Source organism: Quercus robur, chromosome 2 (assembly GCF_932294415.1).
Source record: "Quercus robur chromosome 2, dhQueRobu3.1, whole genome shotgun sequence".
In the NCBI taxonomy this organism is placed as follows: domain Eukaryota; kingdom Viridiplantae; phylum Streptophyta; class Magnoliopsida; order Fagales; family Fagaceae; genus Quercus; species Quercus robur.
The window spans coordinates 27,288,518-27,360,606 of record NC_065535.1 but is presented as its reverse complement, the minus strand read 5'-3'; the positions used below and the strand labels follow the sequence as shown (position 1 = coordinate 27,360,606).

At 39.2% G+C, this 72,089-nt stretch overlaps 3 protein-coding genes across 4 annotated transcripts in view; 1 reads left to right on the top strand and 2 right to left on the bottom strand.

The window, feature by feature from the left end:
• Window positions 1-10,445, bottom strand: part of LOC126713132 (uncharacterized) — a 12,759-nt gene extending 2,314 nt beyond the window's left edge. For both annotated transcript variants that reach the window (XR_007651283.1, XM_050412790.1), the window contains exons 1-3: window positions 10,212-10,445; window positions 7,889-8,088; window positions 1,981-2,082 (exon numbers count right to left, since the gene is read on the bottom strand). Coding sequence is in view for 1 of the 2 variants with exons in the window: in XM_050412790.1 (XP_050268747.1) it covers window positions 1,981-2,082; window positions 7,889-8,088; window positions 10,212-10,302 (393 nt within the window). In the remaining variant the exon portion in view is untranslated. The remainder of the gene's footprint in view (window positions 1-1,980; window positions 2,083-7,888; window positions 8,089-10,211) is intronic.
• A 42,773-nt stretch (window positions 10,446-53,218) lies between these two features.
• On the top strand, window positions 53,219-56,169 carry LOC126713130 (patellin-3-like). Its single transcript, XM_050412785.1, has 4 exons — window positions 53,219-54,822; window positions 54,926-55,050; window positions 55,267-55,408; window positions 55,522-56,169. Exons 1-4 carry the CDS (start codon window positions 53,437-53,439, stop codon window positions 55,774-55,776), a joined length of 1,908 nt encoding a protein of 635 aa, XP_050268742.1. The 5' UTR covers window positions 53,219-53,436; the 3' UTR covers window positions 55,777-56,169.
• Window positions 56,170-64,749: 8,580 nt separating this feature from the next.
• On the bottom strand, window positions 64,750-65,554 carry LOC126696954 (uncharacterized). The gene is made up of 2 exons (XM_050393732.1): window positions 65,111-65,554; window positions 64,750-65,052 (listed from the first exon to the last, which is right to left on the bottom strand). Exons 1-2 carry the CDS (start codon window positions 65,552-65,554, stop codon window positions 64,750-64,752), a joined length of 747 nt encoding a protein of 248 aa, XP_050249689.1.
• Window positions 65,555-72,089: the final 6,535 nt, after the last annotated feature.

The following is a 72,089-nucleotide window of genomic DNA, read 5'->3' as shown; positions in this document are numbered from 1 at the left end:
CAAGAATATGAGGTGGTACATGAGGTATTTTTAAGACCCACCAGGTGTGTAACTTAGTTGGGAGAAAAGAACAAGGACATAAAGTAGATCTGAAACAAGGTAGAGTACTGTTTAATATAAGTAATCTTACTTCAAACAAGTATGTATTTTCTAAACTCGTAGCCTCCTCTTCAACCTCTCTAGAATCAAGTCCAAATTGCTAAAGATCCTTGAGCTAACACAAGCTAGGACATAGGAAGAGAGCACACTGTACAGCCCAAAACATTGGAGCTTCCATAACCAGAATAAACAGCAATGACAAATCGCTTTCCCTACTTCTCCCAAAAAAGCTCTCTCAAGCTTCTTGAGCTACTAAAGTCTAAAACAACCAGTAACCATATATAATAGATATTTTTGTGTCTGTGCGTGTGCAATACAACATTTGGCAAAGCTGATTCATATCAGACTGCCATATCAACAACAAACATATCCTTTTTTTACCCTTGATTTTCAATTTTTCATTAATATTTAGCCTAACAGATGGTCGATTATAACCCTTATTCTTAGTTTTTAAAAAGGAAAAGAAATTATATATATATATATATATTTATATAAGTAACTTAAAGTTTACTAAAAAGAAAACAGGGGCAAAGCCCTAGTACACAGGACTAGCAAGAGCCTAAATTTTTTTTTTTAAAGAAAAGAGAGGCAAAGCCCTAAGACACAGCAGTAACAAGAGCCCCACCACCAAAGAATTAACACAAAAAATTACAAAGATCTTAAAAAAATCAATAAAAGGAGTACAAGAAAGATTCCCAATATCCCTCATCCATTCAAATATAGATCTTAAAAATAAAAGTCTCAATTGAAGCAATGAGGTTTTGACTCCTTCAAACCTGTCCTAAAATGTCGTTTCTTACGAATACTCTACATCAAACATATAGGAATACCATTCCATACATTTGATAACCATTATTCTAAATCAACAAGTGGACTACCCATGACATGGGTTATCCAGGTCAAGGGTAAAACTACTATGAAAGGAGTAGAAAAATTAGTCAGGAAAAAAAAAAAAAAAAAAAAAATGAAGAAGAAGAAGAAGATTATGAGAAAATACATGGGTTAACGATATAGTACTGCATATCAGGTTGGACTTAGCCATCCAATGAAGTCAAAATAACTCAAACAAGCTACAAACAATGATGTAATGCACAAAGTCCTGCAGCTGCTTATTGTCAAGCCTACTTTGGTTACCAAAGGAAAGAACAAATGCAAAAGGTCAACAACATGGTTCTGACTCTTGTCAAATTAGCCTTGATTAGTCAAGGGGCTAGAAAAGACCATGCCACCTCAACATATGGAAAACCTGACACAACAGGTCCAATTACAAAGATCAAACATGCCATTATTCTTTTCCTACCAAAAGACAAACTAAAAATAAAAGCATCTCATAAAATCGTCTTCATTGATAACTGGAGCCACTCTATCATTATAAAATCCACTGAATGGCAGAAAAGCTCTGACCTTTTCCTCTTTTATTTTTTGGGCATGTAAAACGGAGGAAAAAAATGTTGGTCCAGATATCCAGCAAGACTTAAGCCATCATCCTTAAGAATTAAACAATATACATTTTTGGATCATACTTAAACTATATCATATTATTCAACAAGTTCAAGGTACTAAATCAATGACGTTTCTATATTAGCTTTGGCTGTCTGAATCAAAGAGAAACCTCAATAGTTTCTAGATGGCAGCTTAAAATAATATCTAGGACTTCAAAGACCCAGATTAATGCACTAAAATTATTCCACCCAGGTATAGTAACAAACTATGCTGCTAAGGCAGAAAAGATGCATGCCTTAATTTAATAAAAGAAACACTGGTATTCAAATGAACAGATAATTATGCTGCTGAAACTGAAGAAGATGTAAGTAAGCATGAATCTAACAGAAATGCAAGGAGCTACCACACATGTCTGCATGTTTGTGTCATTCACTTAACTGCAATGTAGACACGGGCTCTGATGACAAGAGGAAGAGATCTCTGAGGATCCATCAGTTCCCGTAACAACCTTCGGAGGAGAAATGGAAGGTCCTGCATTCTCTGTAAAAAGAAAACATCATTTGTACGTGAGATAACAGTGACTTCGGCACAGGGTGCTTAGATATGAAAAAAAATGCAATTGTAAATGATAAAAAAAAGTCACAAATGTTGCACCAACTGGTCTAATGCAGCCAATAAGTCATGATAAATACATTTATATATATAATTGAAATTTTTTAAATGCATACATTCATTAGAATATGGCCAGAGATCCCATATATTCATCTCTATTTTTTTTTGTAAGTATATTCCATCTTCTAGTTCAGGAAATATGATATGATTCTCCAAATGTTACCTTGATTTACTGGGAGTTTTGTGAATGCAACTATACATTATGAAATAGGTGGGAAATTTTTGAAAACTAACACAGTACAACCAGTTGGATGACATTTTATATCTTCATATGAAGAGAACTGAAGATATTTAACTTCTCATTCATAATTACTATACAAATCAGCTATCATGGATGGAATGATGCCACAGTGTCAAAAAAAAAAAAAAAAAAAAAAAAACATTTACAAGGAAAAAGGGGTACACTGGTCAGATTATTTGATTTTCTCTTATTTCAGCTTCTTTCCTTTATCATAATTAAGTCTGCTATTAACCTTTCAAAACGGTTCATGTATGGTTGATGTGATCATTTTACCAAAATTTCAGGTGTCAGTCAAGCAAGTCAGTTAGGTATGAATGCCAGTGTCACCCTTCTTTAGGGACACAGCTGAGTCCAACTTGTTAAAGTAAAAGTGTTTAGGGTTTGATAAGTTGACCCTAACACATAAAATATTATTTATATATAAAGTGTTTCGCCCCTAGTTTAAACCCATAACACTCCCCCTCAAGCTGGAGAGTATTTTATTGGACCCAGTTGGAGAGTATATATCATCTCTTAAGTTAGAGAGTATATATAATACAATCCCAGCTTGTTACATAATAAACTCAAACCAGTCTAACATAAGGTTTTGGTAAACATATCAACAATTTGAACTCTTGTAGAAACATATGAAATAGCAATTATACCATCTCCTACTTTCTCTCGAGTAATATGACAATCTACTTCTATATGCTCTCATGGAACATAGGATTAGAGGCAATGTGAATTGTTGCTTGATTGTCACAATGCATCGTCATAGAAACCTTTACAACAAATTTTAATTCCTCAAGTAAATGCTTAATCCACATAAGCTCACATGATGTTTGTGCCATGGCTCTATTTTTTATTATTATAAGTAATCAGAGAAATAATATTAAAGAAAATAGAAAGGAACAATACAAGTTGTTCATGATGATGAACACAAGAAAAACAAAAAACAAACAACAAAGAGAAAGAAATTGGGATGCAATTCTAAGGGAACATAAAAACTCGAAGAGAGATGAACAATCAATAAAACCCTAACACCGAGACCAATCAAACAAACTACGCTAGCAAAGGACTTTTAACTCTTCCAACATCTTCTCAGTGTCCTCAAAGGAGCGGCAATTTCGTTCCAACCATACAATCCACATCAAACAACCCATAACCAAATTCCAAATATACGAAGTATGATTCCCAAGCCAAGCCATTGATGCCAGCAAAATAACAAACCCACCACAATGCTTGGCATGATCCAATGAATGCCGAAAGCATGAAGAATAACAACCCATAATGTGTATGTAACTGGACAATGAAGAAGTAAATGGTCCACAGACTCCCCATTACAACAACACATACAACACTGATTTGTCAAAAAACAGCCCCTAAGCATGAGATTATCCAAAGTAAGAATCTGACCATGAGTAGTTGTCCACAAAAAGAAAGCCGCTCGCTTAGGAACCTTAGTTTTCCAAACATCCTTCCAAGGGAACACAAATTTCTAAGCATTCTGAATCTCATGGTAGAAAGACCAGGTGTCAAATTTACCATTTCCTTTTAGGCGCCAACAAAGAGTATCGCTTAGCCTCTGCACTAGATCCGGCAACAACAGTTTGTTTCTTACTTAAGAGCAATAGCCAGTAGTAGCTTTTCTATCTAACAGTGACCCTACCCGATCAGCATCAATATAGGATTCTACCCGTAGGTGACTGTTTGTTTCATACAAAAGACCATGGCTTGGATGTGATTTAAGATACCTCATAATTGCCTCCCAATGTGGAACGTGAAGGTGAGGATCTTTCTAAATTGGCTCAAAAAACACTGACTGCAAATAATATATCTGGGCGAGTAATTGTGAGATAATTTAGTTTACCAATTAGACAGCGATATCTCTCAAGATTAGATAACAACTCCCCTTGATCTTCATACAATTTGACATTAGGATCCATAGGAGTCTCCATTGGTTTAGATCCTAACAAGTTGGTTTCTTCCAACATATCCAACACATACTTTCTTTTTGATAAACTGATGCCTTCTTTAGATCGTGCTACCTCAATACCCAAGAAATAATGAAGTTCACCCAAATCCTTAGTTCGAAAGGAGTTTTGAAGGTATCTCTTTAAATCATCAATATCCTTTTTGTCATCACTATTGATTATAATATCATCAACATATACTATCAACAAAATCTTTCCTCTTGCAAAGGTATGAGAAAACACAGAATGATCAGAGTAGTGACATTACAATCCAAACTTTAACACTACTTCACTGAATTTACCAAACCAAGCTCTAGTAGATTGTTTAAGACCATAGATGGCCTTATGCAACCTACACCTCTTCCTTTAAATCACAATTCAAGAAGGCGTTTTTAACGTCTAACTGAAATAGTGGCCAGCCCAAATTAGTAGCCAAGGAGATCAAAATCCGGACATAAAAAATTTTAGCAATAGGCAAGAAATGTCTCTACATAGTCGACACCTCATTTCTGGGTATACCCTTTGGCAACCAAGCGAGCCTTCAAACGCTCAATAGAACAATTAGGCAAGTACTTCATAGTATACACCCAATGACAACCAACTATAGCTTCCCCTGAAGGATGAGTAACTAAAGACCAAGTAGCATTTCAAGACAGGGTAGACATTTTTGCCTCCATAGCAGACTTCCAACCAGGGATGGACATAGCCTCCTAGATAGACTTAGGAACAATAGTAGAATTCAAGTATGTGGTAAAAGCATGGAGAGATGAGGTGAGGTAGAGATTTTCAACTATTATGGTTGCTAGCGACAGGGATACCGATGGGTGGTGGTCGAAGGGTTAACGGCAGTGGACTAGGGGCTTTGATACCATGTTGTTAAGGTAAAAGTGTTTATGGTTTGATAAGTTGACCCTAACACATAAAATATTATTTATATATAAAGGAGTACAGTGACATTACTGTTTTGCCCCTGGTTTAAACCCATAACACAACTGAAAACCTAAAATTCTTCAATTGTTAGTTTCTAATCAAATAAATTCCTGTGTATCAGCTATATTAATAGATTCCAAAGTTTTCTCTACTTGGTGATGATTCCAGGCAAATCTCAAAGTACTGATTCTTAAGGTCTTCATTTTCTTTTTGTTTAACTTCTCCTCTATCCCCCACATTTGATAGTGTTTGGCATCACGTCCTTTTTTAATACTTATACTAATGTTATTTTTTTGTCTTTCTCTACCCTTTTTTGTTCCCTCAACTGGATTCAACTCACTTTCTTACAGGTGCATTAGTCCACAACTCTCCCTCATCTTTTCATCAATTGGTTCATCTCTATCTTTAAATGGATTTCCTCATTTCGAATCATATCAATATGGAAAAAGTTTATTCTTCCACCTTTCGTCTTCATTAAACTACTCTTTTTCACAGGTAAATAAAACTTTATTAAAAGGAAATTGAAATAGTACAAGCTGCTCCCCTGGTACACAGGTAGTGTAATAAGGGAAAACAAGAAACTAAGCAAAAGTTCACAAATCTAAAAATCCAAAAGGGAAGGAATGGAAAGAACCCTCATTTTTTTTTTTGATAGGTAATAAGACTTTTATTGAAATAACTTAACATTATGTTCACGATGGTGAACACTTTGAACAAGAAACAAATTCAACAAGTTCAAGAACTAAAGCTAACAGATTGTAAGAATTTAGAAAATGAAATACAATGCGTAAAACCCCAAATACAAGTCCACTGAAACAAAGTACCGAAGAGAAGAGATTTTAAGAGGTCTAAGGTTCTCTTGTTGTCTTCAAAGGTACAGGTATTACCATATTACATTCCTGCCAAACTAACCGCATTAAACATGCTAGGACCATATTCCATATAGTTGACAAGTGATTTCCAAACCAATTTTCTCCAAGCAAGAAGAAGAGAGCTAACCGTTTTCAGAATTACCCACTGAATCCCAAACACCTCAAAAACTTCACTCCTTAATGCATTAGAAAATTTACAGTGGAATAGAAGATGATCCACAAATTCCCCATCACAACAACACAAGTAACACCTATTACCCAGGACCTAACCTCTCTTAACTCATAGTAGTCATCCAATCAATCAAAGAAAGCAAGAACTATTTCAACAAGCTTCTCCCCCACCCCCCCCACCCCCCTCTCCGATTAAAAAGTTTGGCGGTACAGTTCACTCCAAATAGTCCAAATGCTATGCAATGGAATCACCCCCCAAAAAACTGCCTACCTGATGCCGATCGACACCCTTATTCCAACAAGCTAGCAATTCCAACACTTGCTTAGACACCACCCATGAAACACCAAGCGCACGATAGACACAAATGTCCATAAACTATATGCCGAAGAACAGTGAAGGAGTAGGTGATCCACCAATTCCTAACTATTCTTACACATCCAATAGTGGTTAACAACACATATTCCTCATCCTAAGATTATCCAACGTAAAAATCTTTCCCTTGGTAGCTGTCCAACTGTCCAAGTGGAAATAGCTTCCTTAGAAGGAGCTTTCACCTTAGAAATACTTCTCCACGGGAAAGAATGACTTCCTCCAGCAGTTAAAACTCTATAATACGACTTACATCAAGAGAACCATTCCTGGCAGGCATCCACGCCATTCTATCTTCCCCTTTCCAACCAATATTACTTTCTATCCCATCTTTTCTAAGAGAAGAATCAGAGGTGCAATCAAACTCAATATGAGTTGTATAATTATAGTCAAGCCCACAAATCCTATATGCATTCCTATTTTATGAACTTAAGAATTGAAATCTTAATTGTATAATACGTATCAATGATGAAAAATTTTCTTCATCAACCTTTTGTCCTCATTAAATTACTTTCAATCCTATCTTTCATAAGAGAAGAATCAGAGGTGCACTAAAACTCAATGAGTTGTATAATTACAGGCAAGCCCACTATAGACCATACTTCTCCTCCCAAGATGAGTTGTATGAGTTATATATCAAACTCAAGATGCGTGTGTTTGATATTTAAGTTTTGTGCCTAACATCAAAAGGACCAATATTTGTATCATTGAATTTCTGGACCCAATAGAACATACTTCTCCTCTCATATCTTATAATAGAAGGCAAATATATATATATATATATATATATATACATATATATGAAATTTTTTAGTCAATATTGAATGTGTGATCAAATGCCGCCATCAACCTCAAACTTATCTCCATATTCATGCCGTATATTTAAAATCAGCATTCCAATAAACAAGTCCTTAACAAGAATAATTTGCTAGCAAATCTAAAAGATTTTATGAATACATACAAAATTTGTTAGTCGATGTTGAATGTGCGGTCAAATGCCATCATCAACCTCAAACTTATCTCAATTTTCATGCCGTATATTTAAAAGCAGCATTCCAATAAAAAAGTCCTTAACAAGAATAATTTGCTAGCACATCTAAAAGATTTTATGCACACAAACACACGCACACATAATTACCTGAATCAGACCATTGGAACGCCCACCAAAAAGGCGATTGTATGTTTCAACCTTTCTTAGAATCTCCGCAACCTCTGGGTCACGATGCTGCCTTAATGAAGCCTCTCCAGGAACCAACAAGGTAATTTGACGACGACACAGTGGGCATTTACATGGTTGAATTGCTGAACCATGATGCCAAACCTCCATAATACAATTGCCTGAACACAAAGACAATAAATTAACTACCTGATTTTCATAATATTTATTGAAAACAAATTCCAAGTACACCACCAATTGACTAGGACAATATTCTGTTTAACATTACCCACAGTTAAAATTATATCCAAAGCAGCTGTCCACACATCTTTTTTTTTCATAAGTACAAAAATTTAATTGAAAAGAGGCTACTTCATGCAAAAGGGCATAAAGAAGCCTAAAGAATTACAAACAAATACAGAAAATTATATACAATGAGAAAGAGACTCAATACACATAAGAACATAATCTTTATTCGTAAGTCCCCAAGCTCGAGACCAATCAAACAAAGTCCCAACAAAATGAGCTAGAAGTTGGTCCCTTGATCCCTTCAAATCCTCAAACATTGTCCTATTCCATTCTCACCAAAGAATCCACATCAAACAAAGTGGAACCAAATTTCAAATATCCAACAAATTTTCCCAAACCAATTCCTCCAACCAAACAAAATATCTTTTGCACTCCCTAGCAAAACCCAAGAGATACCAAAAGACCTAAATATAGAACACCACAATTGATAAGCCTCCTTTCAATGAATCAAAAGGTGATCCACCCCCTCCCCACTACATTGACACATACAACTCCAATCCACTATAGTATATCATCTCCTCCTAAGATTGTCACAAGAATCTTGCCCCATGCTGCTGTCCAAACAAAAGACACTTTTCAGGGGGCCTTCACTTCCCAAATACCTTTCCAAGGGAAAGTGACAAGAGGACCCATTAAAATTTATACACTCTTCCAACCAAACTAATCGGTGGTCACAAATTTCTATTACTTCTACAATTTTATTTTTATTTTTTTTGCGGCACTAAAGTTATAAATGAAGCATTTTTCCAAAGCAGCAAGAAGCATAAACTTCCTAAAACTTCTCCACAACTCCTCAACAATGCTGGATGCCATCCAAACCTAGAGCTTTATCCCTTCCTTTCCTTGAGTATGCATAACATCTCTTCCTTTTTGAACTCCATCCATCCCATCTCTGTCTCATCAATTGGAGCCACTTCTAGCTCCTCAAGAATCAATAATACACTCTATTTTTATTCAATATTTGTTTTTTTGCTAATTAAACAACCTCTACCTTGTTCTTGGAATGGGAGAAGATGCACTTTTGAGGTAGAAATTATTCGTAATCTTAATTCATATATAAAGTGCAAAGACCTTTCTACATTATGATAGGGAGTTTTAGAAATAGGAGAAAAAAAAAGGGATAATATCTACCCCAAGGAAAGGAGAGAAGAGGAAAGGATTATTTTGTCTTATGTTGATTGCATTTTTATAAGAGAAAATAGAGAGAATGAAATTGATATTGATTTGCCATTACACTATGTCTTCTTTTTCCCCTTACTTCATTGAGTTGAAGGATAAAACTTTCTTTTTAAAATAAAAATACATTGAGTGATTCTCTTCGCCTCCAATCCACCCACTTTTGGGCAGATAGTAAAAGTGAGCCTAAGAGGGGTAAACTCCCTCCATCCAGTGAGAACAATTCACAAAATAGATCTATGGGACGCTATGAGGTTTTTTCTCTTTATATTGAAGATGATGCCCTTTCATATAGACATGTAAATCCATTATAGGCACAATGATGTCAAACTTGAGCCAAGTCACAATAATCTTTAAACGCGATGCAATTGCACAAATGCCAACTTGTCGGCTTGCTTCCATATCATCGTTTGTGAGATTTCTCTAATAAAATTCTCATGTGATATATTCCCTATCCACGTAGTAAGGGGTGAAGGGTGAGGCCAAAAGTTGAATCCCCCATATTTTTGGGTTCCCAGCAGTATAGCTTTATATGGATTCTTGTTTTGTTTAAGAAAAATTACTAAGACTTCATAATTGTCAACAAAAATCAAAGAGTACATAATCTAACATGTCATTTACAGGCTTATAAGGACACTTTGTTTTAGGAACCCACTTTAGAGTAGACACAAAGAAGAGAGATTAAAAACTCAGTATCAGTCCTGTGAATTACAAGCAAGAAAATGGCGGAAAACGAAGAACCTAGAATTTAATCTGAGTAATTCAACAATCTAATAATAATTCTTGAATGAAACAGAAGTGAAGAAAGAAAGGCACTGACCGCAGAACCAGTGAGAGCAATTGGCTTGACAAGGAATATTGAAGCTGCTACGGCACACCGAACAGCAATCGTTCGCCAAAGGATCATCCATCTCTTTCTCTCTCTCTCTCTCGTTGGGCCTTTTTCAAAACAATTTACTTAGGAGACAAGTTTTGAATAGCACCTGACCAAAAGTGGAACTCTAGACTGCGTGTCCCGTGGATTCGGATTCCAGTTAGGTAAAATCTCTTACGTTGGAATTAGAGATGAGTCTACACCAAAAATTTATTGATATTTTAGCGTGCGTTTAGATTAAGCATTTTACCCAGTTCGTGAGTTTTGCATTTTTTAGTGGATCTCATGGATACTATTTACTTTTCCACCAAACTTAGCAAAACACAAATTTCTAGGTAAATTTGGATCCCACATCACTATTAACATATTTAAAAATTATTTTGCTACAGTATTTTCAACAATAAATTTTCAGTTTTCATCAAATAAGCGGTATCCAAACACACCCTTAAGATCCATTTGGATACAGCTTATTTTACTGAAAACTAAAAATACTGTAACAAATAAGTGAAAAACGCATGCAGATTATTTTTGGGTCCGAGTATTGTAGCTCAGTTGAAAACGCGTTTTTACTTTTTTTTTCTCTCTCTTCTATTAACTCCTCACCCACCCTAGCTAACGCCTGTGTCTAGAGAGTTCCACGCCCACTAGAGAAAGGAAGAGAGGAAGACCTACATCTCAACGACGCCGGCAAAGAGATCAAAATGTAAATCCACGAGGAAGACAAGCCAGCCCGACGTCGGCGAGGTGGTGGATGGGTTGATCGGCGGTGGATTTGATGGGTTTGATTTGCGTTTGTCAGGTAGATCCATTTGATCAATTCCGTTTACTGGGTAGATCCATTTGATCAGTTACATTTGCTAGGTTTGATCGGTTGATCGTTTGATGGGCTTGATTTTTTTTTCACATGGGTTTGATTCATATGGTTTTGGTTTCACTGTTTTGATCTTCTGTTTTGAAGGGTTTGATGGGTTTCAAGAACATGAATAGTCATGTTCTGGGTAGAACATGAAGAACACGCATGCATTTGAACATCTTGGTGGCGCAATTGATTGGTGTGGTGTTGGTGGTGGTGCACGCCGCAGTGAGAAAGACTGATGATTTCTTCTTGGATGAAGAAGCTTTTGGATACATGCCCAGTTTGATTGAAACAGTACACGCTTTGAAGGAAAACTAAGCTTCGCTTTTCATTTTAGTGTTTATTTCATTCTACTGTAGCATGGGTCCCAACGTTAATAAAACGCAAACGTTGAACGCAAGAGAAAAACGTTAATCCAAACGAGCACTTAGGGTGTGTTTGGATAGAACTTATTTTGCTGAAACTGAAAACTGAAAATATTGTAGCAAAATAATTTTTAAATGTGTGAATAGTGCTGTGGGACCCATTTTTAATGAAAAAATTGATAAAAAATGAAATTTGTGGGTCCATGAACAGTGCACGGACCCACTGATTGACAGAAAAGTCAAAAAAACAGGGCCAAACAGTACTGAACAGTACTCCACTGTTGCGCTTGTCCCCTAAAACGCGTGTAGAAAAAATAAATAAATAAATAAAGAAGCAAAACGCAAAACGCAAAAGTAAAACTCAGACGTGGATCCAAACTTACACTTAGTGTGCGTTTGGGAAGCAACGAAAATTATAAATTATTTCACTATTCAGCTTATTTTTGCTACTATTTATGAGCTTCACTGCACTTTTTGGTATTATTCATGGGCCTCACTATACTATTTCAACTAATTTTTACCTTTATCTACGATACTTTCAGCAATAAGTTTTCAGTTTCAGCAAAATAAATGGTATCTAAATAGAACCTTAGTCTGATAATAAAGAGCACCCGTGGTATTGGTATATATGAGCTCGCTTTTTAATTTTTATTTTAAACCTAAAAAAAAAGGTACTTTTTTTATTACATGTTTTTCATTACACTAATTTTTGCACTAAAAATTACTGTAATGAAATTGATATATACTTTTTTTTTATGAGAATCAAAATTGGTATATAGTATATACAACCTCGCTTTTTTATTACATGTTTTTGCATTAAAAATAAAGATAATGCAAATTTTTTATTTACCAAAATACCATATATCTTTATATTGAGTGTGAATTTTGAAAATATAATCGTTGGATATTGTATGTTTTTATTATATCCTTCATGCTTGCAAACTTTCAAAAAGTTCAAAGATTAATTGATATGTCATCAAACAAATATTAAAATTTCAAGTTTTTGTTATTTAAAATCGTGTATAAAAAGTAAATTTATTGATCAAATAGAAAATAACATCCAATTTGAACAAAATTTGATATATATGTTGAGAACATAAGGAACATGAAATTCAACAGTTAAATTCAAAAAATAGATATATTAGAAGTTTGAAGAGTTTCTCTTTAAACTAGTTTGTCAAAGTTAAACTCTATCTTTATTTTTCTCATGCGTTTTATTGTTTAATTTGGGTTTATGATTTTGACAGATTCTTTGCTGGATTTTTTCAATCTATAGCTGGTTTGCAGTTTGAGGTATGTATACTACAGATTTGGTTTATGTAGAGAAAGTGATTTTTATTTATGGGGTTTTTAAGGTTTTGGTTGATTTGTAGTTTATTTTGATATAATAACGATATATATATATATATATGATTTTGTAGCTTATATGATTGATAATTGGTTTGTGTTTTTAAGAGGTTGTGTTTTAGCTTGAGACCAACATAAATTTTTTTTTTTTTGAAACTGAACAATTCATTCATTTATTGATATGTAAAAAATCTTGATACAAAGCATCCATAGCAAGTGGTGGAGAGTCTTCCATCCAATACATTTCATCACTAATAGTCCTAGCATGTCGAGCTAAAGAGTGTGCAACCATATTACCACCCCTTTTAACGCAGTTGATTAAAGCATATTGCAGCCCACGAACAAGGTGTTGGATGTCTTCAAAGATGTGTCCCAGCAAGGAGTTGTTCTCTGCAAAGCATGATATTGCATTCATCATCAATGCATTATCCCCTTCAATGACTAATCTTGAAAAACCAGCTTCAATTGAGAACTGAACAACTCTCCTACACACCAAAGCTTTAGCTTCTGTACTGTTATGAACCAAAGGACCCTTGACTGACATCCTAGCCATCACCTCACCCTTTTCATTGTGGATAATTGCCCCAAATCTAGAACAATTCAGATCAGAAAAAATTGCTGCATCAAAGTTTAACTTATATACTGATGGAGGTGGTAGTTTCCAGGAAATTCTAGCAAGTGCCGCAGCTAGCATAGCAGCTAGCTAAGCCTGTGATTTTTTGTACTCCTTGAGGTAATCTAGTGCTCTTTTGTTCAAAACCTTGGATCCATCACCTGTCCTTCATGCACCACCTTATTTCTTTGATTCCATATAAGCCATGATTGAACAAGAAACAACTTAAAATCTGCATCAGATAACTTGTCAAAAAGAAATTCAAATAGCTGAATAATATCACATTGGTTAGTTGAACACTTTTGTAGATTGATTGAACTTCCTACCCACACATCTTGAGCAGCAACACACTCCCATATAGCGTGAATAGTAGATTCTGGAAGAGATTTTGCTGCAATGACACACCGAATCTGATATGATTTTTCTTCAAGCAAGGTTGACACGAGTTGGTAGAATTTCATGGCAGGCCCTCCATCCAAAAACCTTAATTTTATTAGGCACCCGTAGCTTTCACAACTTCTTCCAAATCTGCAAACCACTAGGACCCTTTGAACTCTTTGCCCAATCCTCTTTTCACATCACCCTTTTTGCTATATAATACCCAGACCTAACAGAATACACTCCCTTCCTATTGTGCAGCCACACCATAGAATCAGATACTTGTCTTTGGCTCAAATGAATTTTGCATATAACTTCAGCATCCTCCCTACGGAAACTAGACATGATAACATCACGCCTCCAACAGTGTGATATTGAATCAATAAGCTCGAACACTAGCCACTCTTCATTTTCCTCCTAAGCTGGGTGAAGAATTTTATTAGTGGGATAGTTAGGAATCCATTTATCCTTATGCACTCTAATGAACACACCATTTCCTACCCTACAACAACAGCCACTCTTTAAAATTGGTAGTGTAGCCACCATACTTTTCCACACATAAGAACTATTAGGCGAGTCCACAGCATCTAGGAAATGATACCTTGGAAAGTACCTAGCTTTGAAACACTGAAAAAGGAGTGAATCATGGTCATGCAATAGTCTCCACCCTTGCTTAGCTAGCATTGCAAGATTGAAGCTTCTCAAATCCCTAAATCCCATCCCACCATCATTCTTTGGCTGTGATAAACTATCCCAACTCTTCCAATGAACTTTCCTCTCATCCCCCACTTAATCCCACCAAAGAAAAGGTTTGGTATTTTTCCCGACCCACCAAAGTTGGTAATCCCAGATAGGATTCAAACCACCCCACCTCCTTCACACCTAGGACTCACATAATCTCCACTTTTTGACTGGCAGGGGTATTACTATTGAAAAAGACTGACGACTTTTCCATATTAATACATTGGCCAGATGCACTAGCATAAGTCTACAAAACCTCATTGACCACAGCAACCTTACTGTTTGTGGCTCAGCAAAACAATAAAGAATCATCAAAAAACATTAGGTTGGAAATTTTGGGCGCTCTTCTGCATATAGAAACACCCTTAATACGTCCCTCGACTTCTACCTTAGCTAGTAAGGAAGTAAACCCCTCAGCACACAAAAGTAATAAATATGGTGATAAAGGATCACCTTGGCAAATCCCTCTAGTTGGGTGGATATTGCCATAGTTTTTACCATTAATGAGAACTAAAAAAGAAGGCGTAGTTACACAGCCCATCACCCAATTAATCCACTTTTCAGGAAAACCCAATTTAGCCATTATGCCTGCAAGAAAGGCCATTCAACCCTATCATATGCTTTACTAATGTCAAGCTTCAATGCCAGTGACCCTTTTTTACCTTTTTTCTTGGAGTGCATAGTGTGCAAAGTCTCATATGCCACCAGAACATTATCAGTAATCAATCGCCCTGGAACAAAAGCACTCTGAGTAGGGGAGATAATATCTGGGAGGATCTATTTCAACCGGTTAGCCAACACCTTGGAAATAATTTTATAAATAACATTACAGAGACTAATAGGCCAGAAATCAGATATTTTCTCAGGTGTCTTCACTTTAGGAATCAACACAATATTACTATGATTAATACCCAAAATCATGATACCAGAATTCAGATAATCCAATACAACAGTAACTACATTATCAACCACAATATGCCATAATTTCTGGTAAAAGAAAGTATTCATACCATCAGTCCAGGAGCCTTAGTTGGTCCCATCTAAAACAACGCCGCCTTAATCTCATCAGTTGTAAAATCACTGGACAAGATCTGTTGCATGTCTAGAGTCATCTTCTGTTGTGCAGCACTTAAACAATCATCAATCTGATCACATGCACCTGCATTAAACAAACTCTCAAAATAAGTTATTGCCACATCAGCTATTTCTTCCATCTCTTCAACCTAAATGCCATATGAATTTTTAACTCTCTGTATGTGGTTTTGCCGCCTTCGTTGTGTTGCTTTAGAGTGAAAAAATTTTGTGTTTTTATCCCCATATTTCAGCCAAGAAATTCTAGATCTCTAAGCCCAAAATATCTCCTGCTTCAATAGTAGTTCATCCAAGGCTTTACTCACCCTTAAAAATTCAGCTTTTGACTGCTCAGTGGGTTCTTACATGTTTAGCTTCTCCAATTGCTTCTGAAATTCCTTAATCTCATTAGTATTCGGGTTTGTTTTTGAAGATCCCCACGCCCTCAATACTTCCCCATAAGCATCAATCTTCTCTTTAATCGTGGCTAGCCCGTGCATCTCATTCCCATTAGCATTCCAAGCATCTTTTACTACATCCTCACAGTCCTCCAATAACAACCATACTTCCTCAAATTTAAAGCTTCTTCCACCACTTAATCTATTCTTCCTATAATTATGAGTTTGGAGAATTATAGGGAGATGATCCGAGGCATGGGGAGAGAGATGAGTCATGGTACTAAGCTGGAACTTTTCTCTCCATGCCTTTGTTGCTACTGCCCTATCCAATCGAAGTTTAGTGTTTGCCTTGCCTGGTCTTTTACTATTCCAAGTGATAAGGATAAAATATAAATGTACCTACTGATATAGAGGCATAGAGCAATGTTCCAGACAAATCCGTCGGCCTTGTATTCAGTAATATATATTTGGAGTCTACGGCTCCAAGCTGACGGTATCAACTTGGAGCGAAGATAAAAGGTTGACGACATTAAGCTGAAGGGCATACACAAGACTGACGGATCAGACATAACTTGGCCTTCACGCATAGGTTTATAAGAAAATAACTTGTGTCCCATGTTTAGAAAGACTCCTACAAGGAAAGGGTTCTGTAAAATACAATTATGAGGATTCCTATAAGGAAAGGACTTCTAAGCCAAGGAAAAGATGTCAACCCTCTACTACTATAAAAACCCCAATACCCTCATTAACCAAGGTACGCATAATTTACCCGCTCTGGCACTCTAGAATTGTGAGAAATTCTAATTTGACTTTCGAAGGGTATTTGGCCGGCACCACACCAGTGCTTTCTGCGAGGTCTTCTCTTTTTGTGTTGTGCAGGTGTTGTTTCGAGCACGTGTGAACCGTGTAGCTTACTGTTGATTTTTCGGCATCATCAGTTGGCGCCGTCTATAGGAATACGCGCACTTTAGCCTATCGCTTCTCGGACAAAGAGTTGCATGGTACTTACTCCCTCGATGACAACTACCAACAACGTTCAAGGAGACAAGCCACGACCCACTGCCCTGGAGAGGCAGGTCCAAACCCTCACGGCAGTAGTGGAACATCTCACCAAATAGAATCAGGACCTTGAAGAACAGTTACGGCTGAAGAACGTCGCTATGGATACCCAAAAGGAAGATCAAGAAGGTACCAGTGCTGAGAGGAGGAACCGAGAGGGGCTGGAAGGTAGTAACACCCCAAGTAGACCAGAGCGACAAGATATAAGCCGTCCTTCCATTACAGACACGGCTCCCCTTCACATTGTCGCAGAAATGCAGATGATGAAGGAACGGATGGACCTTATGATGAACGCCCTCAAAGGACGAGTGTCCAGCGACCTCGATGATCTGGTCCACCGAACCGGTTCGCCTTTCACCATATCCGTCAACTCCTTCCCCCTATTACAGAAGTTTCGCATGCCGCAAATAGAAAGCTACAACGGAGTCAATGACCCCCTCAATCACCTAAAGACTTTCAAGACCTTAATGCACCTTCAAGGAGTAGCAAACGAGATCATGTGTAGAGCTTTCCTTACGATGCTAAAGGGTCCTGTGAGAATTTGGTTTAGCCGGCTAACACCTAACTCCATCAGCACTTTCAAGGAGCTCAGCGCCCAGTTTACTTCACACTTTATTGGGGGACATAGGTATAAAAAGTCTACTGCGTGCTTGATGAGTATTAGGCAGCAAGAGGACAAGACGTTGAGATCTTACATAGCCCGCTTTAACAAGGAAGCACTCTCGATCGATGAAGCTGACGACAAAATACTTGTAGCACCCTTCACAAACGGGTTACAGAAAGGTAAGTTTTTGTTTTCTTTATACAAGAACGACCCAAAGACCATGTCGGATGTACTTTACAGGGCCACCAAGTACATGAATGCCAAAGACGCACTGCTGGCTCGAGAAGAGAGGCCTAAGAAAAGAGAGAGGCAGGAAGACATGCAATAGGACAGAGGGTGGAATATGGCAAGGACTGGAGAGTGAAGGGATGATAGGCGCTCTAAGCCCCCTGCGGGGAGGTTCACAAGTTTCACCCCGCTAACCACCCTAATTGACCAAGTCCTAATGCAAATCAAGGATGAAGGAGCCTTAACCTTCCCCGGAAAGCTAAAAGGAGATCCCAACAAACGACCTAGAGACAGATACTGCCATGATCACGATCATGGCACGGTCAACTGCTATTACTTGAAACAGCAGATAGAAGCCCATATCAGGCAAGGGAAGTTGCAGAAGTTCATCAGTAAGGAGAGAACATATTTGCCTCAACAAGAGCAAGCCCCACGATGGGACAACGAGTGTCCCAAACCACCCCTAGGAGACATAAGGATGATTGTGGGAGGCACGGTAACCGCCGTCTCATCCAAAAAGGCCCGAAAGACTTACCTCAGAATGGTTCAGAATGTTCAGCTGACAGGCGTCATCCCGAAGATGCCACGGGTTGATAACCCAATTATTGGTTTCTCGAAAGAAGATGCTCGATGTCTTCACCAACCACATGACGACACGCTCATCATTAGCATCCAAGTAGGAAACTATAACAGATACGAGTCTTGGTTGACAACGGAAGTTCCGTAGACATTCTCTACTACCCAGCGTTCCAACAGATGTGAATCAACAGAGAACGTCTAGTTCCAACCAACGCTCCACTTGTTAGGTTTGGAGGAACAAAAGTATACCCCCCTGGCGCGGTCACATTGCCTGTAACAATTGGGGACTATCCTTAGCAAATCACTAGGGATGTTACATTCCTTGTTGTCGATTGCCCCTCCGCCTATAATGCCATTATAGGACGACCAACCCTTGACTCATGGAAGGCCATAACTTCAACCTACCATCTGATGATTAAATTCCCCACGGAGTACGGAGTAGGGGAATTATGAGGAGATCAAGTAGCTGCGCGCGAATGCTATATTGCGATGCTAGAGATGGACGACCATCTACAGACCATAAGCATAAAAGAACAGTGGACGGGTGCGAAACCCGTAGAGAGGCTCGAGGAGATACCTCTCGATAGCTCCAGGTTGGACAGAACCACGAGGATTGGCACTCTCGCCAGCCCAATGGTTCACCAAGTGCTCGTAGCCTTCCTCGAGGAGAATCAGGACATGTTTGCCTGGAGTCATGAAGACATGCCAGGAATCGATTCGTCAGTCATGGTACACAGGCTAAATTTGTCACATTCTTTTCCACCCGTTCGGCAGAAGAAGCGAGTATTCGTCCAAGAGCGAGACCGAGCAATAGTAGAAGAAGTCAGCAAATTACAAGAGGCGAGCTTCATTAGGGAAGTATACTATCTTGATTGGCTAGCAAACGTGGTAATGGTTAAGAAAGTCAATGGGAAATGGAGGATGTGCGTAGACTTTACAGATCTAAACAAAGCATGCCCCAAGGATAGCTACCCTTTTCCTCGAGTTGACGTACCGGTAGACTTTACAGCTCAGCACCAATTACTGAGCTTTATAGACGCCTTCTTGGGATACAATCAAATCCGGATGGATGAAACGGATCAGGAGAAGACTTCATTTGTTACCAGCCAAGATTTTTTCTGTTACAAAGTAATGTCGTTCAGCCTTAAGAACGCAGGCATGACATATCAAAGGCTCATGAACAAGATGTTTACGAACCAAATCGGGAGGAATGTTCAGGTCTACGTCAACGACATGTTGGTAAAAAGCTGAAGAGAAGAAGACCATTTGAAGGATCTCAAGGAAACATTCAGCACCCTTCGCTCCTACAACATGAAGCTTAATCCGAGTAAGTATGCATTCGGGGTGATAGCTGGAAAATTCCTAGGCTTCATGATGTCTCAAAGAGGTATCGAGGCCAACCCAGACAAGATTAGAGCCATAGTGGAGATGGACCCCCGAAGAACGTGAAAGAAGTACAGAGTTTAAACGATAAAGTAGCCACCCTGAACAAGTTCGTATCAAGAGCGACGGATAAATGTCTACCCTTCTTTCGCATGCTAAAGAAATATTTTGAATGGACTGCCGAGTGTTAGCAAGCATTTGAGGAGCTAAAGGCCTACCTCTCTTCCCCATCGCTGTTAAGTCCTTCACAATCGGGGGAAGAGCTCTTCCTGTATTTGGCTGTCTCCCCGGCAGCTGTTAGCGCAGCCTTGGTCAGAGAAGAAGACAAGGTTCAAAAACCCGTGTACTATGCCAGCCAGGCATTTTGTGGTGCAGAGGAAAGGTATCCACCCATGGAAAAGCTTGCCTTCGCCTTAGTTACAGTAGCCCGCAAACTCAAGTCGTACTTCTAAGCCCACACGGTAATTGTCAAACCCTTAAGGTGGGCAATGAGCAACCCTGAAGCTACTGGTCGGTTGACGCTATGGGCAATAGAGTTGAGTGAGTTTGACATTCAGTACTACCCACGCACCGCTACCAAAGGGCAGGTCATCGCTGACTTTATAGCAGAGTTCACCAACGGGGAAGACAAGGGGGCAGATGAATATCCGCAGTGGAGTATACATACAGATGAGTCGTCCAACAGGCAAGCCGAGGGCGCAAGTGTCGTACTTCTCTCTCCTGAAGAAGACCTGATCGAACGTATGGTTCGCCTCAACTTCCCTACCACCAACAATGAAGCGGAGTACGAAGCTTTAGTGGCAGGGCTGGATCTCGCCAAAGCAGCAAAAGCCGCAATAGTGGTTCTTTATTGCGACTCTCAGGTCGTCACTAACTAAGTAAACGGGGATTATGAGTGCAGAGGCGAAAGAATGAAGATATATCTAGATCAAGTAAGGAGAAGGGTAGACGAGCTAAAGGCCAAAATTGTCCAAATCCCTAGAGGAGAGATTGAGCAAGCCGACCGCCTTGCCAAAGCAGCTTCAGCCGAACATATGACTACCCTTGATAATGTACTCTTTTTTGTTCAACTTTCTCCACTAATAGATACTATCGATGTGCAGGAGATAGGTTCTGAAAGCAATTGGATCATGCCGTTAATCTCTTACTTAAAAAATGGCATCTTACCAGATGGAAGGGAGGCCGCAAGAAAGCTGAAGGTCCAAGCAATGCAGTTCATCTTGATGAAGGATGTCTTATATAAGAGAGGCTTCTCCCGCCCATACCTAAGGTGTTTGGGTCTCAAAGAAGCAGACTACACTATGAGAGAAGTCCACGAAAGGATCTACAGAAACCACTCAGGGTCATGATCGTTGGCACACAAGTTGATTCGAGCAGGGTACTACTGGCCCACCATGCAAAAAGATGCTCAAACTTATGTCAAAACCTGTGAAAATGCCAAAGATTCAGCAACATCATTCGTCGTCCGAGGAGTTGACCCCTATGATAGCCCCATGGCTATTCGCTCAGTGGGGGTTAAACATCATGAGGCCGTTCCCAATAGCAGTGTAACAGCTGAAGTTCCTGATAGTAGGCATTGACTACTTCACGAAATGGGTGGAAGCTAAAGCCTTAGCCACCATTACGGAGAGGAACGTGAGAAACTTTGTCTGGAAGTCCATCATATGCAGGTTTGGGATCCCTAGAGTCTTAGTCTTAGACAACGGGAAACAATTCGACAACGAATCATTTCGAGATTTTTGCTCGCAGTTAAAGATCATAAATCACTACTCCTCCCCCGCCCACCCTCAAGCAAACGGACAAGTTGAAGTCATGAACCGATCCTTGCTCAAAATTATCAGGACTCGGCTTGAGGGGGCAAAGGGTATATGGCCTGAAGAGTTGCCAAGCATACTATAGGCGTATAGGACAACGACGAGGACGCCCACAAGAGAAACACCATTTCAGCTAACGTATGGAAGCGAAGCAGTCATCCCAACTGAGGTCGAACTCACAAGCTACAAGGTAGATAACCATGATGAAAGAAAAAACGATGAGGCTATACGTCTACAGCTTGATTTAGTTGACGAAGTCAGGGCTATAGCAGAACATAGGCTCGCACAATACCAGGACCGCATGGTTAAGCACTACAACTCCCGGGTCCAACATAGAGACTTTTAGGTCAGAGATCTCGTTTTAAGGAAGGTCATGGGCGCTGCTAGAGACCCTACCCAAGGAAAGCTCAGCCCCAATTGGGAAGGACCCTACTAAGTCACGTCATGGCAGAGGAAGGGCACCTACCACCTGGAGACAATGAACGAGCGGAAGCTACACCACCCATGGAACGCGGAACCTCTATGGAAGTACAACCAGTAAAAAGGATAGCGTGAAGAGTAGCACCCCCTTATTTTTAGTATACCTTAGTTAAATTTAGCTACACCTCTTTGTCTTTCTATTTTACTTTAGGTTTTGCTACAATAACTCTTTTTTAAGCCCAAAGGGCAGGTTTTCTTCTTTTTAAGAACTACTTTTTCTACGAATGCACAGTTTATCATAATAACAGGAGTTTCATTCAGATATGACTTAATGTGTTTTTTCTACAATATATTATCAAGTCCATAAAATAGACGAGTTTGCAACTAAGTCCATAAAGTGGACAAACTTACTACCAAGTCCATAAGTGGGCGAGTTCGCTAGTAAGTCCCAAAAAGTGGACGACCTCATACCAGAAGGATGAAATATTATTAAGTCCATAAAGTGGACGACTCCACATAGTGGACGAGTTTACTACTAAGTAAACAAAGTTATTATTAAGTCCATAAAGTGGACGACTCCACATAGTGGATAAGTTTACTACTAAGTAAACAAAGTTATTATCAAGTCCATAAAGTGGACAACTCCACAAAGTGGACGAGTTTACTACTAAATAAACAAAGTCATTATTAAGTCCATAAAGTGGACGACCCCACAAAGTGAACAAGTTTACTACTAAGGAAACAAAATCATTATTAAGTCCATAAAGTGGACGACCCCACAAAGTGGACGAGTTTACTACTAAGTAAACAAAGTCATTATTAAGTCCATAAAGTGGACGACTCCACAAAGTAGATGAGTTTACTACAAAAGTAAATAGTCGCTATCATCAAAAAGGACGAATTTATTAAAGTCCGTAAAGTGGATGACTTCATCCCAGAAAGATGAAATATTATAAAGACCACCAAATGGACAAGTTTATTATGTCCATAAAGTGGATAAATTCAATAGTAAGCCCACAAAAGGGACAAACCAAAGTCCATAAAGTGGACGGGTTCATTGGTCCACAAAGTGGATGAATCCATTACTTAATAAGGTCATTTGAGGTTGACGACTTCATAAAATTACCATTTAAAAGAGGGCGAGTTTAATAATAAAGTCCACAAAAGCAAACAAGTTTGTTAGCCAATCCTAAAAATTAGACGAGTCCACGAAAGTGGACGAGGTTATAAGGTAGATGGATCTAACTAAACTAACAGGCTCAGTAAAAAGCCAAGAAATCAAGTCTACAAAGTAGACGTCCTTAGGTGGACGAGCCTATCAGACAGACGGGTTTGTCTTTAACCTATGAAAACATATCATACAAGCACGAGGAACGAGCATATAGATAAAGAGCAACGCATATATGCTTAAAACAACGGATATATAAATAAGATGACGTTTTTACAAACAGAGCCCAAAACTAAACAAAAGGGCATAAAACATTTTCCAGAAATTAGATAAACTTTACAAGGAAAAGAAAGACCCTAAGTTCATGAGGCCGGGAGGTCTTGTGGGGTCTCGTTACCCTTGGCCTGATCTGGGGCATCCTGAGATGAAAGGTTGTCGGCAACTAGGGGATTGGCCGACAAAGTCAAAGGAATGACGGGAGGATTCACGACAGGCTGAGCAAGGATGACGCCGTCATCTTGAGTATCCTGCTTTAACTCAGTGGCGCCGTCAGCACCTCAGGAATGGCGTCGCCTACAGGAGTTGTTGGCAAAGGCTCATCCATTAAGACCTTCACCAAATCCAGGTGAGGGTAATTGGATTTAACCTGTTTGAGGCTATCCTCAAACCCCACACCATAATATTCGGCACAGGAATCAATGAATGCTGGCGAATCCTTAAACTCTTTTACAGCGTCAGCCTTGGTCATCTCCACCTGGCCCAATAGAGCCGTCAACTCCTTCTCTGCCGTCTCTTTGGCTTCCTAATCTTTTTTCCTCTGACGACCCTCCTCCTCCAATTTCTCTTTCAACTCCTTCACCTCCTTGTTAAGAGTACGAAGGGCGTCCTTATACTGATCTTGCCCGTCGGTCAGGTTCTTAATACGCGTTTCCTGACGGGCAATCACCCCTTCGTTGGCAACACCCTTGACCTGTAAAGCCTTCATACAAACCAGTGCCTACAAGATAGAACAGCCGTCAGTTGGTTAGTATGGAAATGAATAAGTAAAAGAAAGAATGAAAGATACTTACCCGAGCAAGGTCATAGAGGCCTAAATCCCCTAGTTCACCCGTCGCCTGACCAACACAAGGACTGCATCTTTGTCTTTGATAATGGACTCAAACATCTTGACAGCATAATCCTTGTGGGTAAGAAGGCGACGCTCAGAATCTTGAGTGACGGGGCCGAGCGTCATCATCAACCGCTTACCAACCTCGTGCTTTGGTGGTGATGGCTTTTTAGGAAGCTTATCTCCCAGAGTTACTGACACCTTTTTTGACGGGTGCTCGTCCTTCCCGACAGCCTTCCTCTTGGTCGCCCCCTTACTAATGGCCTTAGGGGCTGATGAGGACTCCCCCACCTTAGTTTTTTCTTCTTCTTTCTTACGAGCAGCAACTGCCCTCACCCTTTGTCTAGCTGCTTCCATTTCTACAAGAGCAAAAGACAAGTATGCACAAGTGACGACCTAAAGGAAAACGCGTACAAAGATGACAGGAAATTAAGGGATACTTACGTCGACAAGAATAAGCGTTTAACTGACGAGCAATTGGCGTTGGCTCTAGACCTCCGCAGTAAAGGTGTAAAGTGTTGAGTGTAATGAGATCTCGACACTTTCTCTGATCCAATGGGATCTCTGTTACCCGATGGATGAAATCTTCCTGCTCCTCTGTAATATGGGGACGGATGCTAGCTGAAAATTAGGAAAGTAGACGATGTTAGAAGCTTGCAATAAACAAACAAAGGAAAAAGAGCAGACGAGGTTAACTTGAATCTTTGACAAAAGCCCAAGTGTTGTCAAAATAACCATGGGACATCATCTTCCATTCTTCCTGACGACACACCCAGTTCGTCCCTTTTACAAAAAAGTATCTGCCCTTCCAATTCCCATTGGAGTCGGGCATGTCAAATACCAACTTCAGTTCTTTTTTCCTCACCGCGAAGTGGCATATCCCTTGAGACAAGACTATATGTTGAGGTCGATAGCACCAAAAAAACTCGTTAATTGTTAACTAACGGTTCCCACTACTTAAACTACCCCACAAAATCTCAGCCCTAATGAATATCCTCCAAGCACTGGGGGTGATTTGGCTGACGGACAAGCCTAAAAAATTGGCCAGCTGACGGTAAAGCGCTGTCAGTGGCAGCCTCAACCCTGCTGCAAACATGGCATCATACATGCCAATGTCCGCAGTCTTCCTTGAGTAACACTTCTCAAACTTCCCAAGGAGACGGATTGGGATGTCGTCCGGTATCTGGTAACGGTCTCGTAGGGTTTTAAAGACTTTGTTTGACATCATCGGCAAAAAGTCATTAACCGTCCATATCTTGGGGAGAATGAAATGATGGTCATTTCCAGGGGCTCCCCAGGTACTATCTAAAGCCTTCTCGTCACTATTATCCTCGTCATCGTCATTGTTGTCCCCATCACTCTTTCTCCCTTCCCCTTCATCTTTCTCATTGCTTATCACTCCCTCATCTTCCTCACTACTCATCACTCCTTCGTCTTCCCCTCTATAACTCTCCAATTCCTCATCAGAAGGTTGGGCTGATGTTTCCCTCTCTAACAACTAGGAGAAGCCCTCCTCAGGCTCGTCACCTGACGGGACGACCTCGTTGTAGCTCGCTCCATCACGGACTGACGACTGTTCACTCGTCGCTTCTCTAGACATCTGACTACCTACAAGCGAAAGAGGCATTCTAAGAACCTAAGTTGACGGCCTTTCTAAAAAATACATAGAAAACAGAAAGTAATGAGAGCAAGAGTGACTTACCTAAGTAAAGCTGACAGATTCTTGGAAGATGACGATTTGAGTTAAAGCAGAGGATGTGGGTGAAGATTTCTCAAGTGACGGGTTTGCTCTGACAGTCAATAGTAGTAAAATGGAGAAAAATGAAGGGAAAGGCAAGGTATATATAAGGAATGATAGGCACGGAAGACGAAGCGACATCCTCGTCCAAAGGCGGAGCCAATTGGATTGTGTCACGCGTCCAAGCATTAAATAAAGGCTATTCGAGGAATAGCCCATAATTGATTCTCCCTCTCTCCTGAGAAAAAGAAAAATATTCAATAAAGTTCAACTCCATAACCCGTTGGCTTAGACTAATGGAGATATGGAGTAGGGGGCAGCTGATAAGGATAAAATATAAGTGTACCTACTGATATAGAGGCATAGAGCAATGTTCCAGACAAATCCGTCGGCCTTGTATTCAGTAATATATATTTAGAGTCTACGGCTCCAAGCTGACGGTGTCAACTTGGAATGAAGATAAAAAGCTAACGACATTAAGCTGAAGGGCATACACAAGACTAATGGATCTGACATAACTTGGCCTCCACGCATAGGTATATAAGGAAATATCTTGTGTCTCACGTTTAGAAAGACTCCTACAAGGAAAGGGTTCCGTAAAATACGATCATAAGGATTCTTATAAGGAAAGGACTTTTAAACCAAGGAAAAGATGTCAACCCTCTACTACTATAAAAGCCTCAATATCCTTATTAACCAAGGTACGCATAATTTACCCACTCTGGTACTCTAGAGTTGTGAGAAATTCTAACTTGACCTTTGGAGGATATTTGGCCGGCACCACACTAGTGCTCTCTGCGAGGTCTTACTTTTTGTGTTGTGCAGGTGTTGTTTCGAGCACGTGTGGACCATGTAGCTTACTATTGATTTTTCGGCATCATCACCAAGTATATTGATAACCTCTATATCCCAAGTCTTCAAGCTAACAAACCGCCAAGACTGCTCTGAAAGCATCAATCTGATTAATTTGAGCCAGTCGTTTACTGAGCTTCTCGGAGGACTGAAGTATTGTATTAAAATCTCCAATAAAAAGCCATGGACCTTCAACAAAAGATTTAAGATGGGACAGCAATTCCCATGACTTGTGTCTTTGAATGGCTTTGGGCCAACCATAAAAACAAGTCAACCACTAAATAAACCTATCATCTTCTAGCACTCTCACCATAATATGGTTTGCTGGGAAATTTATTAATTCCAACCACACATCATTCTTCCAAATTAACACCAATCCTCCTCCCAGGTCAGGTTGTTTAACAATAATTCTATTAGGAAAAGGTAGTTCACCATACAGTTTCTCAAATCCTTCTTTATCTAATCGTGTCTCCATAAGAAAATAGACAGTTAGAGCTTGTTCCCTCACAATTTTGCGAAGGCTACAACCTGTTCAAGGGTTTCCAAGCCCTTGGCAGTTCTAGCTTAGGAGCCGCATTGCTTTCGCCAAGGGTGGTAGTCCACCCCCGCCGATGTATCATAAATATTCTTTTTCCCCCATAATTTAATTATACTTCTATGCAAAGCTTGAGACCAACATAAATTCCATCCTGCTCCTACAAACATATCAAACGCTAACAATTGCTCTTGTTCCACATTTTTAAATTTTCTTACAATGGTAACAACTTCTACAATAACAACTTCTACTTGCTATGTTTCTACTAATCTATCAACTTCTACTTGATACTCGTGTTCCAAACTTCTAATAATCTTTCACCAACTATACATAAAAAAGGAGTCAGGAGCCTTAAGAAGAATGTTTATTTATTTATTTTTAGTTATGTCAAGTTTTATCTCTTTTGGTGAGGCGTGCTGATAAAAACGCACCGTTTCATACTAAAATTTCACTTCATTTGTGATCACACACTGCTAAGACAAAAACTCATGCACAAAGAGTGATGGACAGCAAAAGGGAATTAGTTATAAGAAGATAAGTCGATGAGATGATCAGAAGCATTGGATTATGTTTCTCACTCTCTTTTAATTTATAAGTTTTCTAATTTCGCCCTTTACCTTTAAAAAATCTCAAAGTGGCAAATCCCTTGTCTTCTTCTTTTTTTCTTATTAAGTGTCTATTTGGCATGATTAATTTTACCGACTTATTTTACTATTTAGCTTATTTTTCCTACTATTTATGGGTCCCATTACACTTTTTGGTATTATTCATAGGTCTCACTATACTATTTCAGCTAACTTTTACCTTTATCTATAGTACTTTTAGCAAAAAGTTTTTAGTTTCAGCAAAATAAGCGGATCCCAAACAGACCCTAAAATTATCCTCCTCTCTCAAAAGGAGCTACAGCCTACCTGCCCAGGTCAGCTCTCCCTCCCTCTCTAGCTCTTTGAGGATTAAATCTGCATAGTTTTTATGTGATTACAAGTTTAAGGCCTATTTGAATTGAGGGGGCAGAAAGGGAAAGTAGAGGAGAGTAAAGTAGAGTTAACTGAAAATATGCTAATTTTGGGTCAATCCTACTCTACTCTACTCTGCTCTCCCTCCCTCCCTCCCTCCTCCTCAATCCAAACGGACCATTAAGGTCTGTTAAACTTGAAACTTTGAAGAGAGTTATTATGGTTTTTTTCTTAAAAATCTTAGTTAAGCATTTTTTTTTTTTTTTTTTTTTTTTGTGTGGGTTATATTACCCAAAAAATGGGTACCCCTAAACTTCTATTTTTAATAAATTGCATTCAAGAACTATTATATTTACCATGAGGGTTTTAAATTATGAGCATACCTCTGGCTGAGGTTGAAACAAGCTTAGGGTCTATTTGGGCTCCGCTTATTTTGCTGAAACTGAAAACTTTTTACTAAAAATATTGTAGATAAAGGTAAAAGTTAGCTGAAATAGTACAATAGAATATATGAATAATACCAAAAAGTGTAATGGGGCCTATGAATAATAGTAAAAATAAGTTGAATAGTAAAATAAGTTGGCTTTTTAATTTGGAGCTAAACACACACTTATTTTGTGTGTCCAACAAGTTTTTGTGGAAATGTTTTGCTGTCAATGTCACGGTTTGATTGGGAATTACCGAATTAGTATTTTCAGGATGTGTTTACCGATTGTTCATTGGTTTGTGAATTTTAAGGAGAGGAATAGCAGTGGAATACTATTGTTTTTATGCTATTACTTTAAAAATCAAAGTAATTTTTTTATATATGAAACAAAATAAAACAAAAGCTTATAATCACAAATCTGCCATAAGTGTGTGCCTTCTCAATATATGTATTCTATGGGATTTTGTAAAATGTTGAGTGAGGGAGTTCGATAATGATATATGGTGGCTTAGGTGTAAGTTGGAAGGGGTAATTGAAAGGTACATCCTTTTTTTTTTTTGTGGGTATAAGTAACTGATAGCCAAAGGTACTTTCTTTATTAGAAAATTATAAACTTTACATGCATAATTTTATTTGATTGGAAAGCAAACCATAACTTTGTTTGGAATTTTTTCTCCTTTTTGGTGGAAATAATTTATATGGAGATTTATGTTGTTCTGGTTTTTTAACAATTACAATATATGTAGTCTCACATGATGTTAATCTATATCTATATTATTACTAAAAGCTGAAGCGTAGCGTTTAATGCTGCTGCTTTCACGTTGCGCCACATTAGCTGCCACATCATTCTTTTTTTTCTTTTATTTTTTAAAATATAATTTGTCCTACAATTTTAAAATGGTTTTTACAATTTTCAGCTCTATAAATGCAGCCCACTACTTATTTATTTACTTCCAATATCACCCTATAATAAATTCAACCCACTTCTTATTTATTTACTTCCACTATCACCTTATAATAAATCTGTATAATTAATTTAGCCCACCTCTTATTTATTTAGTTCTACTAGAAAGCCCAATCTAAAACTTTTTCATTTTAGCTTTAGGGTTTTGCGTGAGTCTTTTCAGCTTAAAGGAAGAAAAAAAATATAAAAAAAACGTTGAAGCCTTTCAAGCTTTAGGGCTTTTTTTTTTTTTTTTTTTTTTTTTTTCAATTTTCTTATAATTGTTTTTAACATTTATTTTTTTAATATTTACACTTCTTCAACCTTTCTCTCTCCCTTATCATTTCATCTTCCCACTACTTCTTCAATCTTTCTCTCTCCCTTACTTTTTCATCTCCCCACTACCTTCTACATTAATATCATTCTTCCTCTTCCCCTTCATCTTCCTTTATTTTTGTCTCTTCTTATTTACATCCTCTTACTATAAATTTGTCACTATCTCTTCTATTCTATGCATAATTTTCCCTCACAAAAAAAGATTCCCTCTCTCTCTCCCTTTCTCTCTCTTTCTCTCTAAATTTTTTGGTGGATTTTTTTTTTCTTGCATCTCTACTTTAGGTTGATAATTTTTTATATTCTTTAAAACTCTATTTTGGGTTAATGCGATTTAGTTTTGTTTTTTAAATTGTGATTTAGTTTTGTTTTTTAAATTGGTTTTTTTTTTTAAATTCTCTTTGATTGTTAAATGTTATCCTATTGCGTTCTAAAGAATTAAATATAGCATATAAAAATATAATATCATTCTATTACAAAGCATGATTTGGATAATTTGGTATTTATTCTGTTACATAGCATGATTTAATAGTGCTCAATTTAGATGTTAAACTATGAGACTTTACTAATTTTTGTTTATTTTCTAATCCTTTGTGGTGGACAAAGTACTCTTAATAGTTGTATTAGAAGTACTCTATAATACCATTTATTTAAAGAAAAGCAAAGGTTAGCCAAACGAAAATAATCGAATGGGTAACAAATTTTAACTTTTGCAATTTTATTTTTATTATTATTATTTTATAACAATGCACGTATAGAAATTTAATTCTTAGATTTTGCTAATAATTGTTTATTTGATAATATGTTTTGGGCGGCCGAAATTATAATTTCTACAAAAAAAATAACCTTAATAGATTATCAAAAACAAAATTTTATCCTAATATTGGTTCAATTAATCATTGTCAAGTTTTATTAATTTTTTTTAGTTTACATTTTTTTGGTTCTTTGAATTGTTCCTATATTACATTTATGATTGTTCCTATAATAAATAATAATATAATTACGAAATACATTACTCATTATTAGATTAGTTTAAATTGTAAATTTTTTTTTAATAAAACCACCATAAAAATAATTATCACGCGCAACGTGCGAGTTCGCGGCTAGTTATACTAATAAATAGATCTTTTAGGAGAAGGGGGTGGTAGCAAAAAAATAATTTCATATAGACATATAGGGGATGGATTAAGACTTAGATTCTAATGTGGCATTGCTTACCCTGTCTTGCATTTCAGTTGAATTTTTCCTTTCGAGTGATTATTAGGGAAATTCAGTTGGGTTTTGTGCACTGAGTGGCTGTGATAAAAATTAGAGTTTTATGGTTCTGTTGTTAACACAAGTTGAAGTTTTTGGTGTCCTGTTGCCATTGTGTGTATTAAATCTTATGCAATCATCTTCACATGTCTCTTCCCTTGCTAATAGTACCAGAAATAAAAATCACATTTTCGTATAATCTTAGTCTTGACTCATCGACCAACTTATAAATTTGTCTGATTCAGGAATACAAAACACAACCAAAGAATTTCTCTCCATTTTCAACTTTGTCACCATTTTCTGTTTATCAAAGCTTTTGAGCTTATATATTTTATCACACAGACCATTTGTATTAACCATATTTTATCACACAGAAACAGTTATTGTAAATAGATCATTTGTATTAAACCTCTTTTCTATGTTTATAACTGAGTTTTTCTAACAAAAACTAATTTCATATGGTAGAATTTATTGTTAGAATTGTAAGCAGAGTAGAGTCACTAAAAGTGAATACGGTGTCGGTGTGGTATTAGTGCTGCATTTGATAACTTTGGTTGGTATTAGCAAAAACAATGGGCGCATCAAACCTGAAAGCTACTTCTAATCAAATCTGGAATTAAAAAATTCCAGTTTTTTTCTTGCAGGTAAATAGCAATTATTGATCCATAAGCATGTTCTTTGGCCTGAAGTACAAGATTTGGCCTTGGGACTTTTTAATTGTATATTTGTAGTTGGATGTTGGAGTATGGAGAAAGCTGTCTATTAAGGTAATGTTGAGGGTGGCTTGCAGTATGGAATATGTATTCCTTAGGGCAAAAGGTTTATTGGACTAGTAATTGAATTTTGAAATGTCAATTTTTCATTTTTATTTATTCTATTCACACAAAAAATGATTTACATATTGGTTTTGTAATTGTGTTATAAATAGGTTAAATATTTGAACTTATATTATTGTTCAATATAATGGCAAGATTTTGGGGATAAGACTGCTTAAAGATAATCTTTCCCAAACCCGGAAAAAAGTGGAAACTTTATGTATTGGGTACGAATGTAATGACAAATATATTAAGAAGCTCCAACAAAAGATGATGAATACTAAACAGGATAATAGCATTATACAATGCTTCAAACAAGTGCCCCAAACGTTTCTGAAAGCTATAATGACTGCCTCATTTTTTATTGTTGCTGCAGCACCATAACAGCAAAGCATCATACTTCTCTCCAGCTTGTCCTTACACACTAAGTCCATTAAATCTTTTTTTTCTTAGAGTAACTTGTATCATTTTTTAGATTAATCCCAGCAATAAGCATTCTTCTACATGTAGCATTCTTCTACATGTATAAGTCCACCATATGCCATATTCAACCATTAGGTAATATAGACAATCCTTCAAACACAACTTTGTTTCTAAAAACCAAATAGACCATAAGATAAGACACCTTCAATCAGAACTACAAGCAAGGTATTATCAGAAGCATGTTCAAATATTAAATAATCACAAAAAAGTTATTGATTGAGGTTGCTTTTATGCTACAAGCAAACCACATTGCTCTAGAAGTTGAACAAGAAAAAATAAATAATTAACAGTTTCTTGATTCCCTCTCTCCTCCATAAAACACATAACAAGCAGAAGATATACTATCTTTTATATAATTAGGTTAAACATGTAGAGAGCATTTTGAACCAGTTTTAAGTTTCAACAAGAAGACTAAAACGGCAAAAATAAGAAGGTAGTCATATTTCTTGAATTAGATTACAAACTGTAAAGTTGTGATTTACAACTATTTTGTTGGCTTTTATTCCCAACCAAATTTGATTGTAATTTTATTCAATCCTATGTACCTTGTATTTTATGTGGGATTTCTTTGTAAGAGTTGTGTGTGAGAGAGAGTGTGAAGACTCAAGTTAAAGTGAAGAGCAAGAAGTTTTCGCGGGTAGCTCGCAAGAAGCCTTCCCGTGAAGTGAAGCATGTGCCCTGCACATGATTGGAATGTGAAGAGTTGTGACAGATGGTAACAGCTGGTTTTTGTGAGTGTCTCGCGGGTAAGGCCTTCCCGCGAGATACCTGTGAAACATTCTGTTTTGCCAATTTATCATATCTGATACACCAAGTCTCTACATACACTATATATACCCACATTCTGAGAGGAGTGCTTTTAAGAGAGAAAACCCTAACCACTATCCTTGAAAGTGAGAGATTGTTATACCCACAATTCTCTACACAATCCATTGTGGTTTTCCTCAACTCCTACCTCTCCATTTCCAAATCCTTGAAAGGTTGATAGCCCAAACACTTACCACACCCATTCTGAGTGTCAAGTGAAGTTTTGGTGCTGCTGGGAAGCATTGGAATAAGCCAACTTTGGCGGATGCAATCGGGCGTATTGTAGGATCCGGAGAGCTAGACAAGACACGGTTCCGAGAAGTTTTGTTGGAATAGGAATTTGGAGAGCTTAGGTGCATTGGGTAGATTAGGCTTGGAGGGTCTCTTGCTACTCGTGTATCTCAACTTATTGTCTAGTGGATCGATTTACCGCTTAGAGGGCGGCGGAGAGGTTTTACATTGAGCACTTTAGTTTTCTCTTCGATAACACATCGGCGTGTTATCTTGTGTTTGCATTCTTCTTCCCTACTCTTTTAGCTTTCATTTTACTACTGTGTTTTGTTTAATATGGCTTAGAGTTTGGTCGCTCGCATTTACTCTATTCCGTACTTAGTTTAAGTTAAAGTAAAATCAACTGAGCTGTAATTTTTAATTTGGGAGTCTAAACAGCTCTTGTGTTTTAACACATAATCGAGCTTTCACAAACAATGTAATAAAAAATTATATGTACTCTATACTGATAAAATAAATTAACATTGACCATTTGAGTTTAAGTGGAACAAATAAAATAATTTTTCAATTACATCCAACTGTCAACATGTCTGTAGGGACACGATTTTCAGCCCAAGCCCAAAATGTATGGGATACTGGCCCAGCGAACCCCGTACAATAAATTTGTAGAGAGTGGATAAAAGAACTAGGCTTTAGTGAATGGGATAACAGTTATAATGAGATTCCAAGACAATCAAACAGAAACGAACCAAGTTTGTACAAGAAAGTTTGTCCTCGGCACAATCCGAGGAGCTCTGTTCTAGTATATATTAGATGATAATGGTTACAGGAGTTGTTGAGATTGCTACAATGCTTTCTTTTCTCCTTTTCTTTCCCCCCGATCTCTGGGGTCTCTACCCTTATTTATACTACATATCTTCCTTCATCTTTACCCTACACGTGAATAGTTGATGGTTTATGCTGATACTTGTCCCATCAGCCCCCTCTAGAAATCTTCTGGGGTGGTTGTAAGGCTGCAATAATACTGTGCAGAGGCCACTTCCTCATTAATGCGGCCAGGGAGTTAGCTAATCAACCCCCTCTAGAAGTCTTCTGGGGTGGTTGTAAGGCTGCAATAATACTGTGCAGAGGTCACTTCCTCATTAATGCAGCCAGGGAGTTAATTGCGGTGCAGTCAATGCGGTGACAGCAGCTTTTCCCAAGATATTTTGGAATTCTTCTTTGTCTTTTGTTCCTGCAATGCTTATCCATATTTTCAGAACTTCATGGATCGCACCTCGACCTTGGCTAGCCGAGGACAAATTCATCCTCGGCACAAACTCCTAGGTCATTATGTTCAATATTGTCTTCCCTATCCACTAGCATGGGTTTCCCTGGCTATACTTACCCATCCTCGGACGGCCCCTTATCCTCGACTTGGGCCTTAAGCCCAAACCAATTGTATGATTTGGGCCCATGACCCCACAATGTCCATTGAATTTCGCCAAATATCCACAATATTAACAACAAAGCATAGGAAGTGAAAGCCTATATTAAAATTATGGATTCTTAAATATTTTCATTATTAAAGCGTACGTATGAAAATGTAATCAATTTAAATCAAGTATCATATCAACTCATTATATTTATTTGCACGAAAAGCAATCCTCTAGTAAAAATCTTACCTTAACTCATAACCTTTTTAGTAAAGGCCAACTTTCCTGCAAAAAAACAGTTGGTTTAGAATATCATTTTAATGTTTGTTATAAACTCAATTAGTTTCAACAAAAATTTCACATTAAGAATTTTTACTTTCTAAAAAACATTTCCATGTCAAATTTCACTAAATATACAACTGTACGTGAAGCCTGGGACCAGAAATTAATGTTTTTTTTTTTTTTTTTTTTTTTTTTATGAGAAGAAATTAATGTTTGTTAAGTTAATTATGGAAAAAATAAAATTATATATATATATATAAATTTCTCTGACACCTTGAACGAGTTTCTCTCTTTTATTAAAAACTTTCTTGAGAAATGTACTATTTATAATCCGAGAGAGGAAGGGATTAATTTCGAATATTTAATCTTGAAGCTCAGCAGAAAACTTGTAACCACCATAATTTCTTATCTTACCAAGTGATATTATTGTGCCACGATCAATTGAACCCAGCAATCATACGCACAGTTGGTTTCTTGATGGTATAACAAAAATTTAATAAAAAAAAGTCTAACTTAAGGACAATATCAAATCAAAAAGATAAGGACAAAAGACAATGATTTAAAAACACTCGACATGGACCCAATTAGTTAACTATTCCACCAAATGTTTTCTCAATGCATCCTAAAACTATTACAATCCACGACGTCAACAAAGTCTATGGTTATCAAGAAAACAAAAATAAACATTAAATCTAGGACCCAAGTACAAAAACACAGCACTAAAACTAGTCTTCTTATTTAAATAGAAAATTTCATTTTTTTAAAACCAAATCAACAAATTAAGCTACAATCCAACTCAAGTTAATAAAACCAACATCAAGTTACTTAAAGCTGCTATACAATTTTTTTTTTTTTTTTTTTAATACAAGATAGAATTTCTACTTTAGCCTAATTTAAGTGTATATGTGTATGAAACTCCCTCCTGGAGACTTAAACCTTAACCCTTGCCCCCCACACCCCACAAGCATTTATATTTGTGGAGTGAACACCGCACCAAGGGTGCGCAGTGGTAGCGGCTATACAATTAACATTAACAATAAACTGTAATAATTCCAAAAAGCTATCTACTGAACCTACAGAAATAGTAGAAAACTATAAGACATAGGTCACATTGTTCGAGTGTGTTAAGTTCTAGTTATATCTAGTGTAAGTTTTGTTAATGTTAAATTACTTAGTAACTTTTTTTTCTTATACATTATTTTCTTGTACACTCTATGCTTGCAAAATTTTACAAAATGTCAAGATGATTAAATACCAATAACTATTTCATCTAAAACATTTTTAAAATTTTTTAAAAAAAATTATGCATAAAATAAGAGGTTATATATTGCTCATTTTTATAGTGTGGCGGGACATTGCAATTAGATTATAATTACGAGGTGATGATGCTGAAAAATCACTAGTGAGCCACACAGTCCTTACACGCTCGGAACAATACCTGCACAATAAAAAGAGAAAACCTAATAAAGAGCACCGGTGTAGTGTTGGCCAAATACCCTCCGAAGGTCAAATTAGAACTTTTCATAACTCTAGAGTGCCAAAGCTGGGGTAAATTATACGTACCTGTTTTCTGAGGATCTTTGGGTTTTTATAGTGGCGTAGAACCGAATTCCCTTGACTTGCGTCACAAGCCTTTTCCTTATAGGGAAGATCTCCATTAATGAGCGTATATTCCAGAATCCTTCTTGTGTTAGAATTCCACTTATATTGGGACTCTATGGACTAGGGTTAATCGTGAGGCGCAAGCCGTTTCCCTTTAGGGTTTCTTGGAGACCACATAATGATCAATTGAATGCCACATGGCCTTTATGTCTGTCCACCCTTTTGTCCATTCACACAGGATCCATCCACTACTAGCCTATTTGTCTAGCAGTCCGTCCATCTAATCTGATCCGTCATCTCCAGTTTTCTCCCTTTTCAATTGCCCCCTCACCTTGTGGGTCTGTGCTTTCTAAGTGGAAGGACTCGTGAGGTGATGGTTTAATCTGGATTTTTAACGAATGCCCTTAGCCTTGACAGACTGGCCTAAGATCATTAATGATGAAGGACACGTGGCGTTTACTAAATGGCCGCTCACTTGGATCGAAGCGCCCCTTCGTCTTCCGTGCCATTCTCCCTATATAAACTGAGCTATCTTCCTCTCATTTCTTTACTTTCTATTGAAATCCACGATCAGAGCGCACCCATCATCTCTGTCAGACGATCATACCGTTCAGCTGTTGTGTCTGTCATCCTTGTCAAACGTCCATACCATTTGACTTCATCCTAGTAAGCATCCTTTTCCTTCTACTTCAAATTTTACGCATTTTTATTTTTCTAGACTCTTACACTTCCGTCAACCATTATAGTCCCGCCAGTCTTAGGATTTACCGTCACGTGTAGGTCATGTCTAGTGCATCAAGTAACCAGTCGTTTTTCCACGACAAAGTGGGCTACGATGAAGTGTACTCGTCAGGTCACAAAGACCCTGACAATCCCAGTGAGCAGAGGAGTCCGTCAGCTTCCTCTTCAAGGGATGAGGATTCGGAGATGGAGAGGTCAAATTGTGACTCTAGTGACGGTCTAATTGGTGCCGAACCCCCAATCCAATCCATCATAGGACCTGATGGGCTTAGGGAGTTCATCCTACTTCCCTTATGGACGGTCAATGATTTTATTTCTAAAATCAAAGAATCACACTTCAAAACACTTAGGGATAAGTATCAAATACCCGTCCGTATACCCATACGTCTACCTTACAAATCAGAGAAGTGTTACTACAAGCGTCTTGAGGACGTAGGAATCTATGAGCAAATGCTGAAGGTAGGGCTCAGGTTTCCCTTAAGCACCCTTCACCGTCGTCTCCTCCAATACCTTCGATTGTCCGTCAACCAAATCTCCCTAAATGCCTGAAGGATCTTCCTTAGTGTGAAGGTCCTGTACGTTGCCATGTCAGACGGAGCACGGAGGTTAACGGTGGAAGAGTTTTTCCACTGTTACCGTCCTGCTGAGGTCTCCCAGTCCAAGGGCATGTACAACTTCATGCCCAGGAGCCCGTTGCTAAGGCTTATTTGTAAGAACTTTGACTCCAACAGGGATTGGAAGAGTCGTTACTTCTTTTTAGTAGGTGACGAGTGGATATGTCACCCCGATGACAACGAATTCATGCTCGTTGACAAAACATGGGGCATAATGCCACCGTCGGGTATGCGTCTGTCTACTATATTTATTTTTGTTTCAACTTTTCTTCATCATCTAATTGTCCGTCTTCTTATGCAACTCGGGACCGTCCTCCAGTTTCTCTTGAACAGTTTAGCTTTTTGGAGAAGATTTTTAACAAAACCAAGCTTGAAGAGAAGACGTGGGCTAAATTGGTCAATTTGGATACCCTGTACTGATATTGTGACGGACCAGAGCTGACCACAGTTTCCCGTCGATACGACGCCCAAGTCCGTCAACGTAAGTCCATCCCCCAAACCTTGGTTTCTTTGCTTTCAATTTTATACTAAAACATTCGTCTGTTTGCTTTGTTTTAGAAATGGATGCTACAAAGAGGAGGGCCTACATCAAGCAGCAAGCTGCCATGCAAAAACAGCAAAAGGGTCAGACCTCTAAGGGGCCTGGTTCAGCCATCTCGTCCTCCAAGAGGAAACAACTGGAGAAGGGTGACCGTCACCCCCCTAAGAAGCCTAAAATTGTCCCTGAACCCGTCGTGGGGTTGGAGGATGAGGGTAAAAAGACGGTCACTAAACCTGGCCTCGGGAAGGGTAAAGGACTAATGACGAGTCCTGATCAGTCTGCTAAAAAAGCGCTCGTCCGCCTTCGTGAGGACTTGAAGTATGCGTTGGAGCAGCTTTCGTCCATCATAACCGTTGACGACTATGAGGACTTTAGCAACCACGTAACCAAAGCTCTGGGGGAGATGGGTCTTTTTTGCATCACTTAGGTAATTTCGTAACCGTTTACTTTGACTTTTTCTTCTAGCCAACTTCCCTGTTACTAACTCATCCGTCTTCAGACAATGCTTATGATGAAGGGGTTGATGGGTCGTTGCCTCAACCATGAGACGACGTTGGATCGTATACGGGAGAAGGCGAGGTTGACAGAGGACGAGTTGAACGAGCTGAGGGCTTGGAAGGTTGTTCAGGAGAAGAAACTTGCCTTGGTGGAGCAAGCTAAGGATGAGTTTGAGAAGATGACGAAGCAATTAAAGCAGGTTCTACAAGACAAGGAAAAGGAAATCCATGATGCCAAGGACTGGCTACGTCAGGCTAAGGAAGAAGCTGTACGAGAGTACCACGACTCCGACGCCCTTCTGGCAAAGCTTGGAGGCTCATTTGCTGAAGACTTTGAGGACGCTCTCCGTCAAGTCAAGACTTCTTTTCCTGACCTGGACTTGTCTCATATCAACATCAACACCCAAGACCAAACCTCATTTCAGCCCGTCCACTTCGAGAGTACATATGAACTTTTCGCTGATGATACCTTGGCCAACGATCCTCATGGTGACGGAGGAGATGTTGTTGATGGCTAAGTCAACCAGGACGCTGATCAAGCCCGTCATCCTGAGGACTTAACAATTGAAGAGAAGAACGAAACTCCTACCCAGATCATGTAGTTTTTTCTTTTTTTGGTGGTTTGTAAAGATATTAGAGAACAACTTTTTGTTTCATCGAACATTTTTCTTTAAGTAATATTTATTTATCCGTCTACTTTTATGGCTTTATACATGTAGTTGATTAAATAAGACCATCTTTTTGATGGATTCATCCCCCAATGAATAAGTAGTGTTAATTTTACGTTGAACTTGTCCACTATAGTGATCAATTGTGGATTAGTGAGGTAAATCAACTTCATGTTGGGTCCGTCTACTAAATGGACCTTATAGTTTTCATCCTTTAGGATGAGTCCGTCCATTCATGGACTAGTATCAACATTAAGTTGTATCCGTCCATTATATGGACTTTATAGTTATCATCCTTTTTAGGATGAGTCTGTCCACTTGTGGACTGGAAATATTAATCAGAATCCATCCAATTATGGACTAGAAATATTATTCCAACTTTAATTTGGGTCCATCCATTGTATAGACTTTACAATTATCATCCTATAGGATGAGTCCGTCCACTTGTGGACTAGAAATATTAATTTGAATTCGTCCACTTATGGACTAGTAATTTCAATACAACCTTAATTTGGATCCGTCCATTGTATGGACTTTATAGTTATCATCATTTAGGATGAGTCCGTCCACTTTTGGACTAGAAATATTAATTTGAATCCGTCCACTTATGGACTAGTAATTTCAATCCAACCTTAAGTCGGATCCGTCCATTGTATGGACTTTTTAGTTATCATCCTTTAGGATGAGTCCGTCCACATTTGGACTTGAATAATTTGTCATTTTCAAGTAATTTAGAATATTTCAGCCTCCTGGGTTGAACTGTCCATTTTATTGGACTTCGTGGTAAATCCGTCCACTTATTGGACTAATACTTTCACCCTCCTGGAGTGAATTCATCCATTTTATGGACTTGATAAAATTTTGTAGAAAAAACACTAGTCATATCTGAATACTCCTCTTATTATAGTCATTTATTCGCAGGAGAGTAATTTTTCCAGGGAGAAGCTTAAAAAGAGATACTTAAAAAAATCATTGTAGCGAAATAAATTGTCTAAATAGTGAACTGAAAAACTGGAAAAATGTAGCAAAAAATTAAACTAAAAGTAAACTGGAGGTCTAGTGGATGTTGCTTTTCGTGTCGTCATCTCTATTGGTAGTACTTTCGTAGGTGCTCAGCATTCCATGGATGTTGCAATTCTCGCCCATCTAGTGTCTTAAGGTGGTAGGTGCCTTTTCTTTACCATGCTGTGACTTTGTAAGGCCCTTCCCAATTGGGGCCGAGATTTCCTTGGGCAGGATCCTTAGCTGCTCCCATTACCTTCCTCAAAACAAGGTCTTCGACCTGGAAGTCTCTGTGTCTGAATTTGGAGTTGTAGTGCTTTGCCATGAGGTTCTGGTATCATGCCAACCTTTGCTCAGCTGTTGTCCAAACCTCGTCTACTAGGTCAAGTTGCAGGCGAATGGCTTCATCATTCTTATTCTCGTCATAATTCTCCACCTGGTAGCTTATGAGCTCCACTTCTGCTGGGATGACTGCCTCGCATCTGTATGCTAGTCGAAATGGTGTTTCCCCTGTAGGTGTCCTTGCTGTTGTCCAGTATGCCCATAAAACACTTGGTAGTTCGTTTGGCCATATGCCCTTTGCCCCCTCAATCTGAATTTTGATGATTTTTAACAAGGATTGGTTCGTAACTTCAACCTGTCCATTGGCTTGTGGGTGGGCTAGTGACAAGTAGTGGTTCTTGATTCCTAGTTCCGAACAGAAGTCTCTGAACGCGCTGTTGTCGAATAGCTTTCTGTTGTCCGAGACAAGCACCTTTGGTATTCCGTATCTACAAATGATGTTTTTCCAAACAAAATTCCAAATATTCTTCTCTGTGATAGTGGCTAAGGCTTTTGCTTTCACCCATTTGGTGAAGTAGTTGATGCCAACTACTAGGAACTTTTGCTACTTGATTGCTATTAGGAAAGGGCCTATGATATCTAATCCCCATTCAGCGAATGGCCACGAGGCCGTTATAGGGGTGAGTTCTTCGGACGGTTGTCTGATGACATTGCCAAATCTCTGGCATTTGTCACAAGCTTTGACATAAGTTTACACGTCCTTTTGCATAGTAGGCCAGTAGTATCTTGCTCGAATCAGCTTGTTCACCAACGATCATGCCCTTAAGTGGTTCCCGCAGATCCCTTCGTGGACCTCTCTCATGACATAATCTGCCTCCTCGAGGCCCAAACACCTTAGGTATGAGCGGGAGAAACCTCTTTTGTATAAAACGTCTTTTATTAGAACAAACCGCGATGCCTGGACCTTCAATTTTCCGGCGGCGTCCTTCCCGTCTGGCAGCATGCCGTTCCTTAGGTAGGAGAGTAATGGCGTGGTCCAATTACTTTCAGCACCTATCTCCTACACACTTGTAACCTCATCTATAAGTGAAGAAATTGGGATGAAGGATAGTACCTGATCGAGGATAAGCATGTATTCTGCTAAGGCGGCCTTAGCTAGACGATCAGCACATTTGTTCTCCTCCCTTGGGATTTGGACGAATTTGAATTGGAGACTGCCGATTTGACCCTTCACCTCCTCAAGGTACTTCTTCATTCTTTCGTTCTTGCATTTGTAGTTACCATTAATCTGACTGGTTACAACTTGGGAGTCGCAGTATACGACCATGTTTTCAGTTCTTGCTGCTCTTGCGAGGTCCAATCCTGCCACCAAAGTTTCGTATTCTGCTTCATTATTGGTTGTAGGAAAGTCCAGGTGGATCATGCACTCGATCTTATCTCCTTCCGGGGTGTGGAGTACCATATCGGCCCTTCCTGCTTGCTTATTTGAAGATCTGTTTGTATGGATGCTCCACTGTGGAACCACTTCTGCCCCCTGGCCTTCCATGAGAGTGAATTCGGCGATGAAGTCAGCCACCACTTGTCCCTTTATAGCAGTACGCAGACGATATCGTATATCGAACTCACTCAACTTGACTGCCCACAACGCCATCTGTCCTGCAACTTCGAGGCTACTCATGGCTCTTCTCAATGGCTTATCCATTAAGACAACAATAGTATGTGCTTGGAAATATGGCTTGAGTTTTCGTGCTGCGATCACCAATGCGAACGCCAGCTTCTCCATCTGGGGATACCTTTCTTCTACTCCTCGAAATCCTCGGCTTGTAAAGTAAACGAGTCTCTGCAACCCATCCTCTTTTCTTACCAAAGCCGTGCTGACAGCGGCTTGCGAGACGACTAAGTACAGATAGAGTTCTTCCCCGTGCTTGGATGGGTTGAGTAATGGAGGAGATGAAAGATACAACTTTAGATTTTTGAACGCCTGCTGGCACTTATCTGTCCACTCAAACGGTCTCTTCAATACGCAGAAGAAGGGTAAGCATTTATCCGTCACCCTTAAGACAAACCTGTTTAGTGCTGCTATCTTGCCATTCAGGCTTTACACCTCCTTGACCATCTTCGGTAGGGCTAGCTCCATTATAGCCCGTATTTTCTTTGGATTGACCTCGATACCCCTTTGGGATATCATGAATCCCAGGAATTTCCCCGCAGTAACCTCGAACACACACTTATTCGGATTTAATTTCATGTTAGACGCTCGGAGGGTGTCAAAGGTCTTTTGGAGGTCGCTCAAGTGTTCGTCTTCTCGTAAGCTTTTCACCAGCATGTCATCCACATAAACTTGCATGTTCTTCCCATTCTGGTGTGCAAACATCTTGTTCATTAATCTCTGGTACGTTGCCCCTGCGTTCTTGAACCCGAATGGCATCACTTTGTAGCAGAAGAGTCCTTGGTTGGAAACAAAAGAAGTCTTTTCTTGATCAGCCTCCTCCATTCTGATCTGGTTGTATCCTGAGAACGCATTCATGAAGCTCAGAAGCCGATGTCTCGCGATTGAGTCTACCAAGGTATTTATTCGTGGGAGCGGGTAACTGTCCTTGGGGTAGGCTCTATTGAGGTCCATGAAGTCTACGCACATCCTCCACTTTCCATTAGCCTTTTTTACCATAACCACGTTTGCCAACCAATCAGGGTAGTACACTTCTCTAATGAAATTTGCTTCCAGTAACTTCCGAACCTCCTCGGCTATTGCTTTGTCTCGTTCTTGAGCGAATACTCGCTTTTTCTGTCGAACGGAAGAGGATGAGGGCGACACATTCAATCCGTGGACGATGACTGAGGGGCCGATTTCGGGCATGTGCTCGTGACTCCAGGCAAATACGTCTTGATTTTCTCTTAGAAACGTTGTGAGTGCTTGACGTACCAGCTGACTAGCCAACATACCCATTCTATTCGTCCGCTCGGGCCTTGAGGCATCAAGGGTCACTTCCTCTAGTTCTTCTACCGGCTCCGTTGTTGTTCGTTGTTCTTCTATGCACATGGTTTACTGATGATCATCCATCTCTAGCATGGCAATGTAGCATTCACACACTGCCACCTGATCCCCTCTTACTTCTTCTACCCCGCATTCGGTGGGAAACTTGATCATCAAATGGTAGGTCGATGTTACGGCCTTCCATGAATTCAAAGTAAGACGTCCTAATATGGTATTGTATGCGGACGAGCAATCAACGACTAGGAAGGTCACGTCCTTCGTGATCTGCTGAGGGTAGTCTCTGACTGTCACTGGTAGGGTGACCGCACCTAGTGGATACTCCCTTGTTCCTCCAAATCCTACGAGCGGGGTATTGGTTGAGACCAATCGTTCCTTCTCTATTCTCATTTGCTGAAAGGCTGGATAGTATAAGATATCAGCGGAGCTTCCGTTGTCTACTAGCACCCTGTAGGTGTTATAGTCTCCTACCCGTATGCTGACTATGAGTGCATCATCATATGGGTGGTGGAGATGTTGGGCATCTTCCTCCGTGAACCTAATTATGGGATTTTCGACCTGCGCCATTTTCGGGGCATACCCTGTTAGTTGAATATTCTGAACCATCCGTAGGTATGCCTTACGTGCCTTCATAGAGGAACTAGAAGTACTGCCCCCTATGATCATCCTTATGTCTCCCATGGGTGGCCTGGGTCGCTCGTTTTCTCTTCGGGCTGGTGCTCCTTGGTTTTGTTCTATTCCTTCCTTGTCGACGAATTTTTGCAGTTTTCCTTACCTAATGAGGGCCTCTATCTGTTGCTTCAAGTCATAGCAATCGGACGTGTCGTGACCGTGGTCTCAGTGGAAATGACAATATTTATCCCTGGCCTCTTGCTGAGATCACCCTTCAATTTGCCGGGGAATGTCAAGGCTCCTTCATCTTTGATCTGCATCAAGACCTGATCAATCGGGGTATTCAAGGGGGTGAAGTTTGTGAACCTCCCTGTTGGAGGCTTTGATTGTCGATCATCTCTTTTTTCTCTTGTTCTGACCATCTTTCTACCCCTATCCTGCCGAGCATCCTCCTGCCTCTCTCTCTTCTTGGGTTTCTCCTCGTGGGCCAGCAGTGCATCTTCAGCATTCATGTACTTGGTGGCCTTGTAAAGCACAACCGACATGGTTTTCGGGTCATTCTTGTACAAGGAGAATAAAAACTTACCCTTTCGTAGCCCATTCGTGAAGGCTGCTATGAGGATCTTGTCGTTAGCTTCATCAATCGAGAGTGCTTCCTTGTTGAAGCATGCTATATAAGACCTCAGTGTTTCATCCTCCTGTTGCCTAATGCTCATTAAGCATGCAGTTGACTTCTTATATCTATGTCCTTCGATAAAGTGTGAAGCGAACTGGGCGCTTAGGTCCTTGAAAGTGCTGATGGAGTTGGGAGCCAACCTACTGGACCAAATTCTTGCAAGACCCCTTAATGTGATAGGGAAGGCCCTACACATGATCTCGCCTGCTACTCCTTGAAGGTGCATTAGGGTCTTGAATGATTCCAAGTGATTGAGAGGGTCCTTGGCTCCGTTGTAGCTTTCTATCTGCGGCATGCAAAACTTTTGTGGTAGGGGGAAGGAGTTGACGGACATGGTGAATGGTGAATCGGTCCAATGGACTAGATCATTGAGGTCACTTAATACTCTACCCCTGAGCTCGTTCATCATGAGGTCCATCCGTTCTTTCATCATCTGCATCTTCGCGACAATGTGAGGTAGAGCCGTATTAATGATGGATGGACGGCTCATGTCTTGTCGTTCCGGTCTGCTCGGGGCGTTACTACTCTCCGGCCCCTCTTGGTTTCTTTGTTCAGTACTGGTACTTTCTTGGTCTTCCTCTTGGGTACCCATCGCTGCGTTTTTCTACCGTAGCTATTCCTCTAGGTCTTGGTTTTGTTTGGTGAGGCATTCCACTACTGTTGTTAGGGTTTAGACCTACCTCTCTAGGGCAGTGGATTGCGGCTCGTCTCCCTGAAAGTTGTTGGTGGTCGCCATCGAGCGAGTAAGTACCATGCAACTCTTTGTCCAGGAAGCGTTTGTATGGCTTACAAGTTGCAGTCTTTCCCACAAATGACACCAACTAATGATGCCGAAAAATCACCAGTGAGCCACATAGTACTTGCATGCTCGAAACAATACCTGCACAATAAAAAGAGAAAACCTAACAGAGAGCACCGGTGTGGTGTCGGCCAAATACTCTCTGAAGGTCAAGTTAGAACTTTTTACAACTCTAGAGTGTTAGAGCTAGGGTAAATTATGCGTACCTGTTTTCTGAGGGTCTTTGGGTTTTTATAATGGCATAGAATCGAATTCCCTTGACTTGCGTCACAAGTCTTTTCCTTATAGGGAAGATCTCCATTAATGAGCGTATATTCTAGAATCCTTCTTATGTTAGAATTCCACTCATATTAGGACTCTATGGACTAGGGTTAATCGTGAGGCGCAAGCCGTTTCCCTTTTGGGTTTCTTGGAGACCACATAATGATCAATTGAGTGCCATGTGACCTTTATGTCCGTCCACCCTTTCGTCCGTTCACATAGTATCCGTCCACTACTAGCCTATTTGTCTAGCAGTCCATCCATCTAATCTGATCTATCATCTCCAGTTTTCTCCCTCTTCACGAGGGAAGTGCTATTCAATTTGGTCCTTTTTTTTCTTAAACAATTTTAGAGAAGAATCGATTGTTATTACTTGTTAGAATCCAACTCACATTTTAACAGGTAGATTTTTTTTTTTTTTTTTACATAAATATAGGACAAAATAAAATTTATTAACACATATTTTCCATAATTATCCAAAAAGTCGAATATGTAATTGTACTACTAAGCTGGGATGTTGGTAGGTTCAATGTTACTGGGATGTTATGACATTTTAAAGCAAGTTTACATACTCTCATTTGATATATCTTAAATTTGGCACTATGACTCTCTCTCTCTCTCTCTCTCTCTCATCATAAATGGGGAATAGTTTTTCTTCTTGAGGGGTGACAACAATTTTAGCTAAACTGTCATAGATTAATTTCTATGTGCTCTATTTAGGTGAATCTTTTGTAATCATTCATTTTCCTCTAGTAAAAGATTATGATAGGCCAATAGGGTAATAATTATCACACACTTGTTATTGTACACCCATCATACACACACTATCACATGAACTGCAATTGTGTTTGGAAAACACAATTTCAATTAGAGTGTGCAATAACGAGTGTGTAATAAGATTTTTCTTATGAAATAATTCATGAAACATCATAAATGGGGAACAATTTTTCTTCTTTGGGGGTGGCAACAATTTGAACCAAACTATCATGAATTTCCTTTTCAAATCCCCTTTCGTTGAACCAAAAACACGAAGTAAGCATCAATTTCAGAATGCCACTCCCCACCGCACAAATTCAGAGCTAAAATCCAATTGATGCAGCACAAGTAGAAAATAGGAAATAAAAGAGTAACAAAAGGAATAACAGAACAAACCCTAGGCTTCAAGATGAGAAATTGTGCATTGTAATCGAAGTCTATATTTTAATAGAACTCTTGTTGTTTTGATGGTAGTGTGTGTGAGATTGTATAAGTTTTATGCAGCAGGTATGTTTGTTGTGTATATTGTTTGTTTTGTTTACCCAGTGAGAGATAGTGTTTATTACGAAGGAATATTTGAGATGGTATTTTGTATTTGCAATTTATTTTTGTTTTTATTTTAAATTTTCAATACCATTAAATAAATAAAAAGGTTAAAAGCAATTAGTTTAGAAAACATTTTTAGAAACATTTTATGAGAAAAGAAAAAAAAAGTAACTAAACTTTTTATATTTCCTTTAAAAGTTGTATAATATCATAAAATGGTCTATTAAAAATGCTTTAAGGATACTCGTTAACTGGATCTATAAATAAATTGTGTTTATTATGTTTTTAATTGTTTATGGTACTTTCCCTTTCAAGTAATTCTTCTCAAGAAAAAAATAATAATAATAATTTTTAGGTATTTCTGAAGTACGGAGAATAATACTTTTTTTTTTCACATTTATGGTGAGGTTCACTCATTAAATTTAAAGTAGGATCTACCTTGAATGTGAGAGGATATTTCACTATCTTATAAGTCTAGCTTAGAATCGTAACGAAAGGTAACGAAAGATTTTTGCTTCATTGCTTCTAGTGTTTACTGTGTAAAGTGTAAACACAGTAATGTAATTTCTATATATCATGAAATAAATTGTTTGAAAATTTAAAAAAACTCAGCAGCCCGGTCCAATACTTTCGCTTCAAAAAAAGTTTACAAAAAAAAGCTCAGCCCAAAATTATTAATTAACAAAATTCAAAAGCCAGCCCAGCATAATATTTAATCTTTAAAAAGCTCAACCGGCCCAACCAATTTGCCGTGAACGTGTAGGGTTGTCACTGCTTTTTAATTTACAACAGCAGCAACAACAAAGATAACAGCAAACAGTATTTGGAGCTTTTTCCACGCCCAACGCTGGCTGCCAGGCCAGCACTGTCACCGAAAAGCGTCTACAAACATGCATACCTAACTCCAGAAAGTCACAGCACAACTCATGTACTTATTATTATTCTTTTTTTATTTTAGCATAAACTCAAGTATTTATTATTTTTAGTATTATTATTAAGCCCCCTAATACTAGTTCCAATTTCCGACAAAATGCCTCTAGCACGTAACCCCGGTTTTCTTTTCTTTTTTTCTTTTTTTGAAACTACGTAACCCCTGTTTTCTACATTTAAAAAAATGTTGATTTCTTTAATCAAACAAGACTTAGGAAGAAAGTGACAGAAAAACAAAAAAAAAGGCCTTGGCTTGCTTGGCATGACAAGAAAAAAAAGGCAACGTGGACCCCATTAGGACTAAGAAGACAAAAACAGCTTCCCCTTGACATACATGTCTATTCCATTCCCAGCGGGCTTTTTAGTTTTTACAGCGGCCTACAACTCAGTTCTCGCGATAAGGTCGAGTTTTTGAGTTGCGATGGGAACACGCATTCTTATCAAATAAATTTAAAGTGACATCATGCTTTTTAGTTTTTGTGTATAAATAAATCTAAATTATTAACAAATTATGAAATTAGATATACATGACTTGGATTCTCAAAAAAAAAAGAAAAAGATATACATGACTTTTTAAATTATTAACATTTTTGTCCGCTGTTGATTAGTGCAACTTGCAACCTACCACTTTGCATCAAATCAGTATATTATGAAATTGAGTAAAAGAATAGTTGGTCATAGTGACATTTTTATATGCACTTTACTCCAATTTACTTGGGTGTCAATTTGATTGAATTAGATCATTTGCACAAGCGTCCACCACCTAAAGCACTTTAATTAATAATTGAAATCCAAACAATTTGTGACAATGTATATTACTAACCTTTTCGTTATTTTCTATCATTTTCCAAACAAAAATAGATTGGATTAAGATGATCCTTGTGAGAGGATGTCTTGAGGAAACGAAGTTGGCTTTAGATACCCCATTTCGTTCTAACCTATACCCGAATTCCCCAATCCCTATGATGAGACAATCATTCGCTACTAAAATTATCAGCATCGTGTGTTGAGCGCAATGAACATGTAAACCGAAAAGTGGCTCAATATAGTCTAAGCTCAAGCCTAACTATGGCCCAAGAACCAAGCCCAAAAGTTTATTTTTGACCTAATCTAGTTGAGACTTACAAAAGGAGCGTATGCTAGGTATATGATGTGTACGTACCTAATATGTGGCGTACACACCTTCTGGACAGAAGCCTCAAATCACGCCATTTCCATTTTGGTGAGAATCTAGGACAACCAATTTGATTAACTAGCTGCCTAAATGTCTAACCTAACCCTAGACCTCAATTTTTCCTATAAAAAAAAAAACCCCACTTTCACCATCAAAAGGGTTAGACTTTTTACAGCTACAGAAACTCTGTCGAAATACATCCAGAAAATTAAAAACCTAAGAGTTTAGGCTAGAAGGGAAAAAAATGTGAGTATTGGATTAATCTTTAGCCATTTTTTGTTAGAAGATAATCTCCTACTCATTCGCGTTCAAAACTTCTAATTGGTTCAAGCTAGCTAGCACACCACTTAGGGTCATTCAACCAACCATAACAAAACCATTTGAATCATTCATCCACACACACAACTACGGTAGTCAATTTCAGCCATGTGACCAGTTATTAGCATCATTGTAAGTGCTACGAGGAGGAGATGTGGATCTTTCCCACGATTCATACTCTTCTCCTCCATTTTTGTTTCTTTTATGTTTTTTGTTGTTGTTTTAATGCATTAGTATGTTGTTTCAGTATCATAACATATTATGTGTTAGTTGTTTTATTTATTTCCTTAATGTTTATGCAAAAACTTATTTGTGCATAAAAATTTACAATCAAAATAATGAGAAAATGTCATTTTTTAGCATTATTTTTAGAGCGATTTGAGCACTTTTGAGTTATGATTACCTCCAAACTATTGAGAACTCTTTAATTACCCTAGGTTGGCGTATGCCAAGCTCATCATTGGGGCCGAATACCAAAATTTATTAACAGGTACAAAATAAGGTGTCTACAAAGATTGGTTCCTAGTTTTTATTGGTTCTTGACCAATTTTGATTTTTTTTTCCCCGGTTTTGACCAAATAGGTTCTAGGTTTGGTTCTCGATTAGACTAGTTGAAACGGCTAGGCCAATACAATTTTTAAAACAATGGAGTTTCAATTCCAGTGGGTTTATGATTTGGAGTTTGATTAGGGTTGAAGTTTGATTTTAATTTGGATTCAGATGGGTTTTCGTTGGTGGGTTAGTTGGTGCTTTTCCTTCGTTTTCTTGGAAACCAAGAGAAGGGATTATTTGTTGAAAAAAGCATAAAAACGCATTGTCTAGGTTGGGCTATGAACAGTTTGAACTCTTGACTTGACACCACGCCCTTAGTACCAAAATTTTGTGAGGTGGTGGCACCTTGGTATATGGAAGGATCCTCACATTCCGCTGTTAGCTCTCAATCAGGTAGGGTTTATGACTTCGATAGAGACTCTTTTATTATAGCTCTAGGATTCCATGGATTGGCATCCGAATCGGGTACCTTCTGCATATCCCTTACTCCTTAAACTTCTCCTAGGAATATTAGAAACTGAGATTTTTCTTGACAACCAAATATGTTCTTTAAGGGAGAAGGTGTACATCATGTTCTTCCGTAAAAATATTGAAATGTAAACATTATAATTATAATTTAATTTGACTTGATTTTAAGATTTAGTTTAAGTATTTCTTATAAAAATTATATTATTCCATAAAATGTAATAAATAATTTGTGTTACAATTTGATTGGACCAACTAGTATACTTCATAAACTACAAATAAGCAAAAGCAAAAACTACTAAAAATCTAAAAAAAGGATATAACTTTTAGGTGTAAAATTTAAATTTTAAAATTTTAGGGTATCAAATTTAAAAACCCCAAATTTTAGAGGTTTATTATGTAATTTAACCTAAAAATAAAATGACAAAATTTAGTTACAAAATCAGTTATAGCCTAAGGCTACAAACTACTCTAATAAACTGACATGTGTAAAAAATAGTATGTGCGTTGCAAATGATTACTTAACCCAACAAACCCTAGTTAACCACACCACCTAAAAAAAAAAAAAAAAAAAAAAAACCCTATACGAATACCAATTTTCTCTCTTGCATTAACATCTCTGTAGGACTGTAAGTCTATAATTTAGCCCCACCGATCACCTCCAAACTCTCCTTTGTCTCCACCACCAGTCACCCCTAAACCTTCATCTGTCTCCACTGCTAGCCCACCCTCAAAGCCTCCTTTATCTCAAAGAAACCCTTAATTAGACTCTGGTTTTGTCCTTTTGTTCCTTCTAGTTTGTTTTGTCATGTACCAGATTGAGCCTCATGGGCTGCTCTAGCCTTTGAGGTCTTAATTACCTAGATGTTTTACCCAGGTCTTAGTGTTTTTTCTTATACCATTGATTTGGTTTTCGTAAAATAAATTTCTATCTTTGTCAAATGTAAACTAGCTAGTTTGACATCGTTAGGCTCAAAGCTTGCAGAACAATTTTTAGTGATATGGTACACAACAAGTGCAGAACAAGTGGTAGCATTTTGAACCACAAACTTTATCACTCACAATAGATCAAATAAATTAAGGCTAAAGTGTTGACAGAGGAGGGTTTGAGGGTGGGCAGGCAGTGGAGATAGAGGAGGGTTTGAGCCTCTGAGGGTGACCAATGATGGAGACAAAGGAGAGTTTTGGGGTGACCAGTGGAGGGAGAAGAGAGTTTGGGTAATTGGTGGGGTTGGGTTATTGAGATCTCAATAAGAGAGATATATATGCTATAGGTTTTTATTTTAATAGGTGGTGTGGTTAACTTGTGTTTATTGGGTTAAGTTTAGTTAATTAACCATGTGTAGTGCACATATAATTTTTTACATGTGTCACTTTATTAGAATAATTTATAACCTTAAGTTACCCATGATTTTGTAGTTAAATTTTGCCAAAAATAAAAAAAAAGTAGAAACAAACGGCAAAGTTAAAAGTTTGAAACTCAAAAAGAGGGAGAATTATTAGAAAGAAATGAAAAAGAATAGCGCGGTGAAACTGAAAGGCAGTAAATTCCATACATAACCCAAAAAAAAAGAATAAAAGAGGATAGTTGTTTGTTTATAATGAATAACCCTAGGCTGCCTGGGCCCACTAACGAAGTGGTGTACTGGCTGGCAAACTGGTCTGACAGACTGGTTCTACACATAGGATCAACAACAACAAGAAAGCCAACAACAACCGTCTTCTTGCTCGTTCTCCAAACTCCAATCTCTCTCTCTCTCTCTCTCTCTCTCTCTCTCTCACACACACCTCTCCTCCTTTTTTAAGCCCTTCCACTGTCCCCCAACAATCTCTGCTATTCTATACATACACACCATACGCTGATCACACAAACTCAAACCCAGCCCAAAACTCAAACACAAACACAAGTACAAAGAAACATATAGTTTTTTTTTTCTTCCATGGCTGAGGAACAGCATCAAAAGCCAGCGCCAGAAGTAGCAGCCTCATCAACGGTAGTGGAGGAGGTGGTGGAAGTGATCCCACCTGAGAAACCCATCACAGAAAATGAACCAGCTCCAGCACCAGCACCAGAGCCGGAGCCAGAAGCACCGGAAAAGCCTGTTACTTTTGAAGAATTGGTGGAGGGAGAAAAAGCCACTTCGATAGAGGAAAAGGAAAAAACCAAACCGTCAGAAGAAGCAGTTAATGTTGCCCAATCGGATTCTTTCAAGGAAGAAAGCTATGTAGTTGGGGAGCTCCCTGATTTACAAAAGAAGGCACTTGATGAGCTGAAACAGCTCATCCAAGATGCCCTTAACAAGCACGAGTTCACTGCTCCACCACCACCACCACCACCACCTAAAGAAGAAGAGAAAAAGGAAGAGAAGAAAGAGGAGAAGGAAAAGTCTCCTGTTGCTGCTGAAGAAGTGAAAGAAGAATCAAAGACTGAAGAAGTGAAAGAAGAATCAAAAACTGAAGAAGTGAAAGAAGAGGCTTCAAAATTGAAGGAAGAAGTGGCGGAAGCCAAAAAAGAAGAAGAAGAAGAAAAAGAGTTGATTGCTTTAGTGACTCCTAAAGTGGAACAAGAAGCCTCGTCCTCGATTACGATTGAAGCAAAAGTAGAAGAAGAAGAAGAGAAGGTTACACCACCACCACCACCACCCACTGAAGAGGTTGTTGCTGTTGTTGTGGAAAAGGAGACCTCTATTGTCGATGAGGATGGTGCGAAGACTGTTGAGGAAATCAAAGAGACCATAGTGGAAGTCTCGGCTCCTCCTCCTCCGCCCACAACAGAAACAGAGGAACCTAAAGAAGAAGTCACTCCTCCTCCAGCTCCCGAAGAAGTCTCAATCTGGGGAATCCCGCTTCTTCAGGACGAGAGAAGCGATGTAATTCTCTTGAAATTCCTTAGAGCCAGGGATTACAAGGTGAAGGATGCATTCACTATGATAAAGAACACGGTCCGTTGGCGCAAGGAATTCGAAATTGATGCTCTTCTTGAGCAAGACCATGGTAATGATTGGGACAAGGTGGCTTTCACTCATGGATATGACAAAAAAGGCCATCCTGTTTGCTACAACGCCTTCAGTGAGTTCCAGAACAAGGATTTGTATCAGAATACTTTCTCAACTGATGAGAAGCGCCAGAAGTTCCTTAAATGGAGGATTCAGTTCTTGGAGAAGAGTATTAGGAAGCTTGACTTCAGTCCTACTGGCATCTCTTCCTTTGTTCAGGTCAATGATTTCAAAAACTCCTTTGGAATTGGCAAGAGGGAGCTCTGGCAGGCCACCAAGTTGGCTGTTCAATTGCTTCAGGATAACTACCCTGAGTTCCTAGCTAAACAGGTACATAAATATTAATTTTTCCTTAAATTTTTTTTTTTAAATTGTTTAATTAAATCTGGGTTTTGATCTTCTTATTGACTGGTGGGGTTTTTGGTTATTGAAGGTGTTTATCAACGTTCCATGGTGGTACCTTGCTTATAATAGAATGATTAGTCCATTCCTGACACAAAGGACCAAGAGCAAGTTTGTATTTGCAGGCCCATCAAAGTCTGCTGAAACACTTTTCAAGTAATAAACTCTACTTCATTCATTCATTTCTTTCTCTTTACCTTTGTATATGGATTCATTTCATGGTTATTAAATATATAAGAAATCTAACATGAGACAGTATGTATATTGTTAGATCTGAGACATAAAATCTTAATCGTGAAATGAATGAAATGGAAAAGGTTTAAAATTGGGCCTGTTTCTCTTATTGATCCACTTGTTTGGTTAATTAAACAGATATATAGCTCCTGAGCAAGTGCCAGTTCAGTATGGTGGGCTGAAGAGGGAGGATGAACAAGAATTCACCACTGAAGACCCTGTTACCGAGTATACAATCAAACCATCATCTAAAGAGACCATTGAATTCCCTAATACTGAGGTACTAGCCAGGCCTACCTTTGATCAAATAAATAAAATTTATTAATTAATGGACAGTGTTATAATTAGCTGTATATCATGTAATTTATGATTGGGAATTGTTGAAATTTGTAGACTGGCATGCTGGTTTGGGAAGTCAGAGTTGTTGGTTGGGATGTCAGCTATGGAGCTGAATTTGTGCCGGACGAGGAGGGCGGGTACACTGTGATTGTACAGAAGTCAAGGAAGATTGCCCCAACTGATGAAACAGTGATCTCTAACAGCTTCAAAGTAGGAGGGCCTGGTAAAGTGGTGCTTACCTTTGATAACCAAACCTCCAAGAAGAAGAAGCTCCTCTACAGGTCCAAGACCAAACCATCGTCAGATTAAGCTTAATTAAGCAAATACCTTTGTGGCTGGTGGGTGTAAATTCCTGTCAATTGGGAGGGCATTGAATTGCAGAATAAGCAACAGGGTTCTTTGTTTTTAATACAGGGTTTAATATTTCTTTGAAACTTAATTTTGTTTGGAAATTTAAAATGTGGGGGGTGAGGGATTTTATTTATATGTTCTTTTAAAAGTTATTTTGGGATTTTTGTTGTTTGGTTTGAATTGTAAACCATTAATGGTGAAAAAACAGTCTGGGACTCGGGATGCATGAGAGACAAATTCTGAAGTACATATGGTTGGGGAATGGAGGTGTGTCGACTGTGAACAGAAACTTTGTTACTGCCTTTCACACTCTTGCCTGTAAAATTTGTGTAAATTTCTCTTATTTTTTCATTCCTTGGGCTATGTTAACTAATGATTTGTTGATTCATTTTTGTTGGCTGGTTTTCTGCTTATTTTACCTCCCCAAATGGCCTATGAACATGAACTAGTTCCACATGAGAAAATCTTAGACCACAAATTATTATTATTATTATTTTTTTTTTACCTTAACTTTGACACAATTGTAAGTTAATGTAAAATGGATAGAAAACCACGTTAGAGTTGACAAAAAAAATAATCTGTTGTCCTATCCTAGACCGATTGTTTTATATCTGACTTGTTGCCATGTTGATTCTATGGTTTGGTAAGTCCACTGGTATGTTCGGTCAAAATATTGACAAGAGGCCCATATGAACTGAAAAGTCTATATTAAGATCATATACTGATATTTTTCAACCATAAGAAATGGAAACCAGTGGAATCAATTCACCCCTCAACATTACATGAAACAACTTCCGAAAGCACTTAGGTTGCTATTTGGAACCCCCCATAAAAAACAGTTTAAGCAAAAAATGAAACAGAAAAGAAAAGAAGCAGCAGAATGAACTGAACCAGAAAAACGGGTTATGAGTATTTTTCAGCTAATGTGCTTTTAGATAGAATTAGACAGTGTCTCATGCAATGCGCGAATACTGTAGTGCATTTAATGCGGAGGCAGCAGCTTTCTCCTAAGATATTTTTAGGATTTCTCCCTGTCTGATGTCACTGCAATACATATCCACGCCAACGGAACTTCCTGGAACATTACCCTGGACGATAAACAATCTTTTCAGACCTCGGCATTGGTTAGCCGAGGATGTGCTTATCCTCGGCCCACCTCTTGAACTGTTATGACCAAGACTAATCTATCAACTTACTAACGCAGTCTCTTCTGACAAAGATATCTCCTCCTCGGACAAACCCTCGTCCTCAAATTGGGCCACAGGCCCAATATATAAACAGATAACAAACTTCTAGGCCCAATATCCCTACAATAACCCCTCAAGATTCTTCTTTCTGGCTCCTTGGTAAGAAAGGAGGATTTCGAAGTCACCTTAGCCAGTTTGTGCCTATCAAACATCACCTTTGCCTGAGTAAACGCCTCTTTAACTGCCCGAGACACGCTCTTAACGCTTCTGCTTATGAGATGCGCTCCTCATTAAATTTTTACGGCCGCATGTCCCCCACATTCTACGGTGCAATGCAAATCCAACGGCTGAGAACTCTGCTGGGACTTGAGCGGGAACTTTCCTGCTCTGTAGCTTTCTCTTTGATATAAATATCACTTCAATCAATCTTTCATCTTATTTTAGCATTCACTTAGCTCTAGCGCTTATACATTGAACCTGCCAACTCTCTTAACTTACTCATGCCTCTACAAATATTAAAAGTATGTCTGAGAATACCCTCCTTATTTCTGTAAGTCTTCACAAATCTCCATACTCTATTTTCTATATATTTTTCTGTTTTTCGTACTTTACCTCTCCTTGACTCCATTCTCTCCTTTCAACCTCTCTAGTTCTCTCCAAACCCTTCTAGAAATGGGTAGATTTAAGAGTCTAGTAGACTCCGAGGAGGGGATAGGAAACTTTAGGGCTCAGTATAGGATTCTCCCACGAGTAGGCATTAGGTACTGTAAAGAGGGACGATGGCATGAAGACAGGCAAGAGGGAGAGGAAGTAATCCCGATGATTGCCTTCATAGAGGGCGGATGAGGATCCCTATGGGCACCATAACTAGGGATTATCTTAGGGCCTATAGGTTAGCTCCTACCTAGTGTGCCCCAAACATGTTTAGGATCCTAGCATCTGTAAATGCCCTCAATGAAAGGATGGGGTTAGGACTTACCCACCACGATGTTAATTGGGTCTACAACCTCCATCACCTAAAGGGGCAAGGGTATTACCTGAAATCTAGGTACCCCGAAGTTAGACTCATTCAATGCCTGCCTGAATCTAACAAAGGATTGAAAAAAGACTTCCTGATCGTGTCAGGGGATTGGCACGATGGCCTTCCTTGCCCGATGAGAGAGGGATAGCCAGGTGGGGTCTTAGATCTAGGACGGTTACGCTTAAAGTTAAACCTTCTGCGTTCTTCTTTTCTCTTTTACTTGTACTTGAAATTTTCTATAATTCGCATTGTTTTGTTTTTTGTTTTTTTTGTTTGTTTGTTTGTTTGTATGCTAATGATATTTTTTGTCCTTCCTAATGGTGTTGCAGACAAAAACGCTGTCGTCCCCAACTTTAGCCTTATGAATCAGGCAAGCCTAGACAGGATCCTCAAGGTTGAAGTGTTCGTTCACACAGACGAACAACTAACGGTTGCTCACCTTATTCTGGATTACATGCCAATCTCCAACGCCTTCCAAGCACCGAAGTGCGTAATCAAGGCAAAGGACCTGCGTCTACAAAGGATTAGTGTAGCCGCTCTAGGGTTTCTTATTACCAGTTCAGTCTTAGAGGGCACACTTGCCACCGGTCCGATTCCAGAGGGCATCCCTAGGGTCACCCAGCCACTACAACATATAGCCGAGGAGGGAACTTATTCTCATCCCGCCTTGATAAAGGAGGAAGAAGAAGAAGAAGTAGTAGAGGTGTCAGATTCCGAGGACAAATTTGGCATCTTCAACCAAATCTTATTTCGAGAAACCTCCCCTGTTGACCTCGGCCCTCCTTCCCTAGCCTCAGCTAGTCCTTACCAAGAAGCTCCGGACACCTCTACTGATATAGGCATCCAACGCAAACAGAGGTCCACACTTTAGGAGCTGTTAGAGTCTTAGCCGGGGAGGGATGCTCCAGGGAAGGCGCCTCAGACCAGACTCCCCACTCCTCCACCTGTCCAACCAATCTAACTTGATCCAGCCTACCACAAGAGGAAAAGTGTGGAGAAAGGGAAAGACGTGATAGAGGTTGGGAAAAAACAACCTCCTTAAGAGACCGAACCTCAAAGGGGGGCTAAGCAACCTCGGACGATGCAAACGAGGTTCGCTACTGAGGGGGAAAGAAGGGTTGACCACCGGACTGCGGTCCTTGTCTGGGCCCCTCACATGGAGCTGGATGGAGCTCCCCTTCCTAGTGATGCCTCCATCCAAGACTTCCAGCGGGGCACGACTGGGTATGTGGCAGATGTGGTGAAGCAATCCCTGCTTCTACCCAAGGACATGGCTGACCTCAGATCCATGAGGCAGCATGAAGTCTTCCTTGGATTAAAAAGGGACTTGGCCATGGTAAGCAAGATTTTAAGTAAAGTAAAGTTAAGTTAAGGTTTTTTATTTTTTATTTTTTTAAATTGTACTCCTTTTCCTTTCTAGGCTATCCAAGCCACTTTTAGGGCTGAGGAGATGGTGAACCACTCCCATCGGAGAATGCAGGAGGAAGAGGACAGGAGGATAGCAGCCGTAGATGCCTTCCACATGGCTGAAAAAATAATCACAAACTGAAGAGCAAACTGCAAGAGGAGGAAAAGGAAAGAAAAAGTGCCACCACTACCCTGAACACTGTGGAGAAGCAAGCCGAAGGCCAGAGGGTGCTTCGGTGTAACACCGAGGACTAGCTGGCTGCCTCTAAGGAGCAGATCATTGCCCCGAAGAAAAAATTGGAGGAGGTTGAGAAGGCTAAGGCTTAAGCTAAAAAGTCTAGGGAGGAGGCAGAGAAAGCCAGGGAGGAGGCCGAGCAACATGGATATGACATTAGGGTGGCCGAGACCGAGGATGCCCTTAGGGCCGAGGTCCTAGGGGTTTGTAGGCTTTACTGCGCCCAAGTGTGGGACAAAGCCATCAACCAAGCTGGGATTGAGGCTTCCTCTGTGCTTAGGAAGGCAGAAAATGTTTATTACCCTGAAGCCATTCGCCTTCCTTCCTCCAGCAACTCTAAGGCAGACACTCCTCCAGAGGTGGCCGATCCAGAGAAGAGCGAATCTGAGAAGGCCCTTCCCTCCTCTGGCAGCCCTCCAAAGGTGGCTGAGCAGCCGGGGGTGAATGAGAAAGAGGCCGAGGTTACCAAAGGTGTGCCCCCTGATGCCACCATGCCCCCGGCTATTCCCCAGGATCCCACTAAAGATAATGAGGCATCCAATATGGAGATTGTCCTTGCAACTCTCCCAATTCCTGCTAAGGGTGACCTCAAAGGTACTGACCAAGGATCCTTAGAGGCTGCAGCCCAGCAATCTAAGGCCCCTCCCCAAGGAAAAATTGTAATAAAAAAGAAGTAGACTTTTGCATAGCTCTCTTCCCTTTTTTGTTGTTGTTGTTGTTGTTGTTGTTGTTATTGTTGTTGTGGTTTTCACAATGTGTAATCAAGTTACCTCTTTGTACTTGATCTGCCTTATCTTAAAGCCTTTATTAATGAAAGTTGTAAGTATTTTCTTTCATCCTGTGATTCGTATATTGGAGTTGATATGATTTCTATTTTATCTAACACTTAATGAAAGTAGTAATAAAGTAAAACCTCTATCACCAATCTGCATGAGTAGTGGAAAATTCATCGCATTTCATATGATTAGTAGCAAAATAGGTGAAATTTATGAAGTCCATCATCTCGGCAAGGTATAATTTCAAGAACAATACCCAATAATATGACTTGTATACAGCTATAAATGCTTTAAGTGATGCTTATGAATATCCACTTGAGTTTGTTACCACAATGAAGATCTTAGCTATTTGGAGTAGTTGATCATATTTGATATTTAAGTAATCAATAGGAAGTACTTATTTTACCTTAAGTATGTAATCCAAAAAGTCTGAGAAAAACTAAGGCTTTGCTCGGACACTAGTCAAAGATGATAGGAAGTATCAATGATCGAAAGATGTTAATTACCTCAAGGTATGTGGTTTGAGGAGCCAGACATGACCGAGGTCCCGTTTGATACTTAGATAGATGTCAAGGAGTATTAATTTCTTCAAAGCATGTGGTTCAAGGAGCCAGGCATAGCTCAAGTTCTGTTTAATAATTAGTACAATGATTGAAAGATATCAATTTACCCAAGATATGTGATTTGAGGAGCCAAGCATGACCAAGGTTCTGTTTGATACTTAGATAGATGTCAAAGAGTATTAATTTCCCCAAAGCATGTGGTTTGAGGAGCCAGGCATAGCTAAATTTCTGTTTAATACTTAGTACAATGATTAAAAGATATCAATTAACCCAAGGTATGTGATCCAAGGAGTCAGGTATGACTAAAGTTCTGTTTGATACTTAGATAGATAGCAAAAAAACATGATATGCAATATAATAAACCCAAATAGGGTGAAGAAAACCTTCATTAATAATAATATCTTCTAAGGTTATGTACATTTCAGGGGTGTGGTGCAGCCTTTTTCTCTAGATCTTCAAGATAATATGCACCTATTTCGGCCACCGATGTGATATGATATGACCCTTCCCAGTTGGGTCCCAATTTTCCCCATGCTGGGTTCTTTACAGTTCCTATAACCTTTCTTAAAACCAAGTCTCCAACTGTTAGTGGCCTTAGCTTTATGTTGGCATCATACCCTTGCTTGAGCTTGTGTTGGTAGTAGGCCAATTGGACCATGGCATTTTTTCTACGCTCTTCAATTAAGTCCAAGCTCTTCTCCAATAGCCCATCGTTGATGCTCAGAGTGAAAGAACTTGTTCTTAGTGTGGGGAATCCAGTTTCCAAAGGAATAACAACCTCGGCCCCATAAGTCATTGAAAAGGGCGTCTCCCCAATGGATTTACGAGGAGTAGTCCGATATGTCAAAAGGATGTGTGGCAACTCTTCCACCCACTTTTCCTTTGCGTCGTCCAATCTATTTTTAAGTCCACTCACTATGACCTTATTGACAGCCTCGACCTGCCCATTCCCTTGTAGATAGGTCGGAGTGGAATACTTGTTCTTTATTCCTAGATCACAACAGTATCTCCTGAAGGCTTTACTATTAAATTGAAGTCCATTGTCCGAGATGAGGGCATAGGGATTCCAAATCGTGTGACAATATTTTTCCAGACAAATCTTTTGGCATCCATGTTCCTGATATTTGCCAGTGGTTCAGTTTCAACCCACTTGGTGAAGTAGTCTGTGCCGACCAACAAATACCTCTTATTCTTTGCTGCCTTAGGGAAAGGGCCTACAATATCCAACCCGCACTGTGCAAAAGGCCAAGGGCTGGATAGAGGATTGAGGACTCCTCCTGATTGATGAATGTTTAGTGCAAATCTTTGACATTGGTCGCACTTCTTCACGTAGTCTTGTGCTTCTTTCTGCATATTTGGCCATTAATAGTCTTGTGTGAAGGCTCTGTGAGACAAAGATCTGCCCCCAGTGTGGCTTCCATAAATTCTTTCATGTAATTCTTCCAGGAGTAGCTCAACTGTTTCGGGGTGTATGCACAACAGATAGGGGCCAAAAAAGGACCTCTTATACAACTTTTGATCCTCGGACAGCCAAGATTGAGGAGCATTTCTCCGTACCTTGTCAGCCTCGAACTTATTCTCAGGTAAGACATCTTCCTTAAGGAATAGTACAATAGAGTCCATTCAGCTAGGGCCCACTCTTATTTGATGAACACAGATCTCATTTCCTCTTAACTTAGTGGGTTTGCATAAGTCCTCTACAAGGATCACCCAATGTAAACTTTGTGCCGAAAATGTTGCCAGTGTGGCAAGAGAGTCCGCATGGGTATTTCTACTTCTAGGAACTTGTGATAGATTAAAAGACTCAAACCTAGACTATAAATGTCTAATCTGGCTCAAGTATTCCTGCATTTTGGGATCTCTAGCCTCCAACTCTCATTGGACTTGGCCCACCACCAACCTCGAATCAGAGAATACATCTACAGCTTTTCCACCCATTTTCCGAACCATAATCATCTCTACCAGCAGAGCTTCATATTCAACTTCATTGTTTGTAGCTGAGAAGCCCAATCTAAGGGATTTCTCAATCGTGATCCTCTCTGGAGATATCAAGATTAGCCCCACTCCAGATCTCCTGTGGTTTGCTACGCCATCAACGTAAACCCTCCAGGATAAAGGCTTTTGTACGGAGATTGTTCCAATTGATTTTCCGTCCATGTTCTGCTCCTTTACCTTCTCTTCTAATGGGGTTTCAGTAAACTTAGCTACCAAGTCGACAAGGACCTAACCTTTGACAGAGGTGCGAGACATGTATTTGATATCAAAAGCCTCTAGAATCATGCCCCCCTTTGCAATTCTCCCTATGTAATCAGCACTCTGAAGTAGAGATTTAAGTGGAAGTTAGGTAAGGACAACAACGGTGTGTGATTGGAAATAGTGGGGTTGCTTATGTGTAGCATGTACCACTACCAGAATGGCCCTCTCCAGTGGTAAGTAACGGACCTCAGCTTCATGTAGTGACTTGCTCACATAATAAACTGGCCTTTGTATACCATTATCAACCTGTATTAGCACCAAACTTACCGTGTAGGAGGCTACTGCGATGTAGGCAAACAAAACCTCATCCACCTCAAGTCTGGACATGATGGGTGGCTGAGACAAATATTCTTTCAATTGTTGGAAAGTCAGGACACATTCCTCAGTCCATTTGAACCCCTTCCACTTGCTCAAAAACTGAAAGAAAGGCCTATACCTGTTTGCTGATCGGAAATGAACCAGTTTAGGGTAGCGGTCATTTTGTAAGCTTCTAGACCTCTTTGGGATTCCGAGGTGGTCGCAGATCGTTGATTGCCTTAATCTGGTTGGGGTTGAATTCAATTCCGCGGTGTATGACCATGTAGCCCAGGAACTTCCGTGATCCAACACCAAAAGAACACTTGGAAGCATTAAGTCGAAGCTTATGTCTTCTCAAGATATCAAAAATATTCCCGAGGTCATTAACATGCTCGGACTCTGCCTTACTCTTTACCACCATATCATCGATATAAATCTCAATGTTTTTCCCTAACCGTGGCTCAAACATCCTAGTCATCATCCTCTGGTAGGTAGCGCCTGCATTTTTCAAACTAAAGGGCATCACTTTGTAATGGTAATTCCCAAGAGGTGTGATAAAAGTTGTCCTCTCTTGATCGTTCACAGCTAGAGGTATTTGATGGTATCCTTGAAAGACATCCAAAAAGCTCATCCAAGGATAACCTACAGTGGCATCCATTAGCTGGTCGATCTGAGGCATGGGAAAAGGGTTTTAAGGATATGTTTTGTTCAAATTTGTGAAGTCCACACATACCCGTCATTTTCCATTTTTCTTCTTCACCACCACAGTGTTGGCTAACCATTCAAGGTAAAACACTTCTTTAATAGCCCCAGTTTGCTTAAGTTTCATCACCTTGTCTTTGACGTCATCAGAATGATCCTTAGGTGAGTGCCGAGGTGGTTGCTTTCTGGGGACGACAGATGGGTTGATGTTCAAATGATGACAGATGAAGCTCAGATCCACCCTTGGAGCTTCATAAGCATTCCAAGCGAATATGTCAACGTTCCTCTTGAGGAATTCCACCAACTCCTCTTTCTCTTGAGGTGGCAGCTAAGCTCCAACCTGAAAAAACTTCTTCGAATCACCACTTACAGTAAATTTCTCTAAATCTTCATATTTAGCCTCCTCGGCTGGCCCCTTCACGGGTAATACCAAAGACTTTAACTGCTATAAGCCACCCTCAATAGAGGTCGAGGACTTAGCTGCTAGCTAATGCAAAATTGCAGACACAAAGCATTGCCTAGCCATTGATTGATCCCCTACTAACTCTTCAATCCAGTCTCCTGACGAATACTTCATCTTCTGATGCAGAGTTGAAGAAATAGCTCCTAGGGTATGGAGCCATGGTTTGGCCATAATGGCTGTGTAGGGGGAGTATATGTTTATCACAATGAAGTCTACTTCCACCACCTCTGAGCTAGCTTGAATGAGCATCCTAATTTGGCCCTTTGGAATAACAACTTTCCCATCAAAACTTACCAAAGGTGAATCATAGACTGTCAGATCTTCAGGCTTTAAGTTCAACCCCTTGTATAAGTCAGGGTACATAACTGCCCTGGTCTACCATTACTCTCTTAACGCCATACCCCCTTATTCTGAGGGTAACCACCAAAGCGTCATCATGTGGTTGGATAGTTCCAATCTTGTCTTCGTCTGAGAAACTCAGCAATGGTCGGACCTCCATCCTAGCTCTCTTTGACTCGGAGTGAGAGTCTTCAGGTGGTAGCCTAGCTACAGACATTACCCTGGAAGGGTGAGAACCAATTCTCCCAGGCGCAGCAAAAATGACATTGATGGTACCTAGTAGGTGCCTTGAAGGAGTATTCCCTCGAGCCCCTGACCTTGATTGGTCCTTTTGTCCATTGGGCCAGTACAGAAATTGTTGCAACTTCCCTTCCTTGACCAGTTGCTCCAGATGGTTCCACAGTGTTCTACAGTCCTCGGTGGTATGTCCCTTCTCTTGGTGGTATTGGCAGTGAAGGCTTTGGTTATGCCTCAAAGGGCCTCCACTCATTCTATTCGGCTACTTGAAGTATGGCTCGTTTTTTATATTCTCCAAAACCTAATGCACCGATTCTCTGAACACAACATTAACCACTTGAGGAGCTATAGGCTCAAACGACCCAGCAAAATCCCTTCGGGGTCTGTTATTGTTGTAATGGTCCGGCTTGAAATCCCTCCTCTCCTGAAGGATAACCTTGCCCTTTTCCTTGCCTTGCTGCTAGTCCTCTTCAACCCTCTTATACTTGTCAATCCGATCCATGAGCTGGTGTCCACTGGTAATAGGTTTTCCAGTCAAAGACTTCCTTAAGCCATGCTCGGCAGGTAGGCCAAGCTTGAATGTGCTAATGGCTACATCGTCAAAATCACAATCTATCTCGTTGAACATCTCCTAATATCTGTCCGAATATGTTTTCAGGGTTTTTCTTCTCTCATGGACAAAGACAACAAGGAAGCTAAAGGCTGAGGAACCCTGCTGCACGTAATAAAGCAAGATCCAAACGCCTGAGTGGGTTCCTTGAAGGAATCAATGGAACCTGCCCTTAAACCATCAAACCACCTCATCGCTACAGGCCCCAAACTGGAAGGGAATACTTTGCACATCAAGGCCTTGTTCTTGGAATGTATAGCCATTCTTTGATTGAAGTAGCTGACATGCTCTGCAGGGTTTAATCTACCATTGTACATAGTGAATGTGGGCTGAGTGAACCGCCAAGGAAGTCTTCCTCCCTTAATCTAGCTTGTGAAAGGTGACCTAGAAATTTGGTTGAGTGCTTTACTCATAGCATCATTTCCCAGGCCTACTGAGGACGAATTTCTGTTTCTGTGCTCATGATGATAGTCCTCATCATATGAGAAAGCTCGCTAGGAGGAGTCCTTAATCTGCACCTATAACTGTCATCCTCTTCACCATCGGAAGAGAAGTTAGAATTGGATGGAGCTCACTTTCTCCGTTCATGGTGCAAGCTTCTCTTTAGGTGATCAATTTCCTTCTGCATGGCTTTGGTATCTTTCTCTTGGGAGAGATGGCTACCACCCTGAGAATGGCTCTTACGAGTATGGGTAGTACGTACACTCCCCTCCTAGTGAGACCCCATGGATTCTGCTTGGTTTGAACCTAAACCTACCATAGTTGAACGTCAAACTCACTATCTCACCAGTAATTCCCATCAATAGTGCCAATTATAAGGACCAGATTTGAATTCTTAGCCCAATAGGTAGATGGACTGAGACCCAAAAAGCCCAAAACAATGAATTTGTAGAGAATGGGTTGGAAAACTGGGACGTTACCCGAGACTTCCTAGAACATTACCCGGGATGACAGACAATCTTTTCGGACCTCGGCATTGGTTAGCCGAGGATGTGCTTATTCTCGGCCCACCTCTTGAACTGTTATGACCAAGACTAATCTCTCTACTTACTAATGTAGTCTCTTCTGACAAAGATATTTCCTCCTCGGACAAACCCTCATTCTCGGATTGGGCCACAGGCCTAATATATAAATAGATAACGAACTTCTGTGCCCAATATTCCTACAGTAATCTTGAAACATTGAACCAAAAGAAATAAAAATTCCATATTTTTAAATTTGTTCTTATCTATGATGTGGTTTAAGAGTATTTCAATTATCTTTTCAAAGAGTGCGGGTTTTTACATTAGTGTCAATCACTCCCTGTGGATCAACTTCATACCAACCAAGATATTATCACTCGCAAATAATTTATACCTGGGTTTGCATTAACTTGATTGCAACAAAAATCAAATCCAAAATCAACAAAAAATCAATAGAAAACCCACCAATAGAAAACCCAAAATCAAACCCAAATTTTCACTGTCACTACCGTTGCCATCACCAAGTATGCTGTGGATGGTCGTTTCAAAGATAAGATCGACAATCTAGTGAGGAATAGAGGTGTGTAGGTTGTGGCTCTATGAGAGAGAGAGAGAGAGAGAGAGAGAGAGAGAGAGAGAGAGAGAGATGGGAGGCAAATTGTGTGAGTGTTTGTGGTTTGGGATGAGAGAGAGCTAAAAGGAGACACTTGAGAGGAGACTAGAAAGAGTGAAAGCAAAAGACACAAGATAAAAGAGGAGTTGAAATTATTAATAATAAAAAATAAAAAATTATTATTTAAATAAAATAAAGTGTATAATAGATAAGTTGATGTGAGTGGTTTTGAAATATGGTTATGTAAAATAGAAAAAATAAGTTCTTACGTTAAAATAGACATGAATTTTTGCATGGATTGATAAAAATGTTTTAACATACCAATTTACAACTTATCTAACTTCCCCTTTTTTTTAAAAAAAAAAAAAAAAAAAATTAACATACAACACATTAAAATAATGTAAACAAAACAATAAAATTGTATAACCCAACTCTCTCTCTCTCTTCTCTCCCATCCTCTACAACTTGTCTCTTTCTTGCTCTCTGTCCCTCTCTCTCAACTACCCACCACCCAAACCCAAATCAACCTGCCACTACGTCATTGCCTAATGCCCATCACCCACCACCCAAACACATACTGAAATCAACCCATCCATTTCCCACCACCTAAGACTTAAACCCATATTGAAATCAACTCATCCATTGCCCACCATCCAAACCCAGATCAACCAAACCACCACCAACCAAAACTGAAACTACCACTATTATCACCAACCAAAGCAACTAGCCATAATCACTAGCATCATGCCACCACCACATCATAATCAATAACCACTATGATAGGCCAAGAATGCATTGACCCCCTTTGGTAAATTAATCAATTAATTAGTCAAGTGAATTAATTAGATTCAATTACATGCAATGGTAGTACAAACAAATCACCAACTAAGTTAAATGCAGCAGAAAATAAATTTGACAAAGGTGATTTGTTTACGAATGGGGAAAACCACCGTCGGAAAACCCCACCGAGTGAATTCAAGGTCACCACTCCCGAGAATCCACTATTATCAAAACAAGCGATTACAAGTAATGTAGTGACAATCTACAGTTGAACCCTTACCCCAATACACAATTGGACTTGCAATGTAGTGACAATCTCTCCTTTTAAGTATGTGACTAATCAATCGATGCACAGATCTCAGTACGTGACTAACACACTAACTTGAGAAAGATGTTGGCTGCAAAGTTCTTCAGTTCATCTAGACGATGAAGATTAAGAAGATCCTTGGTTACAAAACCCTTGGCGTAAAGACACAGCAACTTCTACAAGAAGATGAATTAGGGAAAATTATCTCTGGTCACAATTTTAGTAAATAATCACTTTGCATCAAGTTGCATCACCTTAGACGGCCTTTAAAATAATCCTTTTATATGTCTAAGGTTATGAGAAAAGAAACCCTACACAAATAACTTGGATATACGTGAAAAATAGATCTGGAAATCTGAATTTCGTAATTCTCGATAGATACGGCTTCTGTCAAGCAGCTATCGAGAATTCTTATTAAACCTCGATAGATTTATCTATTGAGCTTTAATGAACAACACTTCTTCACTTGTTTCTTGGACAAACTTGCATGGCTTTAATACAAGACTTGAACTCTTGTTCCTTAAAGTATTAAACACATCCTAGATCTACCCAATTACAAGTAAAGTGCATTTTGTCAAAGGATTAGCCAATTCTACATGACATATGTTCTAACAAGTTCCACATATGTCCTAACAATCTCCCCCTTTGGTAATCTGTGACAAAACCATAACAAACAAATGAAGTATGAGAGAAGTCATAAATCACTAAACTCATAATCACTTGTTAAATACTGTAAGGGTGCTTTTTTCTTAGCACACAGGCCCAAGTAGAAACAAGGATCCCGGGTCCTTTACTTGTTGTTTGGTGGACTGGGCTTGGTTCACCGCTGCTAAATGAGGGCTAATTACGAACCAAGTTATGCGCAAGTCACATAAATCTCCTCAAGGCAAAAATGTGATTCCTCTTAGGCAAAAAAATACAATTATAAGTGTTTTAGCGTCATAAAATGACCTTTTACTTTTACGAAAAAAGTAAAATAAGTATTCATAATATTCACAATGAGAAGGAAATTGAAATAGAGTATTTAAGGCTTATCTTTTATTGTGAGAAAATTTAAAAGAATTCCTTCACTTGGTACCCCGAACGTACTAGGCCTGTAATCCCAGAATACTGATTCTCTGAACTATACGATCTTTCTCCATGCTTATTATGCAATAGAGTTTTGTCATTTCTCTTTACCTCTGTAGGTCCTGCATAAGAACACACTATACAATACACATAACTTCAAATAATTGTTAATTTCTTAGATTAGGATATATATTTTAATACATATACATATATGTAAATGAATTTCATGAGAATGATTCAGCCACAAGGATCTTGGCCCCAATTCTCACAAACTTAGTACTTTTGCACAAGACTTGTGGGATTTGGAACTCAAGTCCAAGTGGCTTTGCTTGGGCATTGCCTTCCAAGATAGTTAGGTGAGGAGGATTTTTGTGGGAGAGAGTGATATCTGATGTGTGCATGTTTTAGCATATGTTTCTTTGGAGGCTAAGTGGTATTTTGAATGATCTCAAGGATATGGGACAAATTCCTTCTCCTTGTCTCTCTTATTTTGTTTCTTTCTTTCTCTTCCTTGCTGGGCTATTAAAGCTCTAAGAATATATCTTTTGAACCTCTGAACTATCCCTCTGAATCCCCATTTTTCTCCCTCCCTACTGCTATGCCTTAGTGTTCCTTTTACAGTGGACATGGTCTGGTACCCCCGGCGAGGATGTTCTTGGTCTGCTAGGTAAAACTATATCCTCTGGAACCTGAAAAGGTGCATTGGACAGAGGTTTAGCTTATTTAGGCAATTATAACTTAAAAGGGGCATTTGGCTTTAGCTATAAATAAAAGATTCCTTCTTGGAGAGTCAAAGGAATGGCTGGGTTGCTCAGTGTACGGGATGACAACTTTAGTTGAAAATGACAATTGAGAGGAAATTATGGGGAGGTGTCATGCACATGGGGGAACTGAGTTTTCCATTGGTTCATTCATTCCAAGCAAATATATGAACCAAGGGAAACCCTCGGGATCCTCTTTTCACCAGAAATCACTCCCTTATCGACTAAACCATTCCTCCTTTACTATCTACTCGGGATCCCAAGAGCTTGGACCATGGGTTACAAAGAGAATACTTGGTTTTTTGCTAGATTTTTAATGGCTTTTTGCATACATCTGAACATACATAGGGCCTTGGTGTTGATTCTTCTTGCTGCATATCCTTTGGCCTAACCGAGATCCTTACTGCATGTCCTCTGATCCGATCGGGATCCTTCCTCTAGCCTGACCGAGATCCTCTTCTTTTTTTTCTTTATTATTATTATTATTATTATTATTATTATTATTATTATTCCTTTCTTTTTCCTTCTTTTTAGGACTTTGGGCTTTCATGGTCCATCTTAACTTCATGAATTAAGCCTTCTTTTGTTCAGACCTATGGTCTTTCTTTACTTTTCATGGAATGAGCTTTTTTGTGAAATTTTGGTCCTCAACAAATACAATAAAATCTAATCCTAACACAAACTCTTGAAAAACTTTGCAAGAAGAGAGTTCATGGCATGATAGATTTTAACAACCTGTCTTTCTAAAAACTTTAAACAAAACTCATCAAGGTAACTTAGTGTGAAACAGTAATATAATATTGCATACATAAAAAAACATGTGTATAAAGAGAGAAAAGAAACAACACATGGAGAGATAGGTGAAATGATAACAACATCATCATATTTATAGAAGAGCTATAAGTACAATGTTTGCTATCACTGAATGGTCATAAGACCAATGTACAAAAGGATAATGTATCTTAAAAGAAAGAAAAGAAAAGTACATAAATCCTCACTACATCCCTCAAAAGATATAAACACTCGCCCTATCAAAAAGTCCTATGCTAACTCTCCCCCTAAGTACATGACTACTTTTAACCCAAAACTACTACCCCCTTTTGTCATGAATGACAAAGGGTAAGTCACTGAGAAACAGTCATCTCCTTATCACCGGAAGAGCTAGCATCCTCATCCTCATCATCGTTATCGTCACCGAAGCCATTATCAACGTCCTTGTCCTCAAAAGCCTGTGGAGATGGAGAGGGAGATGGAGACATGATGAAGCCACCCATGCGAGCCTGTCGTCGTGCGATATGACTAACACGAGTGTTCACCTGATACAAATCAGTGGTGAGTGTATCAAGGCGAGCATCCATGTGCTCAAACTGTACCATAACGGCCTCTAGTGTTACACCACCCGTAGAAAAAGAAGAAAGAGCGGAGGTGGATGGAACAGAAGGGGCTGGAGGAGTCATCGTCTCGGTCTGTGGCTGTTTCAATTGAAGCTAGGCCTCGCTCTGTCGAACAGACGCCGCCCTAATGGCACCCATGATGGTGAAGTGAGAAGACACGGGATAAGGGATAGAAGAATGGCGAATGATCCTCGTGATAGCAAAAGGAAAGATAAGCTTATCACGGGTCATCATATTCTTATAAACATCTATAAGGGAGAGAATGAAATAAGAGGAAAAGTTTATAGTAAGGT

What these genes read in the sequence shown, in the direction of transcription:
- LOC126713130 (XM_050412785.1), top strand. Translation starts at nt 53,437, where the DNA reads ATGGCTGAGGAACAGCATCAAAAGCCAGCGCCAGAAGTAGCAGCCTCA. An exon ending in TCTGCTGAAACACTTTTCAA is followed by an intron (nt 55,051 to 55,266) that starts GTAATAAACTCT and finishes TTAATTAAACAG; the next exon opens with ATATATAGCTCCTGAGCAAG. An exon ending in TTGAATTCCCTAATACTGAG is followed by an intron (nt 55,409 to 55,521) that starts GTACTAGCCAGG and finishes TGAAATTTGTAG; the next exon opens with ACTGGCATGCTGGTTTGGGA.
- LOC126696954 (XM_050393732.1), bottom strand. Translation starts at nt 65,554, where the DNA reads ATGAGTGGAGGCCCTTTGAGGCATAACCAAAGCCTTCACTGCCAATAC. An exon ending in GGGGGTATGGCGTTAAGAGA is followed by an intron (nt 65,053 to 65,110) that starts GTAATGGTAGAC and finishes TTGAACTTAAAG; the next exon opens with CCTGAAGATCTGACAGTCTA.